Genomic DNA, 71,775 nt, shown 5'->3' on the forward strand with positions numbered 1-71,775 from the left:
GTGTTTCCTGGTCACTTTTGGTCACTGTGCGTGTTCCCTCTATGCATGACCCCTAGTCACACAGGTCTTCTTTGTACCTATCCTCTCTACTTAACCCTCTGGGTCTGTGCCTTTACGCATTGGAGTGATAATGTTCGGGAAAATGAATCTCTTATGTACACCAAGGGACCTTTTCTAACCACTTGATTTGCTATATTTTGTTTGATTAAATGTTTTTCTTTTGAACTAATGTGTCTTCTGGCTGGCTGGAAAAATAAATACATGGATGAATGAATGAATGAGAAAACATCCTCGTGAGAAAGCTTATTATATATGGGGCACTGTGTTAAGTACTCTGGAGTGCAAATATAAAAGCAAGGAGAGTCCCTACCCTAAAACAACCTACCTCACTCAGATGGGGGTGTTATCACCCAAAGGGGAAGACTGGCCAGGCAGGATTATAGAGGTGGCAAAGGTGGTGTGCTCATGGATTCAACAGTAAGGGAAGAGCAAGGAGGAAAGGCCACAGAAGACAAGATGGTTGGGGAAATTGTGGAGAAGATGGACAGAGAGGAGTAAGTGATAGGCACTGATTTAAAGAATGTGTCAAGCCTGAGGTAGCGTTCTAGGGTCCCATGTTAAGGGGAGACCTAGGGACGAAAACACCAACGGCAAAGCTCTCCTGTATTGATTCTCCTGAATATCTTAGCTCTTCTACATCTGAAGTTAAAGAATTGTTCAATATTGAATTATTTAGAGAAGTGTGTCATATTGGGAAGAACCCAGGCCTTGGAGTCAGAAGGCTTGTATTTGCACAGCAGCCCCACCATTTCTATTGGCTCTGTGACCTTTGGCAAATCATTAAACTCTTAACCATCCCTATCAAATGGGAATAAGATACTTGTACCTCCTACCTTTTAGGACTGTTGAGAAGAACATGAATTTAAGCTGAGAGGATCATAGAGACAGACTTAGAATCCTAGAGCTTATTTAGTCCAACCCCCTCATTTTATAAATGCAGAAACTGAGGACCAGAGCAGTTAAGTGGAGTGCCCAAGGTCACACACATAGGTTCCCCACCCCTGCCTAGGCCTTAGTTTCCTCATCTGGACAATAAGAGGGTTGGGCTTGATGACCTCTGAAAACCTTTGAACTTATGTTTTCCAACTTCAAAGTCAGTGTTATTTTCATTGTACTAATCCTTCAATTATTATATAAATGGAGCCCATTACTATTAGTCACTTTTTACATTAAAGATATCTATCTGTATCTATGTCTATCTATCTATCTATCTAACTATTGGAGGGCTGGTAGTGACTTACGATGTCATCTAAGAGAATCTTTTTCATTCAGTATGTCAGCAGATACCTCAGTGAAACAAAGAACTCCCGTTGGGCCCTAAAATTGGATCTTGTAGTACCTGGGATCTTACTGTCTCCAGAAAATTTCCAAGTCAGTCTCCAACTGTACTGCAGAGAGCTAAGCCAAAGTGAGTAACAGGAGGTAGCTTAAGCATTTATCCATTAGGCAAGACTAGTTCTGGTAAGATGTTTAAGTGGAGCAAGCAGGTATCAAGTAGAAAGCTGGAGTCAAAGGATGTGGTTTAAAGAGAAGAACAAAGTTGGCAATTCTGATCACGGAGACATGCAGATTAGCAAAATGTGTGCAGGAGGAAGCTAGGACAGAGAGACTTCTGCAAAGAGCTGGGCCAAGAAGATCTAGGAAGGCAGATAAATGGGAATCAAACCACAGAGCTCTTTTAAAGTCCCAAACTAATCATGGGACTGCTATCCTGTATCTTCCCTGCCAGTGATTCAGAAAGACCTGGGGTGGGAATGGTAACCCTGGTCTGGAGCAGAGAAGAAAGTCTGAATGGGGAAGAGAGCCAGCCTGGGTTTGCTCTGCAGGCTGGCTAAAACGTACAAAGGACTTTGATGAGCAGGTAGGCCAGGAGGTAATAAGTACATAGAGTCAGTGAAATTCATGGGACGATTAGGAAGTGGAAATGTAGGGGAGTGTAAGGGAGGTCTTTTTTTTTAAATTATTTTTTTGCTTTTTGGAGGAACAATTGGGGTTAAGTGACTTGCCCAATGTCACACAGCTAATAAGTGTTAAGTGTCTGAGGTTGGATTTGAGCTCAGATTCTCCTGACTCCAGGGCTGGTGCTCTATTCACTGCACCACCTAGCCACCCCCAAGGGAGGTCTTATTAAACCTGATGTTCCCTCTTTACCCTGCCAACTTAGGTCTTTTCATTGAGATGGTTTGTGTCTCCTGCCCCTCCCTGGCCCACAGATTCACTTTTATTTCTGAATTAACGTCCCCTCACTGGGTCATCGACAATAATAAAAATAGATAATGTGTAGTGCTATTTGATTTGTTAAACTTTAACATATACCATCTCATTTGATTATTACAACAAACCTGTGAAATACCATATTTCACCACATAATTGTTGCAGATTTTATGCCAGTTTTTTTTGGTGAAAAGTGGGGTGCAATTATTATATGAAGCTTTTAAAATTGTGCTAGTATTACTTAAGAATCACTTATTACTGGGGCAGCTAGGTGGTACAGTGAATAGAGCACTGGCCCTGGAATCAGGAGGACCTGAGTTCAAAACAGCCTCAGACACTTGACACACTTACTAGCTATGTGACCTTGGGCAAGTCACTTAATCCCAATTGCTTTGCCTTCCCCCCTCAAAAAAAAACCCCAAAAACTTATTACTAAACTGTCTTTGGTGCAAGATCAGGATGCACAGAATACTCATGAATATGTTAAAATTGAATATGTATAACGCCTGTGTCCTGAGAATTCTAGGCTCCAGCTTGTCTTGCCTGACAGATAAATGCATATCCATATACCACTGGTGAGTACACTGATGCTCTGCTTACCTTTTAAGCAGCATGATGAACAGAATGATAACCATGCAATGATTACATGATGAAAGGTTACAAACCAATTTTTGGACTAAAAAAAACAAATCAGGGTGTGACAGTTGTACAGTGGCAGTGATTATGCAGTGAAATACGGTGAATGCATTTTGCAGATGAGGGGACTGAGGCTGTGAAGTGAAGTGCTTTGCTCAGGATTCACATAGACTGTAAGTATTGGAGGGAGGATTTGAACTCAGATTTTCCTGAGTCCAAGCCCTACACTCTATCCACTGCTGCAACAGATGGCTGCCTAAAAATTCTTCTACTTTAAGTTCTCTCTCTCTCTCTCTCTCACATATATATACACATATATATGTATATATGCATATAAATACAACCACACAATCTCTGATATTGACTCCAACACCTTCACTTAATAAAGAAAAAAGTTGCAGAGAAGTTAAATGCTTTGCCCTAGGTCCCACAGGTATTAAGTCGGAGAGGCAGGGCATTGCCTGTAGCCATCTCTGCTTTGACCATTAATGGTGTAAGCTTTTCATATTAGACTCAAAGTGCATGGATAGAACTTGCCTAATGCTTCCCTGAATTATGTTTCCCTTGAGACTAAAAACTTACCCTCTTATATTCAGTTGATTTAAAAATCCAACTCTCTAATTTAAAAAAGGAATCAGTTCTGTGAGTTTGCCTATGAAGACCAATGGAGTAGCCAACCAGTGACTGGTTGGCTGGCAGCCCAAGGATAGTGCTGACACATTTTGTTTGCATCATTTCCCCTTTGTAGCCTACCAAATAGACTAAATATTCTCAAATTATTAACTTGAAAATGAAATATCTGATTATGAAGCTTATCGAAAACTCATAAAAATGTCACGCAAAGTATGGTGAGTGGCTTTAGATCTATCAATCTTGTTATCAGGAGAACTCTGAAAATTGTTTCTAACTCCTTGCTTATGACCACTGTTTGTTGTCGTAGAATCTTATCGTATTTAGCCTTTTGGTATTTCTGCCTTTAGAGTATAAGAAGGAAGGGAGATGGCAAAAATGCTCACTCATCAAAACTAAATGTTTCAATGCTCCAATGAGTCTATGATCTCATCCTTTGTTAGGGACTTCTTCCAAAGATTCAGACTGCAGTCCACTCATACTTTCCTATCTTGTGCTGAAAAATCTGTTTAAAATGCTTAAAATTCTCATATTCTTTTCCTCAAGGCTAAAAGGAGACACAGCAATTGTTTCTGACCAATGAGTCCAATTCTACCAACTTCACATAAACGCTAGATAAGAGCTGTTCAATTACAGGTTGCTTATTTATCTCATTTTCTTGGCAGGATTTGGTTTTCTTGAAACAAAAATCACCCATTCAAGAAGGGAAGCCACTTAATTGATTAAAATCCACTTCAGCTAATTGTCTTTGACCTACTTGCAACTGAGAAACAGTTGACAGTCATAATAAATAGGTCCTTCTGGAAGCTTCATTTGAAATTTGGATTGCTGATTAGACTTTGATATAGTTCTAGCATTTTTTTCTTCTGAGGGCTGTATTTTAAGCCTCTGGTATGTTCTTTGGTCTCTTTGGAAGACTAAGAATGTTGGTCTTTTGAAATTGAAATCCTCATATGGGTCATATGGTACACAAAATACTGGGCTTGGATTTATGAAGACCTGAGTTTAGATTCAACTTCAGACACTTACTGGCTATGTGACCTTGGGAAGTCACTTAACCTCTGTCTATACTGTTCAGTTTCCATCTATATCTTTATCTATCTAAATCTATGATCCTTTGATACTCATTGAACTTGAAGGGAGGACTACAGTATAAGCATGTATACAAAATCTTGCCCTTGCCTTGCCCTAGCCTTCCCTTGCCTTCCCTTGCCCTTTCCCTGCCTTCCCTTATCTTCCTTTCCTTTCCCTTGCCTTTCCTTGCCTTCCTCTACCAGTGCAGATTAGCAATGATTCTATAACTAATGGTCTTAGGGAGTTGCCCAGGGTCACATAGTCACCATGTGTCAAAGGCAGAAATTGAACCCAGCTCTTTCTTATAAGCCAACTTCATATCCACTAGGACAGTTGCTTCTCTATTTTCCTTCTTGTTTATCTTACTTGTCATAAGACTTTTATATATCAGAAAGTGCTTTAGAGTCAAGAACATATAGAAGCATTCTGGATTCTGAGTCCTTAGTACCTAATGATTCTTTTGTTCCATATGAGTGGGCTATTATATCTTAAGAGTCAGGGTGGACATTTTCTCTTGCATAAGAACTACTTTTTTGTTCAAGTTGGAGAGAAAAGTCAGAGAATATACATACCCACTCAACTTTCACTCCTGGTATCATTCTGTGTGTATGCCTTAGAGGCAAATGAGAGGCGATGAGCTAGTGAGTGATAGGTAGATGGGGAGAGGTGGTATGTGTGCTTATGATGACATCAATGGTTTTTTTTTTAATGTACAAAGAAGGCCATATGGAGGAGTAACTGCAGGAATGGCAACCGTATCATGAAGCCATGAATCACCAGTGCTAATTGTATAATATTAACTCCTACCCTCAATTTTGCACCTCTGTCAAGGTGGAAAAGTTTGAGAATCTTAGAGAAATATAGTCAAAACGTTGATTATCTATGCTAATGGAACACAATGATAGGTTATCAAAAATCATGTATGATTGTTTTTGGAATATACCATATGGCTTTCTGGTAGATGAGGATAAAAATTGCCTTCTTATTTTATTTAGTCTTGTAACAAAATTCGAATCCTAAATTTGAAAAGGGCCTTCAAGAATTAACCTCTTTATTTTATGTATAAAGACAGTAAGGACCAGAGTGATGAAGTGATCACTCAAAATCACACAGTGTCAGAGTCAGGATTCCCAACCAGGTCTTTTGTTTCCAAGTTTAATGCATTAACGTTGTCACCTGCAGCTGCCTTCCTGTGTATGGCATAGTATGGCCCAGAAGCGTGTTAAAAGAGATGGGCAATTCTGACTGGTTTGAAACAATTTTCTACCAATGATTCAGAAAGTGAATAGTCCACATGGAAGAAAACTGAGGAATGACTGTAATTGACTAGACTGCATCTGCTTTCCTATTGTATTTGATAGCTCATTGCCGGCACAGCTGTCCCCAGGGTCTTGGGGATGAAGGCACAGCTGTACCACTGTCTGCTAAAGCAGCCATTCTGGAAGCAGATTGAACATCACTCCCACTCCACCCCCTTACCATTCACCATCCAATGGTTCTTGGATTCTGAATGTGATGCTTCAAATGAACAAATATTAGTTTAGTGCCTAATATGTGTCAGGGACCATACTAGACATTCGAACTGCAACAATGAAAATGAAACAGGCCCTGCTTTCAAGGAATTTACATCTAACTGGTCCGTTTGCCTTTCCTGAAGAATATGCTCATTTCGTGCCTTTCTGCTTTTGCCCAGGGCATCTGTCATACCTGGAATTCACTCCTTTCCCACTCCCTAACTTCTTTCAAAGATCAGCAGGAAATTCACCTTTTTCACCAAGTTCATTTCCATTTCCATTTGTTAGTGCTCTTCTCCAAATTACTTTGTCTAGCTTTTCTAAGTTTTTTTTTGTTTGTTTATATTGTTTCCTTCCAATAGAATTTAAGCTCCTTGAGGGCAGCCATTGCTTTATTTTTGCCTATAAATCTCCAGTATCCAGCACTGAGCCTTGCTGTAATTATCATTAGCAAATGAATGAATCTGGGTTATAGTATATAGGCAGACAAAATGAGGAAGCAATTAACAATTAGACTGGAGGAATATGGAAGTAGTAGATAAAGAAAGGTAAAGTGGGAGAAGGAGAAAGGAGATAGAGGTAAAGAGAAAGCAAGAGAGGAGGAAGGAGATGGAAAGGGAGACAGCATAACAAAGAGTACTGCACCCCCAGAAGATGGGGCCAAATCATACTGTTACTAGCTGTGTGACCCAGCACAAGTCACTTGTAAGTCTCACTTTCCTTGGATGTGAAATGGCTACAACAGGACATTTAGTTCCCCCAAGGTTGTTCTGAAACTCAAATGTATGTAAAGCCCTTGGACAAGTCACTGAACTCTGTTTGCCTCAGTTTACTCATCTGGAAAATGATCTGGAAAAGGAGATGGCAAACCATTCCAGAATCTTTGCCAAGAAAAAAATCTAAACGGGGTCGCAGTTGGACACTACTGAAAACAACATGTAAAATACTTTGTAAAATTTAAAGGCTCTGAATCAAACCAACCCAAGAAACATTTAAGGAATGACTGAAATGTGCAAGAACCTATGCTAAGTGGGAGAGATTCAAAGACACAAAGACACCAAGCCCTGCCCTCAAGGGGCTTACATTCTAGGAGAGTGGTGCAACATGTAAACAGGTGCTGCATTAATGCTCCATGCTCAAGATAGTTTTGATCTAGAAGGAACCTCAGAAGCCACATGGTCTAACCCTTTTATTTTATAGATGAAGCTGAAGCTGAGGAAAGTTAAGTGACTTACCCAGGGTTACACAGGTAGTAAACAGAGACAAGATTTGAACCCAGGCTCTCTGATTCCAGAACCAGGGCTCTTTCTATGGTATCATGGCTTCCTGAGCATTTACATGAAATGGTATTTTTAGAAGTTTTTCATCTTCTAGAGTTTTCTCTCTTCTGAAATGATCCTTTTTGTCTATTTGCCACCACCAAAATGGGCCTTATCCAGGATTCTTACCTTAATGATAACTTCCTCTTTGCTGACTTCCCTTTCTCCCATCTCTCCCAGGTACAGTTTCTAAAATTTCAAAATTATTCCTTTGAGTAGAAAAGACTGAACAAGATGAGGAAGTAAAGAGCTTTATTACTATTTCTTTGTTAAGTTGGAAGCGAAATCATCCTAAAGGGATCTCCAAGCAGCTGTTCAGCACCCTCAATTCTAATTCCTCGGCCTGCAGTCCATATGAAGAGACAGCACTTCTGTTTGGGGAAGAGGCTCTCTCATACTATCTTCCACCTGGGAGATGGTAGTTCAGTGTTTGCTGGTTTCACATCGTCAGGATGCTTAAAAGCATAAGTAGACTGTTATGTCTGGATTTGTGTGTTATGGGTTATATCCTGTGGGGAAAGAGAGGGATTGAGAAGGGAAAAAATGGGAAAGGGAGGGAGGAGAGAGAGGATAGAAACAAGGGGGAGAAGAACAGATGTCAAAGGAAAAGGGTGAAAGAAGAAAAAGGACAAAGGGACCATGTAGGGTATTGGGTTAAAAAGGCCTGGGGTCAACTATTATTAGCTGTGTGACTTTTGGTAAGTCACTTACCTTTCTAAGGCTTATTTCCATCATCTGTAAAATAATGATACTTTTAGTTTCCCCTTTCAAAGGGTCATTGTGAATCTTAACCAAGATAATGCATGTAAAGCATTTGGCAAAACTTAAAGCCCTCTATAAATCAAATCTGGGAATCATTTAGTAAGTGTTTGACATGTGCAAATGCTGAGCATAGAGAGATAAAATGAAGCAGTCCCTGTCTGGACATCAAGGAGCTTATATCCTATTGGGAGGTTCCAACATTTAAATAGGGAAGCATGTTATTCAGGTCAATTTGAGGAGGAGAGAGGGTACCAACAGCTGGGGGGGGATAAGGAAAGACCCCCTAGAGGAGGAAGAGGAGGGGTCATCTCAGCTGATCGTTGAAGGGAGCTGAGGGTTCTAATAGGAAGGAGAAGAGTGATCTTGGCCTGGGGAAGAGTCCATACCAAGTCAGAGATGAGAGATATGGAAAGCCAGGTTCAGAGACCAGCAAGTGGGTCCATTTGGATGGGTCATAGAAGGCATGATGAGGAATTAATGTGCAGGAAGCTCGGAAGTGAGGGCTGAAACCAGATCATGGAGGTCTTTAAATGTCAAAAGGAAGCATTTCTATCTTATCCTCCAGGAACTACTGAAGCTGGTTTAGCTGCGGAGCAAAACCTCCAGACTTGTGCCTTGTAAAGATCATACTGGCAGCTGTGTGTGGAGGATGGACTGGAGAAAAGAGAGACCAAAAGCAAGGGCACCACCTAGGGAGCTATTGAAATGGTTTGGGAGAGGCATTACGAGAAGGAGCAGCAGGTTGGGTGGAGGGAAAATTAGTGGGAGAGAAGTGAAGGCAGAATCAATGAGACTTGGTTAGTGATTGGATATGGGGAGTGAAGGAAAGAGAAGAGCTGAGGATGATTTCAAGTTTTGAACCTAGATTATTGGAAGAATGGTAGTGTACTTGACAAAAATAGGGAAGCTAAGATGAAGGGAGATTTGGGAAGTGGAAATAATACAAGCTAATATATACATATATATTCACACATGTATATACATGCACACACATACATACATGTATATGTATGTGTGTGTATGTGTGGGGCAGCTTGTTTCTGTTAATTTATCAGTGTAGGGAACTTCTGCAAGAAACTTCTTGTACCAGTGGAGGTCTGCAACTCAAAGATAGTTTAAGGTCTTAGAGAAATGTCTGGAGTACTAAGACATTAAGTGACTTGCTGAGGTCATCAAGATGTTCAGAGTTGGAAGTGAAACCAAAACCTTCCTGATTGCCAGGTCTCCTCTCCAGTTAGTCATTGTAGCATTCGTGTGTGTGTGTGTGTGTGTGTGTGTGTATGCACATGAAACATATATGTCTTCCTGAAAAATTGAAGATAACCCTAGAGAGAAGGTCCTAGTATTAAGGGGGACTGGACAGGTTTTCTTTTTGTGAGAAGGTTGGAGTTAAGTGGCTTATCCGGGGTCACACAGCTAGTAAGTGTCAAGTTTCTGAGACTGGATTTGAACTCAGGCCCTCCTGACTCCAGGACTGGTCTACTGCATCACCTAACTGCCTCTTAGAGAGGCTTTTTACAGAAGGTGAGATTTCAGCTGAGACTTGGAAGAAGCCAAGGAAGCCCAGAGGCAGAGATGAGGATGAAGAACATTCCAGGCATGAGGGGACCACCACTGAAAATGCCCAGAGCTGGGCGGTGGAGGGCTTTCAGCATGAGGAACAGCAGGAAGTGAGCCTTACCGGGTGGTGAAGTATATGGAGGAGAGTGTGAGAAGACTGGAGAGGTAGGAACGGCCTAGGGAGGGTGTGAAGAGTTAAACCATAAGGATTTTTTATAATAGTGGATCCTGGAGGCAATAGGGAGCCAGTGGAGTTGACTGAAGAGTTGTGGGGTGATATGGTCAGACCTTAACTTGAGGAAGCCCACTCTGCCAGATGACTGGGGGATGGACTGGAATGAGGAGATGTTGAGGCAGAAAGACAAGTGATGAGGGTGTGAGAGTGTCTGAGGAGAGAAAGGGGATCAACATGAAAAATGTAGCACAGATGGAATCAACAGGACTTGGCAATAGATGGGATGGGGAGGGGTGAGAAAGAGTGAGAAGTTAGGGATGCCTCCTAGATTGTGAGTAAGGGTGATTGGGAAGATGGCGGTGCCCTTAACAGGAATTGGGACCTTGGGTAGAGAGGAGGGTCTTGGAGGGAAGACAATGAGTTCCTTTTTAGACTTGCTGAGTTGAAGATGATCATGGGAAATCCAGTTTGAACTGTTCAATAGGAAGTTGAAAATGCATGCTGGAAGTCAGGAGCTTATGTAGCATTTATCTTACCCATCACAGACTTTATATCTATCATCTATCTATCTTACTGATTATTGAATCACTCAATATCTCTCCAGCACTATCTTTCTCTCCCTAATAAAAAGAGAAAAAATGGAGAGAGCCAGAGAAGCAGGTACAGAGGAAGGGAGAGGGAAGGAGGGAAAGGTTAGCCCGGTGCTTGCAGGAACCATAAACAGCTGGGTTATGGGAAGAAACTCTCTCTAAATTACACATCCCAACTCAAGCATCTGGCACAATTTGAACAACAGAACTCCAGGGACCCCAGAAGGGGTGATGTGGGAGAGCTTGTCAGCTTTCTTGTCGATTTAACTACAGACCTCTAGAATGGAATTATAGGCAGGCAGTCCTGGGAGCTGTTCATGGGCTTCACCAAAGGCAGCCAACAGTCTTTTAGCCTAAGGGAAGCGCATATAAGCTGTGATCTAATGAGCAGAGGTTGAAGCCAGCCACCAAACAGCTTGAAAGGAGAGTTTAATGGTCATTGCCTTGCAAAACACTCACTCAGGAGGGTCCCTTCATTTATTCCTCTCTACTCAAGACCATGATATAGCAGGAGTTGTTGGGGGTCTGCATCCAGATCTCTGGAGAGGAGCATACAGGGTGATAACCTAATATTCTGATAGAGCTCCTGTCTCTTTATACAACATCATTCGCTCTTACTTGTATTTCAAACCTTGTACCATTTGAGGAAGCATGCAGGGATCATGGGCTTCTAAGTCAGAGATACTGAATGGAATTATTTCTGATGCTTCTGGCCTGTTACCTTGGGCAAGTCACTTTTTCCCTCAGTCTCCACACCTGTAACACGAGGGAGTTGCAGATGATTTCTGAAGTCCGGTCCAGATCTAAATGGATAATACTAAGATTTGTTGCAACCTTTTTCCATGAAGGAATCTGTTTTTGGAATATATCTCCATCCTCTTAAGAGTCAGTGCAGTCCAGAGTGAGGTGTCAAATCTATGGCTCACATTATTTCTGGGCAGGGCCTGAATCAGATTAAAGTGTAACTGGGAAATATTTAACAAACTAAAAATACAACAGAATATACACAATGTTAACATGTGATTTTCTGTCAGGAATCTCTATGTATGTTAGTGACTCAATTTCTGCATTTTGTATGGATGAAATTGCAACATGTTGTTTCTTCCCAGTAGAATTTTGGCTCCATGAGGGCAAGAACCGGTGTTATTTTTGACTTTACACCCTCAGTACATATGGCTGTGGCTGTCCCCTAGGAATCCTCAAAGCTTCTTATTGTGTTGCATTGAGTTGAATTGATATTGGTGGGACCAATACTGGCTTCTGCCATTACCGAGTTCAGTTTTTTTGTTTTGTTATTGTATTTATGTTATTGCTGTCATTGCACATGTTATTCATTTGATTCTACTTATTCACTCGGCATCAGGTCAAACAAATCTTCTCCTGTTTCTCTGAATCTTCGTGGCATTTTGAGTTAATGTATAGGTCCCCATGTTTAACAGTAAGATGAACATATGGAGCATTTGCTGCCTGTATTTGAACTGAATTTAATTATGGTTAGCTAACTCATCTTTGAGGATTACTGGCTTGTTTTTTTGACAGTGGAAAAAATCCATTTTTTTAATCCAAGGTCATGTTAATATCTAGCAAAAAAAGTATTATGATGCCCTAGAAGGTAGCTATGAGAAGCAGCTTGGTATAGTGGATAAAGTTCTGGATCTGGAGGCGTGAAGATTTGGGTTCAAATCCTATCTCATATAGTGAGCTATCCTGGGCAGTCATTTTATTTTTATAAACCTCTGTCTGCTCATATATAAAATGATGGGTTGGATCTAGATTCCTTCCAGCTCTTAAGCTATGATTTTATGACTGTTTTGTGAAGTTTATAGCTCCATTATTATCCCTGAGTATTAGGGCAGAGGTTGGGGTGGAGATGAATACCAAATCGAGTAAGGGAACCTATGAATACGAGAGAAGGCAGTGGAACACATGGATCAAAAGAGTGAATCTTTTAGGAGGAGACGTTGCTAAGTAACATTGGCTAAGAGCTAGATGGTGCAGTGAGTGGAGTGCTAGGCCTGTTGTCAGGAAGATCTGAGTTCATATCTGTCCTCAGATACTGTGTGACCCTGGGCAAGTCACTTAACCCTGTTTGTCTCAGTTTATCATCTGTAAAATGAACTGGAGAAGGAATTCCAGTACCTTTGCCAAGAAAACTCTGATTCAGGGTCATGTAGAGTCAAACATAACTGAACAACCACATTAGCTAAGGGTTAGCCTGGAAATGGTAGTGAGGAGCGAGGAATATGCCGTCTGGCCCAGAGTGTTAGGAGCATGAGAGAAGTAACAAGTAATGGGGAGGATGGCTTAGGATCCAGGGTTTCATTCAAGTAGCCATTTCAGAAAATGGAAGGACATTAGGCTGAAGGCCCATTTGTTAACCAGAGTTGGAGTTATAGGGGGCACAGTGGATTGCATAAACACAAGCCAATTTTTCAGTAGAGTCTAAAGGACTGGGACCAAAAATGAATTCACTTTCTCCTCAGTGATCTGAACACCAAGTATCTGCTGCTCAGTGAAGAAGATATGACTTGGGGAGACATGAGAATGAAGATATAGACTGGCCTGAGTCTGACCATGTCACTGCTCTCTTCAGAGAGCTTCAATGGCTCCCTAGTACTTTGGGATCAAATACAAACTCTTCTGTTTAACATGTAAAGCCCTTCTTGATGTGGCTTTGGTCATCTCCGTCAGAGATATTCCATATTATTCCTTTGTATTTTTCTCAGTCTAGCCAAACTGGCCTTCCTGCTGTTCTGCCTCCAACATTTTGCACTGTCTGTTCACCATTCCTAAATGTGCGCCCTCACCTTCACCTCTTAGGACCCCTAGCTTCCTTTGAAACTTAGCTTGGACATCATCTCCTCAAAGAGGGCTTTCTTGGATTCCCTGACTCATTATCAGTGCTCCCCTTCTCCTTCCCTTACATTTTTACTTTGTATATATTTTGACTTTACTCACATGGGTGCAAGACTGGGGTTTATTGCTGTTTTCTTCCATCAAGTCATCCCAGCTCACTTACGCTAAGTGATAAGGTGCTCAATCAATGACCGACCAACCACAGAGTTTACACTGAGCAAGGAAAGTCTTGAAATGTTGTGATGCTGCACAAGAATTATGTATGGTCAGCCTTGCTCTGGGATGCTAGACTCATCTGTGGGAGTGGGACTTGGGATGAGGATACTCAGACTGGGAGGGGCAATATGAAGATTCTGTTTCCCTCTGCAAGGATGGTTTTAATTTGTCATTATAATACTAGCACTTAGCACAGCACAAGGCATATAGTGGGTGCTTAATAAATGCTTGTTCATTTATCTCAGAATATGGTAGCTGCATTACAGAGATAAAGGGAGAAGGAGGTAAGAATTTACTGATCTTTGAGAAAGAAGGGGCCTCTCCTTTCCACAATGAGGAAGCAACGTAAGACTTGGGGAAAGACATAGGACATAAGGACATACGGAATTAGGAAGAGTAAGAATGCATGGATAAATTGCTTTCAGCTCACAGAACCACTGAACTATCAAAATAGACATGGGCAAAGCTGATTACTACATAAAGTATATCTCTGACTTTTTTGGCCAGAATAAATTAATTCAAAAGCATTTATTATCTGTTTGTGCTACTGTACACAGATTGTGTTAGGCTTTGGTGATACAAAGCCAAAAATAAAACATCCCTGCCCTCCAAGAGTTTACATTCTATTGGTTCATTCTGCAAGCATTTATTAAGCACCTACTATATGCCAGGTATTGTACTAGGCACCAAGGATAGACAAACATGAAAGAGTCTCTGACCTCGAGAAGCTTATACTTTGTAAGGAAGAAAACATTCATAAATAGGTGTATACAAAATATAGAGTGTCCAAAAAAGTCTCAGTGAAGTTTTAAACTGTAATAGTTTGAAACTACGTGAAGGCATTTGGGAATCCTATATACATGCATATATACATATGCACACATATAGACATATATGCAATATGTACACACATATACACACATGCATACAATATATGTGTACATACACACATGTCTGTGTGTATATATATAATATAATATGTATATGTAAGTAGGGTGGGAGGGCACTGGCAGAAAAGGTTTCATGTAGAATGTAGCAGTTAAGAATTTTGAAGGTAACAAGGGATTCTAAGAGCTGGGGGTGATTTGGGGCATGGAGAAGCAAAGATACAGATAGAAGATGAATTGTCATGTGTGAGGACAGCAGGAAGGCAAATTCAGCTGGGCCCTGGAGTGTGAGAAGGGGAGTAATATGGAAGAAGGTTGGAAAAGTAGGTTAGGGCCAGTTGGCGCAGAGCTTTAAGAGCCAAACAGAGGAGATTAAATTTGGTCTTACAAGGCATTGGGAGTGATTGGTGTTTTTGGGGGGACGAAGGCCTGTACTTGGGTTGTAGCTGTGTGACTAGAGATGAGATGAATGTGAGAGATGTTGGAAAGGTAGAAATGGCAAAATTTATCACCCGCTTGGTTATGTGCAGTGGAGGAGAAGGAGACAAGGGTAATGCCAAATGGGCAAAACTGAGTGTTTGGAAGGGTAGTGGTTCTCTTGATAGAAACAAGCAAATTTCAAACAGGGGTAGGTTTGAGGAGGGAAAGAGAATGAGTTCAGCTTGGGACAAGGGAGTCACAGATATCTTTCAGACATCCAGGTATAAATATCCAATTAAAATTTCCAGCAGTTGGAAGTGTTCCAGAAATAGAATTAGGCCCAACTGATTTCATACCTAAAGTACAAGGTTACCTGGAAATGGTATTTAGCAACCATTTGGGACTTCGTTGACCAGAAAACTTAGGTACACTATTGTCCCTTTAAATTGATTTAAGAAAAAAAGCTTCATAGGTTAATAGCTATTTTATGAATTTTACTTAAAATGATATTTTTGTAGAATATGTTCCATAGGCTCAGAATTATGAATTGATTACATGAGCATATGAGTCTTTGAAGGAAAACTTGTGGACATTTATGTGGGGATTCAGTGAGCCATAGGTTATTGGGGAATTATCATTCCAACCCTGAGCCTGCAAAAATTGGGTGTCTCTGAATGACAGTCACTAGGAAATGAATCAATAAGTGATGTCCAAAATGTCAGAGAGAATGGTGTGAAATGGGAAGACTTGAGACAGTCTACAAGACTTGGCACTGGAGGGACAGAGTTTAAATTTGACTTAGAAAACAAATAAGTCAGCATCTTTAATTCCCCAGTATTACATACCATCTAGGCTGTAGACTCTGTAAAGGTCACACGATCGATATAGTTGGCATTACCAAAGGTAGGATACAGAAAAGAGATCTCATTCTTTGTATTTGCTTTTTGCTTTCCAACATGCACAGGTCAGAAGGGAATAGCAGCAGGCCAAGCCAAAGAACATACAAGGTTGGGGTGGGAGCTGCTGGTGGTCTGGGAACTTAATGGAGAGATGCAACCAAATGAGGCAGGAATGAGGAAAACCTGAGATTATCCTTACTTGCATTTCTCAGGGAAAATGGTTCAATATTTCAAATTTGCCCTTGATTCTTTATGAAACTCATTGAAAAGCCCGGGTGGCCCAGGATATCATTCTCTTACCTAAAAGTCTAGAGAATCATATCCTGGGGCCTTTATTTTTGGTTTCTATTCTTGAATTTGGAGAGACACAATTTTGTTAGCAAGATGGTGTAATGGGAATGTAAATTGTGAAGATCTTCCCTGCCCCTAGGCTAAAGTGCACCTGGAGCCTGGGGTGGGAGGCTTGTTTTATCAGTAGATACTTTTTGATTGGCCAGTGGGTCAATAAAGTTGTTGCATACTCTGAGCCAGGAGAAGGCTATATAAGCCCTGATGTGTAGCTTTGTTTTGGGGCTCACTTTGAGAAGTGTTCTGTGATTTGATCAGATGAAATTCTGGGAAGCCGGTTGTTGAGAGTGCACGTCCCCCTCCCCCCCCCCATTCCGCCTGCTTTGAAACCCAGATGTTGTTTTGGTATGGATGTAATGGTTGGACAGTTTGGAAACTGTCTACTTGATCTGTTTCTCTGTCTTGATAATTCTGTCTGTATGCTCTGAAGTTCGGGGTGCTGACCTTTTCCCCCTGAACTAGGTAAATGATACATATTTGACTGATTAAAGTAAGCTTGTTAACCCATTTTGAATTGCTTTCCTTTATCAAAGCAGATCCAAGAACCTGTATTGGCAGCCACCCTGGGGACGCTGGGGTGCTTGCTGCTACAGATGGTAACTCCTAGAGAATCATGTCCTTGGGCATCATAATTTTAGATATGTATCTTGGCTTTTTCTAAAAAGTTCAGAACATCTTAGAACAGGAAAAAAAATGAGAGGAACAGGGTGAGACTCATTCATACGTTCTGTAAATAGGAAAGAAAGGCATTCACCTTTAATCCCAGCTACTGGTGAGGCTAAAGTGGGGGGATCTCTTGAACTCGGTAGTTCTGAGCTGCAGTGGGCTGTTGGGTGTCTGTAGTAAGTTTGGCATTAACATTGTGAGCCTTTTGAAGCAAGATGCAGAGTGATGGGGGAAGTTACCAGATATATAAGGAGGGCTCAACTAGTCCAAAAGAAAACAAATAAATGGTATAAGTAAATGCTGTTGTGCTGATAAAAGTGGGATCAGGCCCTTGAACAGCCCCTGCACTTCCAACCTGGGTGAGATAGGGAGACCCAGTATTAGAAAAAAGTAGGTGGGAAAAAGAAATCAATGATTAACATCAGAGTGCTTTTATATAAAGGAAATGATAGACATAAAAATTCTCTGAAAACCATAAAGTATATGCAAATTTGAGCTGTTAATATAATTGCATCTACTGGACTAATAAGTTTGCAAGAGGAAGACAAAAGAGTCTTCATGTTTTCTCATTTTCTTTGGAACCTGGAGGGGGGGAGATGGGAGAAAATGATGGAACAGAATTGATGAGAACAGCTCATTAAGTAATAGGATAGGACAGCAAGAAAAAAATCCCAATCATGTGAAGGCTGAACAATAGTCATGCCTTACTTTCCAACAAGAGAAACTCACCAGGAGGCTGATTTGTACAAAATTAAAATAAGAAACCAGATTTCTCCCTTCTCATCCCTGGTTATTCCCAGACATTACATGTCTAAATCTCCATCCAAAAAGACTTCTATCACTAATGCAGAATGAAATAATTAGGACCAGAAGACTAACAGACACAAAGACTACAACAATATCTATATTTGTTAAAAAGTAAAGTTTTGAATAATTGAAAAATCAGTTGTGATCCCAGAGAAAAGACAATGAAATGCAGCCCTTTCCACTTGGCAGGTCGGTGAGAGATTAGGAGGATGAAATATTGTCTACATTTTTAGATCCACTTGCTGCTTTGAGTGGTCTTTGCTTCTCTGCTTTTCCTTGCTGCAAGGGAGGGTTCAATTCTAATGATCAGGTGTCAGGCAAGATGAGGCCAGGTCCAGAAATGGCTGCATTGTAAAAGCAACAGGGCGTCTATAAAACATTATAATTCAGAAAAAAAAATCTACTAAATGAATTAATGTAAAAGGATTTATTAACCTCCAATTATATGCCAAGTACTGTGCTAAGTGCTGGAGATAGCCATAGAAAGGGAGACAGTCTGGCTCTCCAAAAGCTGACATTCTACTCAGGGGAGATTTTATATATATATATTGGAGGTTTCAGCTGTATGTTGGATGGCAAAGTCCCATGGTCCTTAGAGTGCAGAGGTAAAGTAGATGGCAATGCATCTTCTTTAAAGTCATTTCCACTGATAAAATCATATCTGTTTCTGACTGAACCGTTTGATAGTGCCAAGGTTTTTAGTCCTGAGACCTTGCTTTTCTAGGTCTCTGGGATCTATGGCTCTTGGATTGGCAGGAGCTGTGGAACCTGCAGAATCACTTGCCATGTAGCTACTCCACAAGTGTTGACCTCCTGGGTGATGTCTGCAGAGGCTGGTCTAGAAGCAAAGCCTGTGGCCTGGGGTCCTGGCCCTGTGGTCTGGGGATGCTGCTTTTCAGGAGCTTTAGGGTCTCTATCAACAATGCAGTATTCACAATGCCTATGGTAACTATAAATATGCTGATATGGTTATTAATCACAAAATATGCCAGGCTCTCTACATGGGAAATAAAGCTAGAACATTTATTCAAATGGGCCATTTCCATCGGGATCTGAGAGGCTGTGCTTGAGGTGGTGGTGGTTTGACTATCTGTCACATGCCACCTATTTTATGATTCTCAGACTGCCTCAAAGCTTCAATCAATCAATGCATTTTTACTACAGTAGCATTATCATTTTCTTACACTCTTTTCATTCCTCCCTGAATAAGAACCAGTGCCACACATTTTCATCACTTCCTAGACAAAGGTTTTGATTTCCCAAGAAACTGTAAAGTAGAGAATAAGGACTCCTCACATTAAGCTCTAGATTGCTCTGGATTCAAATTAGTGGAGTGGGATTGGTTGGGGAATGAGACTCAGGATACTAGAAGATATTTGGGTCTGGTTGAAGGTTTTAGGATTCCATCTACAGTGCAGTAATGATTGAGTCCTAAAGAAGAAAAAAGCTTCATTTACTGTTTTAAGAATAGCCTTTCTTTGTTGAATTCTGTTTAATTGTAATGACCTATGTCAGTTGAGAAATAAAGGATGAAAGACACTATCCTCCTCTCTGTGAAGAAGTGGGGGATTATGGGTACCGAATGCTACATACTAATGCTGAAATGGTCACTATGTCAGATGGTTTTTCTTTGTTATAATGGAACGCTCAGTAGGAGAGGGTTACTGACAAATGATTGTAGTGTAAAAAATTATAAGTTACAAAAAGACTGGATTTTCCTGTTAACATGTCCAGGCAAACCTAGAGGCCATGAGTGTAAAGTATCAGCCAAGAAGGGTAAATGGGGAGTCTAAGAAAGGGGGTATTGTTTCAATACATACCATCAAAGTTCCTAAGCCCTTTCCCAAGAGGAGGCTTTTAAAATAGATAATTTCTGTTTAAAATTCTCATCTGACATCCCAGATTCTGAATCTAACTTCATGGGAAAAAATCCAGTTTCTAAGGGTAATAAGGAAACCTAGAATGGCCCACTTTGTTTTATCTGAGTAGTAGCTGTGTGATGCTCCCCAGCTGAACGGCCTGACCTTGGGACAAGTCTCCCAGTGTTCTGGCCCTGGTGGCAGCCATATGCAAATTCAGCAGTGTTCCAGCGGCCCATCTGACAGCTAACAAGGCTCTGTCGAGATAAGAGTCTGCAGCTCCGAAGGTGTTGGTGTTCTGTGTTCACAGCTTTGACAAAGGGCCCGATTCAGTTTGATTTGGGGCTCCTCAGGGGCTTTGCTAAAGGCAGTGTCATCACTGCCATATCGGAATTTGCTACTAAAGGCAGCATTGAAAAATTTTCCTATAGCATATGGTTTTGCATTCTAGTATCTTAGTCCATCCTCCTTCTCTTCCTCTCTCCTGCCCTCATTCTGGTCCACTTCAAGCTGGATAGAAAAGGAATATTTTGCCCAGTTTTTAGGGCTGCCTTGTCCATGTAGCCACTATAATCTCCTTGTCAATGATGACCTTCCCTTATGGATCTCACGTTGCACTTTGTTTCAAAATCCTCTATTAGATCTATCCTAGCAGAGTATGTGTATTTTAGTTTTATGTTTGTGTCTTATGGGTCTGAGAAAAGGAATTAGGAAGGATAAACAAAGTCAGGGCTGTCATTAGGGATGGCATTAATGTTTAAATAAAGAATGCCAGGAAAAATTCATTGTTCAATGCAATGGTCAGTCATTTTTCAGTCATGTCCCATTCTTTGTGACCCCATTGGGAGTTTTCTTGACAGAGATAAAGGATTTGTTTGCCATTTCCTTCTCCAACTCATTTTTACAGATGAGGAACTGAGGCAAATAGGGTTAAGTGACTTGTCCAGGGTCACACAGCTAGTAAGTGTCTGAGTCTGGATTTAAACTCAGGAAGATGAGTTTTCCTGACTCTTGGCCAGGTAATCTATCTACTCTGCCACCTAACTGCCCTGAAAAGTGCATGAGAAGACTTCAAAACAAAACAAATAGTAATGTGGCAAGAGTTAAGGATTGCCAGTGGACAACCTTTGCCATGCTAAAATAGAGAATGGTCCTTAGCATCTTGAGTGGACGTGGGTGGTGAACTTAGAGGAGGGCACAGATGAAAACTGGACAGGATGGGTAGGCAAGGATGGATTGTGATCTACATCATCTATACTCATGGGATCATGGACACCCTTCCCCTTTAATATTCATGTGTGTGATCCAAAGCTGGTATAACCAAAAGCTTGTTATTGACTTATCTTTTAATAGGATATAAGTTCTAGGAGGGCAGGAATCTTGCCTTATATAAGCTTTGCACCTTGTTAGTGCCAGGCATAGTGTTCTACACATAGATGGAGGTTAATAATTTTTTTGTTGGGGCAGCTAGGTGAAGCAGTGAATAGAGCACCAGTCCTGGAGTCAGGAGGACCTGAGTTCAAATCCAGCCTCAGACACTTAACAGTTACTAGCTGTGTGACCTTGGGCAAGTCACTTAACCCCAATTGCCCTGCCTTACCCCCTCCAAAAAGACACAAAATATAGTTCTTTTGTTGTTTAATGAATGCATGAGAGTAGAAGGTTGTATTCTTGTTTGTTGTGGTCTTCACTGTACTACTCTATTGAAGGAGACCACTGATAGAGGCTTCTTCATTCAGGATTCTCATTGCCACAGTGAGTGTAATGGTAGTTTCCCTCCATCCCTAAACAGAAGGGGAGGCTAATGGAAGATAAAGGTTGCTTATACTTCACTCAAGTGAAATCTTTATAGAATCAGTTTATTTGCCCATCACTTTGAACCAAGGGGCTCTTCAGAGCCTCCTCTGAGGGGACTTTGTCTAAGTCCTACTGCAGCTTTAACAAGTATCTTTCAAGGACAAACTTCCTCCCTAAAGGTTTTCTCAGCTGCAGTGACTGTCTTGTCTAGGGATTGGATTCTGATTAATTTAACTTCAGCTTTCTTGCTGCTCCAGTGGGTTCCAAATTTGTCATGGAATTGTTTTTTTTTTTTTTATTCTACTGGGATATTTCAAGCAGCAAGCTGGATGGAATACAATAGTTTCTGCATTTTTTATTAGGGTGAAGATTTTTTTGGGGGGGGGTTGGCAGAAGCTGCTGCTTTCTGCTTTGAGAAAAAAGAAATGGCATGGCACATTTCCAAACATTTCCCCTAGCTTTGACACAATTTGGGCTATTTGGGGGAGTTGGTTGTGATTCAGGGTGACCCAGATAACAGATGGAAATTGTTCAGATGGCTGCAATGAGCCAATGGAGCCAGCAGGGGGCTGTAGCTTATCAGAAACTACCCCCATCTGTATGGTCATGCATCTTCAGTGAGCAGCCAGGGAGTTGGATTGATGTAGGCAGCTGGGGCCGAATTCCATGGAAACTCTTTTCAGCTTTTTGCTTTCGGAAACTTGTGAATTTTATCTCTGCTTTACAGTTCTTCACTCAGAAAGACTTTCAGTTCTTTGTAGTGGATTTTCAACCCTGAAAGAGAAAGCTCCTTCCTTTGGTAGCAGAGTGTGAAGGAGAAGGGGGAGTCTCTTTTTATGGGGGGGGGGATGGTGAAGGAATGCAGGGGGAATGTTGGAAAACTTAGAAATAAGATGAGTTGGTCTTCAGGTTGGAAGAAACTTGGGAGGTGGCATGGTAAATAGCATTGTCTTTGGGCAGCAGACCTGGCTTAGAATCCTGCCTCTGACACTGTGTTACCTTAGCTAAGCGACTTAACCTCTCTGGTCCTTAGTTTCCTCACCTGCAAGATGGGGAAGTTGGGTGAGATGGTATCAGGTTCCATCTAGCTCTAGATTCGTGGTCCTTTAATGAAAAGGACTAAGTGTTGGTCATAAGATTTAGGGTTCAGTAGAACCCTAAAGTCGGACATGACTGAAATGACTCAACAACAAAGAACCAGAGAAGTTTGGAAGACATCGACTCCAGCTCCTAGTTTAGCGGATAAGGGAGCTGAGACCTCAAGAGGTGAAGTCCTGGAGGTAATAGGTGGCATAGTGTAATTGGCCCAGAACCAGAGCGTAGTTCTAGCCATAGTTCCTTCAACATGTGTAGACACTAGATATTTGTTTGGATTCTGGTCTTCTCTTTTCTCTCTCCCAAGGCCCGCCTACTGTCTCTTACATCTTTTCTGCTACCTGCCCAGGGTTGGTTCTCCAGACACCTTCACCTTAAGCGTGAAGGCTAAAGAGATTAATAGCTCTCTACAATTGGAGGCCATTGATCTAGAATTGGAAGGCACCTCAGAGACCATCTAATCCAAACTCATTTTATACATGAGACAAGTGAGTCCCATGGAGGTTCAATGACTTGCCCAAAGTCACATAAATAGAAAGTGTTAGAGGCAAGATTCTGACCCAGTTTCAAATCGGACCTAGTCAATTATTTTTGAAGGAACTATTGGTAGGATGCTAATGTTCTAGCTTTGGAGTGATTCAAGTGTACTACTTACTTATGGGATCTTAAAAAATTCACAATCTCCTGGACCTTAGCTTTCCCATCTGTAAAACCAAGGGTTGGGAGCATCAGCCAACCAGCATTTATTAAATACCTGCTATGGTTCAGACAAAATACTGGTGTTAAAAGAAAGGCAAAACATTGCCCCCAAGCTCATAGTCTAGTGGGAGAGACAATGTTGCTGTTTGTCCTTCATTCTCAAAGAGGACCATGACATCAGGAAGGTGATGCCATGACTTGCAAGTGAATTGGATTTAAGTGATGGAGGCCATGCAAAGTCACCAGTCTTACTTTCTCCTCCAGGGCCATCTGAGTCCAGTGGCAAGACATAGATCTGGATGACTTCAAGTGGCCCCCAGGAGAGACAATATGCAAAGAACAAGGTACAAACAAGATTTATACAGGAAAAAAATTGGGAGTAGACTTAGCAGGTACTAGCATTAAAGAGGGGTTGGGAAAAGCTTGTTGTAGAAGATGAGATTTTAGTTGGGACTTGAAGGAATCTAGGGAGGCCTGGAGATAAAGATGAGGAAGGAGAGAATTCCAGGCATGGGGGACAGCCAGTGAAAATGCCTGGGGTCAGGAGATGGAGTATTTTGCCTGAGGAATGGCATGGAAGCCAGTCTCACTGTATTACTATATAGTGGATGAATAAGATGTAAGAAGACCCAAAAGGTAGAAGGGGGGTCAAGTTACCAATATGGCAAGACCTGGGCTTTAGGAAGTCAATTAGCCAGCTGGTGGAATAGATGATCATGGAATCCTGAATGTGAGCTGGAAGGAACCTCCGAGACTATCTAATGCACACCCCTCATTTAAAGGATTTGCCCAAGGTCACATGACCTTGAAAAATCCTTTGATTATTTTGTATATAGTTTTCCTACCTATAAAATGAGAATAATAAGACTAATATTTATTTTCCATTTTGGGGATGGGACAGGAAAAGAGTGGGGAGTCAGACTATGATTTCATTGATATAAGGAGGTGCCATTGAGGGAGCTCCTTGCCTAGGGTAGGTCATTAAGTGTTCTGCCACTTAGAGCTTAGAGAATTGCCTGGGAAGTAAATGACTTGCCTTGGGCCATAAAACAGGTGTGTATCAGAAGCAAGACTCGAATCTAGGTTTTTCTGACTGTAAGGCCCAATCTATAGCCACTATGTCAAGATACCTCATGATTCTTGCCTTACAGAGATTGAAATCCATATCCATTGATGCCAACATTAGGGCTAGTTTGGGGATCTCTGGCTCCTTTTGGCAAACAATAATGGTGAATCTAGAATGTTTCTGTCTGATTCGGCTGAATTATGAGGGACACCCTTCCAGCTCCAAATCCTGTAACTATGATACATTCTGTCTTTGATGGAGCAGCAGATTGGGGGATCCTGAATCCAGAGCTGGAAGGAACCTCAGAGGCTTTCTGGTCCACACCCCTCATTTAAGGGATTTGTCCAACGTCATCCAATTTTGAAAAAAATCCTTTAACTACTTGCTATTTTGTTTCTGCACGTTGAGAGAATGTCCCTGACTCTTGGAAAGCACACAGACTTATCCAGTACAAACGACTGTGTGTGGGATCATAGAGGAAGAAATAAACCACTCAGGAACCTTAAAGGGCACCAATGACAAACCAATCTTCTGGTTCAGAGGGAAGGATCACTGACTAGACATTGTGTCCAACTGGGGACATCTCCTGCCTTGACTTCAGTTCACAAGGTGGTAGCCATGAAGGTGGTAGTAAGTGTGGGGAAGGGAATGGTGTAACTAAGAGGTGCCAGGGTGGATGTAGTCAGGACTGGTATAACCTGTAAAGTCTTGATAGATGGCTCTCTGCCCTCCACAGCTGAATACTGAACCCCATCCCTGGGGAAAGGGAGCGGATTGCAATTTCCTGAGGACTGTCATGATTCTCTCTGCTGCTAACCTCCCTTCCCCCATTGCCCTCTATTTATTTTGTCATTGTTTTTTAAAAGCTTTTATAAAAGTGCTACCATATAAACAGTTGGTACAAAACATCCTCTCCCCCCAAAAAAAATCCTGTGGGGAGTGTCTCTGTGTGTGTGTATTAATATACTCTCTCTCTGTCTAGATACCTAGTATATATACAGAGAGAGAGAGAGAGAGAGAGAGGAAAGGAGGGAGAGGGAGGGAGGAGTGGACGGAGGGAGGGAGAGGGAGAGAGAGTGCAACAGAGACAGACAGGCAGACTAGGGAAAAGTGAGCTTAACCTTAGAAAGCACATGTCTCAAAGGCGTAACTCACTCGTGGTTGTTGGAAATCTTTTGACCCTGCTTTCTTGCAAAGTTCTCCTTAAGCATGGCAAATATGCATCCAGCTGACTGTTTCTGGGGCATGAGAAATGGGAATCAGAAATCCTTTGTACCCTTCGAAGCTTGAGGGATCCTCCTATGGCCAAAGAGAGGAGGGGAATACCTATATTAACTTGGCATGTATTTTGTTCTGAATAAATATTGATATTTAATTGATATTGAATAAATATTCATTTATTTTTCTTTCAAGTTTTTTTTTCTCAACTTAAGAAACACCAAATAAAACGGAAATTTCCATATGCATGTAACAGCAAAGAAGATTGTTCACGAAATCGTAGCTCTCTATTAAATATAGCTTGTTTTTCTTTCTAAATATAACAAATTCAGCTGGTAAGTTTCAAGGTCTTTATGCCTGTCTGTGTTTCCTTCTTTCCTTCCTCCTATGCATTCTGGAAGAAATGCTTCAGTGACTCTCTTTTCTTTTTTTGTTACCCTATCCCTAGCTCCACTCTTTACCAAACATCACCAATTGAAAAAAGGAGGAAAAAGAAAAAAAACAAAGGCCTTGTGACATATGCAGGATCAAGCCAGAACCAATTCCTACATTGGGTAGGTCTGAAAATGTGTGCCTTGTTTAGGTGATGACTGTTTCATTTCTTGTTTTTGCATCCCTCAGAACAGTACCTAGCACACAGTAGACACTTAATAAATAATTGTAGCTGCCAGTATTCATATAGTGGTTTAAGTTTTACAATTCACTTTTCATATGTTATCTCATTTGATGGCTAATTTGCCTAGAGTCCCACAGCTAGTAAATGTGTGTGATAAGATGTGAATTCATGCCTTCCTGAAGCCTGGCTCTCCAGCTGCTGGACCTCCTGATTGCCTCATCGACCGATAACTTAATCTGTAGTACAGGATAGAAAAGGTTCACTCCTCACAAACAGCCCTCTATATGATATCCTAGCTTGAATGAGGGAGAATGAGGTATTAGAAGTCAAGGAAAGGGAAGAGGGTTCAGCTGATGCCCCACCAAGCAGAGTAGGGGACCCTTTGGCTAGATGCTAGAGGGAACAATTGGGTCAAAGTGCATTTGCACAAATCCTCCTGCTTCGGCTGGCCAAGTTATCTTTAGGGGAGTCCCAACAAAGAGAATGGAACTTGTTCGTCATGGATCAATCCATAGGAGGTGGTGATCAGGGAGAGTGGATGTTCAGAATATAGACAGAGGGGTTAGGTGGGTTGGTAAGTGACATATATTAATGAATGGAATTCCTGGATTTTCCCCCACTTCAAATCTTCTGAGTCCTACTTTGATGTCTTAAGGCATTGCTGAGATGACTTTGAGTTCTCAGAAACTATGACAATGGGAAACAATCTTTGGCATATCTTACCAAGTTGAGATAGCTTTGAATATGTTTCTAATAAGAGAATTGTCATCAAAAGGCAAGCCTTAGTTCAAAGAGGAGATAGGGTAGGTAGGTGTGCTTTAAACCACCCAAGGATGTATGTTTTAGCAACTCAGGAAAATGTCTACCAGTGTTTGGAAGGCTTCCACACTGATCTTTCTTGCTCAGGTAGAAGGAATTCTCCATCCCTCCTGATGAAATCACAAACCCTTGAAGTATTAGAAGGCAGTAGAAAGAGCCCTAACTCTGGATTCAGAAGTTCTGGGTTCAAATCCTATTAATGATGCACACTATTTGTATGATGGTGTAACCTTCTTGGGACTCAAGTTTCCTCATTTGTGAAATGAGGCGTTTGAACTAAGTGGCCTCTGAGGTCTGTCTGGCCTCATTTCTATGATATTATGATCATGTTTCCTGTGATAAGTATGAGATGTTCACAGTTGCTTCTTATGGGGTAAGGTCATTTTAAAAGCCCAGATTAAGGGTATGCTAGAGTAGTTGGAGTTGAGTGAGGATGAAAGTGTATTCCAGATATAGCCAGATCTGCTTCTCTGAATCTACCAACCGAGTTTATTGCCAGTCCTGTGTATCAAGGAAAGGCTACCCAAATGGTGGAGAACTGGGACCTGATGCCACCAGAAATTTATTTGGAATTCTAACTCTTTAAAATGCAGTTACTTCATAGAAAGTTTATCTCTCACTCACCCACCTTTAAGTAGGAATTGCTTTATCTAACCTGATTATTTCTTTTGTGACTAGCACCTTGCTGAGATGAAGGAATGGTCATTTTAATTGGGAGAGAGAGTTAAAGTGAATTGTTCAAGGTCAGGAAGCTAGTTAGCAGCAGAACCATGACCAAATTCAGGTCCTTAGTTCCAGATTCAGTCCTTTAAATGGCACCATATTGCCCGACTATCTCTTCATCTGTATTTGTCTTATCTTTCTATCTTAGCAATGACAATAAATAGTATTAATGACTCACATTTCCAGAAGCAATGTGGGAAAGTAGGATGAGTCCTTGGTTTTGAATCAAAAGATATAGGTTCAAATCCTTGCTTTTATACTAGTTGTGTGACACTGGATAGGTCTCTTTCCCTCTCTGGGTCTCAGTTTCCTCCTCTATAAAACCAGTGACTATGACTAGATGATCTTTCTGTCCTTTCTAGCCCCATTTTAGGAAACAGACTGACAGCCTAGAGAGCATCCAGAAGATGGCGGTGAGAACATTGAGCAGACGATAGACACTGCTGCATGGTGAACCACTGAAGGGACTAGACTTAGGAACGGATTTTGCTGGGTATTGAAGGATGGCTCAGAAGATTTATTATTACTATTATCATTACTGCTGCTCCTCCTTCTCTTCTTCCTCTTGCTGCTGCTCCTACCATCACCATTTCTACCACTCCTACTCGCAAAATGTTTGCTGTGTTTTGTTTTACCTCACCTTCTGATTATGCCATATTATAGTTCCTATTCAGGTAGCTGGTCTTGAAATAAAACCCCAAAATATAGCAAAGCAAATAACGAACATCGCCAACACATCAACTGAATCTGATAGTATTTGCAGAGTTTCACACCTGTAGACCTCTTATCTCTCTAAGGAGAAGACGTTTTATTTTCTTGTTTTTGGGGAGGACAGGTTTGGTCATTATTACATAGCTATTATATAGCATTCCATTTATTGTTGATCTAAGTTATGGTACAAAGTAAACTAAACATTCTAGACGGAAGGAATAGCAAAGACCATGGAAGCATGGAGAGTGTTTGGTCAAAGACTTCTTGAATTTGGGGTACTGGTAGACTCTTTGGTACAAAGTGAAGTGATCTTTAGAAATAGGGGCAGAAATCTGTTCCTGGTTAAGGCCAATTGTTTCTATTGTTGATTGTCAACAAGACCTCACTGGATGATGTTTTATAGAAGGAACACTGGGTCTGAAGTCCAAGCATCTGACTTCAAATTCCATGCCTTCTACTGGCTCACTGAGTAACCTTTAGCAAATGATTTAACTTCCCTGGGCCTTAGAGGGTTGACCTCTAGGGTCCCTTCTAGCTCCAAATCTTATGATGACATAATTCTATGGTGAGTGTAATGTTAATGGAATCTGCAGATCTTCCATGCCTCTTTGTATTGGCAAGTAAGTAGGTACTTAGCACCTTCTTTCAAGTGAACACCTTGTTTAAGCTATTTAATTAACACAGAAGTTGTCAACACCTTGGGAGGAAGTTGCTGATGTAACAGGAAGGGGCAGAATAGGGAGGAGCTAAGGCATTTATAAGGAAAAGCCCCAGCTGGGAATAGCAGACTTTCCTGGGGTAAGCATCTAGAAGCACCAGCTAGTTCCCAGAATCAAAATCACTTCACCCAGGTTCTCAAAATCAAAATCATTCTCTCCATCTTGGGGGGCCTTTCCTCTTCAGCCTCCTTGGAGGCAGCAGCTTCTGCCTACGTGAAGCTTGCTCCAAGATCTGTCTGACACAGCTGGGACTTCTTATATACACAGGGCATTAGCTCCTTCCTGTTTCAGCCAACCTCTTCCTGTTACATCAGCAACAGGGGTTCTAGACTTTGTTTCTTTACCAGAGGCTTGATTAATTACTAAGTACTAAGTACCTCTCAGCTTAGCAATACAGAAGGAACTTCAAATTTCATTACTATTACAGTGAGTTGACTCCTGAGGGTCTTTCTTGCTCTAGGAGGTCAATGATTCTTTCCTTAACTTTGCCACTTATACCCTGTGTGACCTTAGGTAAATCACCTAACCTCTCTGGGTCTCAGTTTCTCATCTGTAAAAGGAGGGGACTAGACTAGACAGCTTTTGAGTCTCCTTGTAGCTCCAAATTAATAATTTTAGGATCCTAGGCAGGAGCTACTGATCAGTGTTACACTACAGTAGTCAGTGCTACACGTTCACAGTGTCCTTGAAACATTCATTCCCTGGGTCTTAGACACAATCGCTTCCTTCTCTTCCTGCTGTTTTTCTCCAGCAGCATCTGCTTGAGTCTGCTGGTGTCAGCCATCCTCACCACATGACCTAGCTGGCATCTGTTAATCTTTACTGAATATGGGATTGGAAGGAAAGTGCAGGAAATTAAAAAAAAAAAACAATCACAGCCTCAACTTGCCTTCAGGGGTGATTGAGGCCAAGAGAGAAGGGGGAAAGATGCGGGTGGGGCTATATAGTTGGTTAAGTTTAATTATCCAACATACCTGGGCAGAGAGGATGAGCTATAGAAAGGCCTACTTTCTTCTATGTCCTTCCGAATACTTAAAATGAAAGTGTACTTTCTAAATCTCATCAATAAATAGTCTTCTTTTGGAGGATTGTTTTTCTGTTTTTTAGAGAGTAAATGGGATCACTCAGGGGTAACATAAGTTGGAAGAAGAAAAGACTTAGTTTCATTTCACGTTTTTGCCTTTGATTTCTTTTGCATTTATGGAGGTTAGTTTTAGTTAGTGGAAACCAGCACACATCTGTTTATTCTGCTAAACAACTGAGCTTTTGGCTCATTTAACACCCCTCTTTTTAGGGTAGATGCTTTTCTACTAGAGGAAAGAAGGACTCCATCTGAGTAGGTGTTTTTTTTTTTTTTTCAGCCAAGTGAATTTGCATGTTCTGATGTCCCAGGGTGATAGAGTAGAGAGAGCACAAGACTTGGAACCAGAAGGCTTAGTCTGGAGTTCTTGACTTTCCATTTCTTTGCTGTGTAACCTCAGTCAGGTCATTAGACTTCTTAGAGATTTAATCTTCTCATCTGTAAAAGGGAGATAAAAAGATTTGCACTCCCTACCTCATGGTGATCAAATGAGAAAATGTTTGTAAAGTGTACTATGCAAAGTGGATGTGTGTGTGTGTGTGTGTGTGTGTGTGTGTGTGTGTGTGAGAGAGAGAGAGAGAGAGAGAGAGAGAGGATTTATTCTTTCACTGGTATGCAAATTGCTTCCACAACACTTGTTGCAGTTTTGCAGAGTTGCATATTCTCCATAGATTTTAAACTCCTCACCCCTGATTACATAGGGTTATATAAAAGGCAAGACTTGAATCCAGATCTTCATGATTCCAGGGGCAGCTCTTTATCCATTATACACACTCACTTTGTAAATCTTAAATAGCTACATAAATGTTGGCTAACTCGGGACTTACCAAATTCCTTCCTTTTTGGAGGGCTTCAGGAAAAGACTGGATGACCAAATTGTCGGGGATTTTTGAGAGAGGTTTTCAGGAAGGTCCAGGTTGGTCTGGATAGACTCTGAAATCTTTTCCAACTTTGTGACCCTGTGATAACTAAGTCAGGTGTGTGTTCAGATTTGGCTCCCTTATGACTGATGTAGTCACCTATCTATTAGTCTGGGTCAAGGTTAGTTGCCTTTGATTATGAAATGTGAAATGGAAAATTTTGATCATATAAAATTGAAAGATTTTGTATAAACAAAACCAATGCAAGCCAAATTAGAAGGAAAGCAGAAAAATGGGAGAAAATTATAAGTATCTTTGATACATGCCTCATTTCTCAAGTATATAGAGAACTAAGTCAAATGTATAAGACTGTAAGTCATTTTCCTATTGATAAATGGCCAAAGAATATAAACAGGCAGTTTTCAGACAAAGAAATCAAAGCTATGCATAGCCATATGAAAAAATGCTCTAAATTACCATTGTTTAGAGAAATGCAAATTAAAATGACTCTGAGGTACTGCCTCACCTATCAGATTAGTTACTATGACAGAAAAGGAAAATGATAAACATTGGAGGGGATGTGGGAAAACTGGGACACTAATATACTATTGGTGGAGTTGTGAACTGATCCAATCATTTTCAAGAACAATTTGAAACTACGCTTAAAGGGATCTAAAACTGGGCATACCTTTTGACCCAGCAATACCACTACTAGGTCTGTATTCCAAAGAAATTTAAAAAAAGAAAAAGGACTATGTATACAAAAATATTTATAGTAGCTCTTTTTGTAGTGGTTAAGTATTGGAAATTGAGGGGATGTAAATCAATTGGGGAATGGCTGAAGAAGTTGTCATATGATTGTAATGAATATTATTGTGCCATAAGAAATGACAAAAAGGATGATTTCAGAAAATATCTGTAAAGACTTACATGAACTGATACAGAATGAAGTGAACAGGACTAGAACACTGTACATAGTAACAGCAATATTGTTCGATGAGGACCTGTGAATAATTTAGCTATTCTCAGCAAGACAACGATCCAAGACAATCCCAGAGGAGTCATGATGAAAAACACTCCCCACCTCCAGAGAAAGAACTGATGCTGTCTGAATAAAGACTGAAGTATTCTATTTTTTCACTTTATTTCTATTTTTTTGTTTTGTTCTCATTCCCTCCTCCTATGAATAATATGTCAATGTTTTACATGATTATACATATATTACCTATATCAGATTGCTTATTGCCTCAGGGAGAGGGGAGGGGAGGCAGGGAAGTATAAAACTTGGGACTCTAAACTTCACAATGGATGTGAAAAATTGCTTTCACAGGTAATTGGGGAAAAATAAAATATTTAAATAAAAAAAAAAAAAGATTTGTTGCCTTTGTAATGAATGCCTGAATAGCCGGTGTATGTTCTTTATAACGCTTTCTGATATAGTTTCATAGATTTTACTATAGGAAAATATCATCATCTTGATATACAAAGCACTTTACCACTCCATTTATCTCATTTCATTTGAAGTAGGCTACGTAGCATAGTGGAGTCTAGGACTTGGAGTCAGAATGACCTGGGTGCAAATCCTTCCCGTGGCCGTTGCTAGTTACATGACTCTCATTGAGTTACTTAATTTCTTTCTGCCTCAGGCAATTCTCTAGAACTCATCTACTATGTCACAGATAGGTTGTCATCGGCATGGGCAGAGGGAATTGCTATCCTAGCAGCTTCCTTTGTTGACAAAAATTTAATATCATTCTTGTATATGCAATCCTTTTGAAAATCCATCCATTGGAGCCGGAAGATGGCGGCTGCGGTGTAGATGTGAGGACCGCGGCTACCTAGGCTCTTCCAGCGACTCCTCGCCTCCTTGAATCCCGGCGGCGTTGGAGGCTCCGACCCCCCTGCCCCAGCCCTCAGCGCGGCCGAGCCCTCCTGCCGCTTTAGGTATATCCAGGTAACCTCAGCGCGACCCTGAGCACCCCATCCCGGGCTCCAGCCCTGGACCTCCTCCCCCGCGCCGTCTGTAAGTCCTCGAGCGCGGGCCTCGCCTCGGCTGGGCCTGCCCTAGAGGGCCTTCTCGCTTGGTTGGAACCAGCATTTCCGCCCGGAGCTGGGTCTGGTTTTCCCCAGGCCAGGACCCTCCCCACCCTCCATCTCTCCATTCGCTTGTGGTGTCCCTGTGTCTGGGGCATCTTTTCCTTCCCCCACCTATCCCCTCCTCCCCCACAAGAGGCCAACTCCTCCCTTCTCCCTGAAATCCCTCGCCCCAAGATCCTTCCCCCACCCTTGTTGTCCCAGACACCCCTCACCCCGACTTCAGGTGTTCAGGCCACCGACTGTTCCCTTCTTGCACAGGTGTCTCTTCCTGCTTCAGTCCTTGCTCCACTCCCAAGCTCCCTACCATCTCCCACCCCCACATCCACACTCCCGCCTAGTCTAGTTGTAGTGGTCAGAGTGTTAAATTTGGAGTCATTCGACCTCAAGCTAAAATTCCAAAGTAGTCACTTGCTAGCTGTGTAGACCCGGGTCAAGTCACTTCACGATTTTGAGCCTCAGTTTCTTCAGCTGTAAAATGGTAGGGAAGAGTAGTGTTTATCTACCCACCTGTTTTTATAAATGTCAACTGTTAAAATTATTAGGACTCCCTCTAGCTTCTCAGGGTTCCTGCTTTCCCCTTCTGGGCTTTAGCAGTATAGCTAGTTTTGGTTTTTCTTCCAAGCTCTTCTTGTAGGGCAGATTGGACACGTCGCCATCCCAGCCCTTCTTCCGAAAGGTACTACTTTTTTTTTGTTGTTGTTGACTCATGTCTGATGCCTTGTGGCCCATTTGGGGTTTTCTTGGTAAAGATACAGGAGTGCTTTGCCATCTCCTTTTCCAGCTTCTTTTGCCGATGAAGAAACTCAGGCAAAGACTTGCCCAGGGTCACACAGTTGGTGAGTGTCTGAGGCCTGATTTGAACTCAGGTTTTCCTGACTTAAGACCCAGTACTCTATCCCTTTGGGTACCTAGCTTTCCCTACTTCCTTTTCATTCATCCTCTGTTCCATTTTTCTTACACCCTTTCAGGCTCTTGGAACTTTCTTCTGGGCACTGAATTCACTAAGCACCAAAGTCCTTTATTATAAATGGGACAAAAATGGGACTTCTTTGGCTTGATGTAAATGCAAAGACAGCTTTTCATTGGTATACTTTGTCCCTTATGAAGAGATTAATATAAGCAATTTTAGGAATGTCTAATTAAACAACTGAACCGAAAAAAAAAAAAAACCACACACACACACAAAAGAAAATCCATCCACTGCTATATTCTATATATTCTATTTATTTATTTTTTTGCCTTTTGGAGGGCAGTTGGGGTTAAGTAACTTTCCCAAAGTTACATGGCTAGTTTTTTTTGTGTGTTAAGTGTCTGATTCTGGAATCGAACTCGGGTCCTCCTGACTCTGGGGCTGGCGCTTTACTCACTGTACCACCTAGCCACCCCTATATATTCTATTTATGAATGAATGACTCTATATAGTTGGCCCCAGCCATACTTGGCCTTCTGCCTTGGTCTTCTTCTTGTCATCTGCTCTGTCACCTCACCTGTGCCCTCTTCTCCTCTTTCCAGCTCTGAAACCCTATAATCAAATCTGTACAACCACTGCTCTTGAAAAGACTATGTCAACTCTGGTTTCACTCTCCATCCCTGTAACGTCCCAAGCTGTGACACTCCTACCAGTTATTATTCCCATATATGCACTGTCTCCCTTTAGAATATAAGCTTCTTAAAGTCAGGAACTGCCCTATTTTTTTGTCTTTTTATCTCCAGTGATTAGTGCAGTATCTGACATATTGTAAACAATAAAAGCTTTTACATTCATTCATCTTTCTCTGATAGACCTATAGAACTCATAAGACTAACCCTAGTTTCAGTACCTGGATGGTACTGCTGGGATTCCTACTTAACTGTGTGACCATAGGCTAATCACTTAGACTTTCCAGGCTTTAGTTTGCCACAGGATAAAAATAAGGGATCGAACAAGATGATTTCTAGGGTCCCTCTGAATTAAAAACAAATACTGTGATCACTAAGAATGACCACTTAGAGAACATCTATACATTCTAGCCAATCTGATAGTAGGTTTGTTCCTGTGTATACAAACTGAGACTTTCAATTTCTTCTTCTTTTCCACCTGTAGACTCATAATTGCTTTTACTAGCACTTCTTGTTGTCTGAATTTTTTTTCTGGCAATTCTCTTTTCTTTTCTGTTTTAGCTTACAAAATCCATTTTCAGGTTAGCTGTACCTGATTGTTTAGATTTATGTTATTTAAAAATAGACCAAAAATTGCAGTAGACAGAATATTTTTTTCCTTTAATACCCAAATGCAGAAAGAAACTCATCAGCAATTGGTGCCTTCATTTGATGTGTTGGTAAGTTGGTGAGAATGGATGGAAACTTTTCTTTTGTACTTTTCCCTGGATCGAATCTCCTGGGTCTTATTCTAGAATCCAGGCTTCCATCCAAACAACTGACAGACCGTATTCTTTCATGCAGACGACAGCTCACAGTATTGATTGTTGGATTGTTGAATGCCTATTGAGTGCTCCTGGTGTGCTGGATTCTTTAAAGGAAATACATGCTACCCATCCATTGTCCAGAGGGATTACTCCAAAATGAGTACACACATCTTCAGGTCTTTCTTTTTACTTACCAGAGTTTTAAAATACGCCCTCAAATGGAAGGAAGAGAACCAGTTGGTTAAAGAATGGCTCCTAGCTTCTCATTGCAGAAGCTCACTCTGTATAGTAATATGATGCGTTTATATCAGGAGAAATATGTCAATGTATGTAGATGAAATCTGAAGCAATTCAGTGAGTTTTTTTCCCCTGTTGGGCCATTTCTAAACCATTCTATCTCTGGCCATCTTCCTCAATACTCTCCCATCAGATAATTCCAGTCATTTCCAAGATATGCTGCTGCACCTGCCTATTTCCCCTGCTTCTTTTCTAGTTTTCTTTTGTGTTGTTTCCCCCAATAGAATGTAAGCTCCTTTAGGGCAGTGTTTTTTGTTATTCAGTCACTTTTGAAGATGATTCTTCCTGACTCTAGGTACAGCATTCTATTCACTGATCCACCTAGCTGTCCAAGCTTACATTTATATAGCACATTAAACTTAACAGATTCCATTACACCATTGTTTCATTTTATTCTTGCAACATTCGAGAAAAGTAATGTGAAATATATTCATTTTCCAATTAAAGAAACAGACACATAAAGGTAGAATGATGTGCCTGAGGCTATAAGATAACAAAGGATAATTGATTATCCTCATTTTACAGATGAGAACGTTGAAGATCAAAAAGGGCAGGTGACTTTACCACATGACTGGTAAGTAGCAGAGCCAAGATTAGAACCTAGGTTTTCTGATTCCATATACGTTGGTCCATTACTCTACACTACAACCCTATTCATAGACTTGCAGAGCTAGAAGGAGGTCATCTAGTAAACCCAACAATCCATTTTAAGAAAGAAAACAACAGCAACAACAATATCCTGGGAAGAAAAAAGACTTGGTCACACCATTGAATGACTAAATGAATGATAAAGCTTGTGCCAGGCACTATGATATTGCTAGGGATATAAATATAAGAAATTAAAAACAGCCCCTGGGCAGCGAGATGACACAGTGGGTGGACTGCTAGGCCTGGAATCAAGAAGATTCATCTTCCTGAGTTCAAAACCAGTCTCAGACACTTCCTAGCTGTGTGATCCTGGGTTAGTCACGTAACCCTATTTGTCTCAGTTTCCTTATCTGTAAAATGAGCTGGAGAGAGAAATGACAAAGTACTCCACTATCTGTGCCAAGAAAACCCCAAGTGTCGTTATGAAGACTAAGACATGACTGAAAAGTGACTGAACAATGACAATAAATGTAAGCTAGGAGGCAAAGTGCTGACCTTGGAATTATGGAAACTGGTTTTGAATTTCAGCTCTTTCATTGACTACCTTGTGAGCCAATCACATATCCTTTTGAGCAGGGCTTCTTAAACTTTTCCCACTTGTGGCCCCTATTCATTAATGCAAGCTGGGATATATAGGTATATAAAATAGGTATACAAATTAAACATTTACTGATAATAAATCATAAAGAAATTTATTTTTAAAAAATTCTTTGATATACATATAATTTTACCATTTACTAAAGATGAAGATAAATTTGCATACTAATGAGATGGATAAGCTTGTTTATTTTTACATCAAGAATTAAACCTTGGCAGAATATTTGATACAGCAGGATACAGGGCTTCTTCAGCATTTTTCAGAGTTGATCGATATTTTGATTTTATAATAATCAATGCTGTGTTCAGAACCAAGGCTGCAGTGCAGTCATGTGACGCAACACTGGAAAGTGCTGCCAGAAACACACCAGATTAATTCCATGCTTGATTCTGAATTAATTTTTGGTTGCTGCGTGTTCAGAAACCTTTTACTGTTGCCAAATTTTTCACAACTCCCACATTCAATTATGTAACTCCATATGGAGTCTCGACCCACAGATGAAGAAGCACTGCTTTTGAGGACTCAGTTTCCTTTTATATTAACTAAGAAGGTTGGACTAGATAACTTCTAAGGTCACTTCCAGCTCTAGTACTAACGTCCTATCATCCAAACTCACAGAGCATTGTAAACCAGAGAACATTACACCATTGGGAGCTTCCATTATCAGGATGCTATGATGTAAATAGAGAAACAATATCGTGGGCAGAACTAGCTTATGAGTTAGGAAGACCCGGTTTCAAGTGCCCTTGAGACACATTGGCTATGTGACTCTAGGCAAGCAATTTAAGCTCTCAGTTTCTCAGGCAACAGTCTTACATTATCTCTTCACTAAGCAAAAATTCACCTTTTTCTCCTTCTACCTCTCTACCTTTCATTAAAAAAGGGAATAAAAAATAACACCACCATTGTGATGATGAATACGGTGTCAGAAGATAGCAAATTTAATAACGAATCCTCTGAAATTGTGTTTGGTCATTGCATTGATCAGAATTTTTAAGTTTTTCAAAGTTGTTTTGTCTTCACAGTGCTATTGTACTAATTTTTCTATTGGTTCTGATCACTTCATTTAAATCAGTTCATAAAGGTCTTCCCAGGTTTCTCTGAAACCATGTTTTCACTATTTCTTACAGCACAACAGTATTTTCTCACATTCATATATCATAATTTGGGTAGTCATTTCCCAACTAATGTATGCCATCTTAGCTTCCAGTTCTTTGCCCTCACAAAAGGCTGCTAAATATTTTTGTCCATATGAATACTTTCCCTCTTTCCTTGATCACTTTTGGGTATAGACCCAGATAACTAAGACTAAATTACAGAGTAATTGCTGATTTACTTGGTGAAAGAGATTTTCTTATTGGGAGTTCTCTACACCAGTAAAGTCACTGATTTAGATTTGCCCTCTCCTAATAAAAGAAAAGATCTATGGGGATAGTGTGATCATATGAGTTACTCACTTTGTGGGCATTGAAGTGATATAAAATGTGAATTAATATTGTTTATTAGTAGTAATAATGCTTTCACTATGGTAGAGCACTGTCCTAGGTTAGAACATTGACTGATTGGAAACATTAGACAAGAGTTCTCTAGGCCTCAGTTTCCAAATCTGTAAATTTATTTAGCTTGAAATCCTCTCTGTCTTATGACTTGCAATGTCTCTTTAGCCTTAACACCCTTATCATGCTGTAATCTGGTGAGTTGGGCTCCATGAATCTAACCCCCTGGAGGGGTTGCCTGAGTTTTGCATGGATAAAGCATCACATCAACCAGATGTTTGGGCATTTTTTAAATGTGGTCTAACTCTACTCTCATTTATGTGAATTTTGAGCATAATATGCCAAACACTGATTTCTTTCTTAATTTCCATTCCTTGTCAAAATTAAACTTTTTCCAAGATGTATATTTTACAACCTTTCCCTCCTTCAAATGTTATAAAGCATTTTGTAGATCTGATAATATGGGAAACTCCAAGTTGTGAAAAATATTGAGGAGGAATAAATGCTATCATGTGCACACATTTCACAGATATGAGAGTTTGAAATGTCTTCACCAATGAGAGAACTTAGTAATTAGCTCTCTAATCATCATTTTGATCTCATCTCCCAGCCTGTCAATGACTAGACACACAATGAAAGGGGAGATGATTATCATAGCCGCAGCAGGAAGGTCAGCTTCATGATCAATAACAACTGGGCTCCAGCAGATAGTTAATCTAAATAAAAAGCATCACTGCTAATCAGAGACCTTGAAATCATTGACCAGGGTAAACTAATAACTGATTCCTGAATATTTTGACTGCAGTTGACCTCTATAACTGCTGCCTACCATAGCTATTTTAGTTTTGAATGAGAATGGAGTTGCACATTATTTGAGTTCTCATTAAAATAAATATACTTTAGTCTACTATGCAAAATGTGCAGTAAATGCAATGCATAGCCATTTGATCTTTAGAAAGCCCCTCCGCCCAAGTTTTTTGGGGGTAGGGGAGGGAATTAGCGAAGGAAAAAAAAAGACTATTTGATATCAGGACCAAGGACAGAGAATCCAAACTTCTGGAGGGCAGTAAATGTTTAACATGCCTTTGTTACCCCAAGACTTAGCAGAGTACCTGGCAAAGGTGCTTATAAATTAGTGTTTGTTGACCACCTGAATTAAATAATTCTTTATAATTAATAAATACTCTTAGCATCTTGGGCCAGGGGGCAAGGGAAAACAAAGGTAGACTCTGTATCACTGGTTTCACGAATTCCTATTCTCACTGGAACTCTGACTCAGTCCAACAACTATTTATTAAGTGCCTACTAAGATGTAAATACTGTGCCAGACTTTGTGGATCTAAACATGAATTCAGTTCAATCAACATTTATCAAGTGCTTACAATTTGCTAGGTATTAGGCTAAGCTCTGGGAATACACAGTCAGGATGCCATTATTTCCATTAACTCAAAGGGACACAATCTGACCATTCTTACCTTGCATTGTGAGAGCAGGGCTATCCTTGAGGTCAATGGACATTTGCCTGCTGCACTGTGTGACAATTTGCATTTCTTCTAGTTTTCTAGGTTTTGTAACAGAATGATGTTGAGTTGTCTAGCGATCCAGCATCATGGACGCTTTCCCCTTCTGTGTTGTTGAAGCTGTTTGGCCTGCTTCTCAGCAGTGGGAGTTTTTGATGTGTTTTTATTTTTTCTCAGAGGCATGAATATTCCATGGCAGGCTTTGAGCTTCACATTTCACTTAGCACACAGTTTCTTCCTCTACAGAAAGGTGAAATTGGAAAAAGTCAGCAAAAATGTGATGTCCTTTATGGGGTATTAAACCAAAGTCAAAACTATATGAAATCATAACTATTGGGATGAAAACAGATACCTTTTGCTTCTTTTTAAAGCAAATATGGTATTTTTTTGTTAACCTTGGTACCTTTTGTCAAATGGATAGATTTTTAAAAACAGTTTTTACCCATTCAAAAGCTAGTTGGCATGTTACTATCTAATTTATTTCTTTGCTCATTACAGTGCATTAGTATTTTGAATAAATATCTTTTGCCTTGAATTCATATGTAATTGACTTAATCTGATAAAAGGGGAAACAGTGATGTGAGCTCACAGCTGGCTTTCAAATATATGATTTTCCCAATAGTGTGACAAACTTCTGTGTAGCTTAGGAAGGAACTCTATCAAGGGAAGGTAGGTTACATTTATTTACATACTTGCCTAATCCTGGTTTGAAAGGTGGGCTCTGGAATACCAGAAGGGAAGGAAATAGAATAAATATTTATGCAGTGACCACTATGTGCCTGGCACTATGCTGAACCCTTTACAAATTTTATCTCATTTGATCATCACAACAATAGGCATCGCTATTTTCCCTATTTTACAATTGGGGAAACTGAGGCAAGCAAAGGTTAAGTTACTTGTCCAGAGTTACAGAGTTAGTAAGTATATGAGGCCAGTTTTGAACTTGAGTCCTTCTTAATCTAGGACCAGTGTTCTAGACACTGCACCACTTAGCTGCCTTATAGGAAGACCACAAGCTATGATATTCTATTGATATATCCCACCTCATCACAGCTATGACACAAATTAAAATATAGGACAAACAGAGAGTAGAAAAACTTGGGTATTGTAGTAGCTTCATGAATTCTCCTAGTTTTTGTATCATTCTCCCTCTTGGGCTTCCTCTACTTATTCTAGCTCGATTATCATTCTCACTTTTTCTAGCCTTTTTTCATCTAAAATGTGCCAGTCCCATTCTCATTATCTAGATTTCTTAAATGACCTTGAAGAAGAACTGGCACAATGACTGATACAGGATTTCATAGTTTTTTCACTGTCCTAGGTGAATTGTAGAATCTCCCATGGGGAACCACCTGTCAGCAACAACAAAACATTGTCTATATCCCTTTGCCTACATGCCCTGTAATTTCTCACTGTCCCCACCATATTACACAGTAAAGAACTTCATAAATGATGATGATAAATTGTAAGGATTATGAATGGTAAATGAGGTAATAAAATTATATCTTTTGCAGATGATATGATGATATTCTTGGAAAATCCCAAAGACTCAACTAAAAAGTTAGTTGAAACAATAATTTTAGCAAAATAGCAGGATATAAAGTAAATCCATAGAAATCATCAGTTTCCTATATATCACCAACAAAACCCTTCAAGAAGAGATAATAAGAGATGCCTCCTTTAAAATAACTTAATAAGGCATAAAATAACCTGGGAGAACACCTGCCAAAATAAGCCCAGGAGGGGTGGCCAGGTGGCGCAGTGAGTAAGAGCGGTGGCCCCGGCGTCGGGAGACCCGGGATCGGTTCCAGCCTCAGATATTCGGCACCCACACAAAATAGCTGGCCGTGTAACTTTGAGCAAGTTACTTAACCCCAATTGCTTAAAAAAAACAAGCCCAGGAGCTCTATGAACAAAATTATAAAAAAAATTGTATAAAGAAAATCAGATTTAAATAATTAGAGAACTATTAATTGTTTATGGATAGTCAGGCCCAATTTAATAAAAATACCAATTTTATCTAAACTAATTTATATATGTAATGTCATTCCAATTAAATTACAAAATTTTTTTTTACTGAGTTAGAAAAAATAATTTGTTTGGAAGAACAAAAGATCAAGAATATCAAAAGAACTAATCAAAAACAAGTAAAGGAAGGAGGGTTAGCTATACTAGATCTTAAACTATAATATAAGACAGTAATTATGAAAACCATCTGGTACTGGTTAAGAAATAGAAAGGTGTAGCAGTGAAACATAGTAGACATGCAATTTAGAGTAGCAAATGATTATAGTAACCTTGTGTTTGACAAATGTAGAGACAAATGTTGGGGGTAAGAATTATTTGGTAAAAATTGTTGGGAAAGCTGGAAAGCAGTCTGGCATAAATTGTGTATAGACCAATATCTTTTACCATTTACCAAAATTAGGTCAAAATGGATACATGATCTAGACAAAAAGAGAGACATTGCAAGAAAATTTGAAGAACTTATTACCCATAAGACATATGGATAGATGAACAATTTACAAATAAACAAGAGATAGCAGTATAAGGTGTAAAAAGGACAATTTTGATTACATTAAATTAAAAAGGTTTTTATACAAATAAGGCAAACGTGGCCAAGATCAGAAGGAAAATAGATAACTGGGGGAAATTTTTATTTTATTTTTATTTTTTGCCTTTTGGAGGGGGGAAGGCAGGGCAATTGGGGTTAAGTGACTTGTCCAAGGTCACACATCTAGTAAGTGTTAAATGTCTAAGGCCAGATTTGAGCTCAGGTCTTTTTAACTCCAGGGCTGGTGCTCTATTCACTGTGCCGTCTAGCTGCCCTGGGAAAAATTTTACTGACAGTTTCTCAGATAAAGGTCTCATATCTAAAATATATAAAGAACTTCGTCAAATCCATAAGAATATGAGTCATTACCCAGTTGATAACTGGTTAAAGAATATGGAGAGGCAGTTTTCCCAATACAGAAATCAAAAGAATTTAGAGTCGTATGAAATGTTCTAGATTGTTATTGATTAGAGAGATATAAACTGAAACAATCTTGATATATCATTTTATACTTCTCAGATTAGCCTAAATGAGTGAAGGAGAAAGTGACAACTGTTGGAAGGGATGTGGAAAAATAGGGACACTAATTCCCAGTTAGTGGAACTGTGAACTAATCCGATCATTTTGGAGAGCAACATGAAATTATGTCCAAAGAGTTATTCAACTGCCTATATTCTTTGATCTAGCTACAAGAACTGTTTCCCAAAATGATTAGGAAAATAGGGAAAAAAATCTTATATGTTCTAATATATTTATCGTAATTCTTTTTGTGGTGGCAAAGAAGTAGAAATTGCAGAGATGCCTGTCAATTGGGCAATGGCTGAACGAATTGTGGTATATTTTTGTGAAAGAATGATATTATAAGAAACGATGAGTTTGATGAGAATATTTTTATGGTAACAGTAATATTGTTTTAAGAACAGCTTTGAGCAAACAAATAATTTTGACTATTACAAATAGTCAAATTACTTGCAAAGGACCTATGAAGGAAGACACTAACTACATTGAGAGATAGAACTGATAAATAGAAGTAGGTATAGAATGGTTTTATCTACACACACATTTGTATCTAAGTAGCCATCTCTAGGCTGGAGTGGGAGATGGTAAGGAAGGAAGAAAAGAAAAAGAAAAAAGACATTTACATGATACATTTGTTGTATATTTAAAAAGGAACAGCAAGTTGTGCATAACAGATTTGCAATTTCATGTGCAATTATCTTTTTTTCCTATTCTACTATACTATCTAAATTCATCTTTTGTTTTCTTAAGTTCAGAATAAAATAAATAAAAAAAGAAATTATGATTCTACTTGATTTGTGTCTCCTCCAATGTTCATTTTGGAAGTTCAGACTTGGGGCATTCATTCTTTCCAGGATACAAGTCTACCTTAGCAATGCCTCAATTATTCATTTGTGGCATAAACATACCCTAAATCAAAGACTGGATTTGAAACTGAGTCTTTGTTCCATAAGTACTAAAATACAAATCAATGTCCATTTATTTTGTTTTTTTTGAGGATGTTTATGATATTGTAGCCCTATAGACCTATAGATAGCTAATCTATCCCTTCAAAAAGGAGGTTGTATAGCCTTTTGGTTAGGGAATGATAGATGCTTTAATATCCTTGAGTATCAAACTCCAGTTGCTGTGCTAATAGTTCACTTTTTAAAATATGTAAATTAGTTGTGAAGACTCATCATATATCATCAGTGAGTAAGTGAATGAACGTCTCTTGATAAATACCTCAAATGTGCAAAGCATTATGTTATGTGATAGAGATGAATATAGGAAAAAAAAAAACCAAAGCAGCTAGTCCTGATTTGCAAGCGACTCATATTCTAACAGTGAGGGACTACAGATTTAAAAAGTCCAGCGATCCTTAAGGTACAAAGGCAAAGCACATGGTAATATGTTTTATTTGGCATCATATTTATTGATAAAACCATAACCATTTCTGGTGTCTGATGGTAAGAGGTTTTTTTTTTCTTTTTGGTTAAGTGTGGAAAGAGAAAAGGTGGTGGATTCGGGACATAGCACAACAGTTGCCAAGTCATGTTCTCCACAGGTGTGGCTCTCTTGGATGATGGCAGCAAGGACTGCTGGCAAACAAGGCTTGTGGCCTAAGAGACATGTTATTCATGGTTCTTGGGCTTATCTGATCATCTCTAGCAGTTGGACAAGGGCTGGTGGTATTGATGGGGATCTTGGGTCTTCACAGAGTCCCCCCACTGCTGATCCTGAATGATGGTTGGGGGTGGGCAGCCTATAAGTACTTAGGGTCTAGGTCAGCATTGCTAGTCCCAGGGCTCCAGGATTCAGAGCCCTGTGTTAATTCCACTTGGATCTTAGAGGAAGTGGTGGTTGAGGCAGTGGCAATAGTTTGCCACGTACCATCTCCTGTCTTTTAGTGAGGATACTTTTTTGCTTTGGTTGTAGATTAGAGGGTGATGGGGAGTACTGGTCCTGACTTTGTGAACCAGGGCTGGTAAGACAATGCATTTAACTGTATTTTATTAAGTGCCAGGTGCTTGTGATGCAAAGGTAGACCTGACATAGGCCTTCCCCACTCCATCCAAGAAACTCATAGTTTAATAAGGGGAAAAGAGACACCCCCCTCCACAAGAGTTATATGGCTCTGAAGCACCTTGAATTTTTCCTTTGTTCAAGATTCTTTGGCTCTCATATAAAAGAAAGGGAAGAAAAAGGGGAGGAACAACCTCCACTTTGAAGTACCATCCATCAGTTGAATCCCCCATTCCAAATTCCTGTATTTATGGTTAATATATGACTGGTAACAAGCCAGAAATTGGGCAAAAATAGGTAAAGCCAATCAACGCCATGATCACAACTGATATGACATGGGTCATTCTGCACCCATAGGCCACCACCTCTCCACTGAATAGAGGAAATGTATTTATTTCAACATTGGTCATTGCACTTCAACTGAATTTTGTCTTCATTTATACCATTTACTCAATATATATTCTCATAATTCTTTCTTTGCTCTGTACCAGTTCAGACACATTTTCCCCGTGTTTATTTGAATTAATCAGAATCAATATTTCACAGTATTCATATACAATTTTTTTCATTTTCTTTAACAATCAATGGTCACCTAATTTGTTTTAATTTCTTTGGTTACCGCAGAAATTGCTATAAATATTTTAGTTTATGTGGGACCTACTTTTGACATCATTAGGGAAAATGTCCAGTAGCAGGATTACTACATTACAGAGTATAAACAGTTTAGTAAAATTTCTCTCACGATTCCAAATTGTTTTCTAGAGTAACTACAACAGTTCACAGTTGCTGTTAAAGTATGTTAGTGTGCTTGCCTTCTCACAATTCTCCCAGTATTGACTGTTTTGTTTTTTTGCCATCTCTGTCCATCAGATATGTTTGGGGTGATACTTTAGAATTGTATTAATTTCCATTTCCCTTAGCAGTTTCTTCAAGATATTTCTGTATGGATGCTGATGCCTCTCTTCTTCTGAAAACATTTGTTCATAATCTTTGACCTTTTATTTTTTGACCAATGACTCTTAATCTTATGTTTTGATTAATTCTCTTTAGATTTTAAGATGATACAGCAGCTAGATGCAAAGATTCCCCTACCTCCTTCTCCCACTTTATAGCTTCAATTTATTCTAACAATGTTGATTTTGTTTAGTCCAGAGCTTGTTAATTTTATGTAAGTAATTTTTATTTTATGCATTATGCATTCTATATTATACACATTATGTACTTAACAGAATATAAGTAATTTTCTTTTTATCTTTTAAAAATTTCTCTGCCTTTGGTGATTCTTTTTTAGCATAACTGTAAAAGATAAGCTTCTAATCTCTCCCCCTTTTTAATATGAACTTGTATATATCTAGATAATTTATCTAATCAGTTTATCATAAATTCTTCATTTATTTATTTAGTTTTAGTTTTCAACATTCATTTCTACAAGATTTTGAGTTACAAATTTTCTCCCTGTCTTTCCCCTATCCCAACCCCAAGATAGTGAGCCTACTGAATAGCCCTTCCCCTAATCTGCTCTCTCTTATATCCTCTCCCATCCCCCCAAATTTCTAGTAGGGAAGATGGATTTCTTTACCCCAGTGCCTGTATATCTTATCTCCCAGTGGCATGTAAATTTTTTTAAACATTTTTTTTTAAGTTTTGATTTCCAGATTCTTTTCCTTCTTCCCTACTTACCCACCCCCACTGGGAAGACAAGCAACTCAATAATAGGTTGTATATGTGTAGTTATGCAAAATGTTTCCATAGTAGTTATATTGTGAAAGACTAACTATATTTCCCTCCATCCTATCCTGCCCCCCCACTTATTCTATTTTCTGCTTTGGCCCTGTCCCTTTTCAAAAGTATTTGCTTCTAACTACCCTCTTCCCCAATCTGCCCTCCCTTCTATTATCCCCCATCATATCCTCTTCCCCCCTACTTTCCTGTGGTGTAAAATACCCAATTGAGTGTGTATGTTATTCCCTCCCTAAGCCAAATTCAATGAGAGTAAGGTTGACTCATTCCCTTTCACCTTTCTGCTCTTTCCCTCCATTGTAACAATTTTCTCTTGTCTCTTTTATATGAGATAATTTACCCTATTCTATCTCTCCCTTTCTCCTTCTCCCATTATATTCCTCTAAAACCTCTTAATTTTATTTTTTAGATACCATCCCTTCCTATTTGACTGATCCTGTGCTCTCTGTCTATGTATACATGTCCACACACACACACAAACACACACACACACACACATATATATATACAAACACATATACATACCACATATGTATGTATACATATATATGCACATATTTCCTTCACCTATCTTCATACTGAGATTATTATTTTTCCATGTATAAATGTAAAAGTTCAACTTTAATAAATTCCTTATGATTTCTCTTTCCTGTTTACCTTCTCATGCTTCTCTTGATTCTTGTATTTGAAAGTCAAATTTTCCATTCAGCTCTGATTTTTTCATCAAGAATACTTGAAAGCCCTCTATTTCATTGAATGGCTATATTTTCCCCTGATGCATTATACTCAAGTTTTCTGGGTAGGGGATTCGTGGTTTTAATCCTAGCTCCTTTGACCTCCAGAATATCATATTCCAAGCCCTTTGATCCCTTAGTATAGAAGCTTCTAAGTCTTGTGTTATCCTGATTGTGTTTCCACAATACTCAAATTGTTTCTTCCTAACAGCTTGTAATATTTTTTCCTTGACCTGGGGACTCTGGAATTTGGCTAAGATATTCCCAGGAATTTTCTTTTTGGGATCTTTTTCAGGAGTCAATTGGTGAATTCTTTCAATTTCTCTTTTGCCCTCGGGTTCTAGAATATCATAGCAATTTTCCTTGAGAATTTTTTGAAGGGTAATTTTTAGCCTCTTTTTTTTATCATGGCTTACAGGTAGTCCAATAATTTTTCAATGATCTCTTCTGGATATATTTTCCAGGTCAGTGATTTTTCTAATGAGATATTTCACATTGCCTTCTTTTTTTTCATTTGTTTGGATCTGTTTTATAGTATCTTGATTTCTCATAAAGTTATTACCTTCCATTTGCTCCAATCTAATTTTGAAGGACTTATTCTCTTCAGTGAATTTTTGAAATTCCCTTTCCGTATTTTTAAGGCATTCTTCTTCTCATTGACTTTTTGGGCCTCTTTTGCCATTTGAGTTAGTCATTTTTTAAGGTGTTATTTTCTTCAGTGTATATTTGTTAACAGGATGTTGACTCACTTTTCATGATTTTCTTGCATCATTCTCATTTCTCTTCCAAATTTTTCCTCTTACTTGATTTTCAAAATCCTGCTTGAGCTCCTCCATGGCCTGTAACCAATTCATATTTTTCTTGGAAGGTTTTGATGAGAGTTTTGACTTTGTTGTCTTCTTCAGGTTTCACATTTTGATCATTTTTGTCCCCAAAAAGGGATTCTGTGGTCTGATTGTGCTTCCTCTGCTTGCTCATCTTGCCAGCCAATTACTTGACTTTCAAGCTCTTTGCCATGGTAGAACTCTGCTTCCAGAGTGTAGAGAGCTGTGTCCCAAGTCTCTGGGGTTTTTGCAAATGTTGTCAGAGATATGAGGAGTATGCCTTTTCTATAGCCACCACAAACTCTGGCACACTGGCTACACACCCAAAGACCACCACCCAAGACTGTGAGCCAGATCCAATCAGGTCAAAGCAAGAGTGATTACCCTCTGAATAGTTGCTTGGTCCCCCTATGATCTGCAGGTCAGGAGCTCCAGAGGCACAGCTCTGCCACCCCTTGCCCTGGAGGCAGGGGCTGGACTGCACTCTTTTGCCATCCAGTTCGAACAGAGTTCCCTATTAACCATTTACTTTGTCTTTGGCATCTGTGGGTTGAGAAGTCTGAAAACCACCATAGCTGCTGGTGATTCACTTTCCTGAAATCTGCTCCAATCAGTCTGTGCTTCTGTTTGGGGCCACTTCAGGTCTGTGCCTTCATGGATCATGCAGAACTGTTCAACCCCCATTCTGGTGCAATAGATCCTTTCTGTCAGCCTGCCAGGCTGCCTTCAGCAGGAGATTTGTTCCTCTCTGTCACTTTGTGAGTTCTGTAGCTATAAAATTTGTTTAGAGTCATATTTTACAAATCTTGGAGGTGGTTGGTGCAGGAGCTTAGCCAAGATCCTCCTTTTACTCTGTCATCTTGTCTCTGTCCCCCTAATCAGTTTATTATGGTATATGGTATAAGACACTTGCCTAAACCTATTTTGCACTAGATTTCTGTCTGGTTTTCTATGAGGTGAAATTTCAGATAGATTCTCCTGTGCATAGACCTGGAGCCATAGGTATGTACAGAATATGTAGCCCCCATAGTAGGGGAAAACATTTGTATATAGGATTCTTCTTTAAAAGAAAATCACGCAAATCAGACTTCAGGAGGGACCCAATGGGAATTCTAAAGTTCTCTAGTTTTTGAAAAGGAAGAAATTAATTGGCCCATACAAAAAATTTTCCATTAATGAAGAGTGAGAAACCAGAGAGTGCGAGAGTTCTGCAGGTGAGACCAATGAAGTTGGGATTTATCCCTTGCCAGTGGCCAGTAAGTTGTCTCTCTATACAGTATGATTGGAAGAGTATCAAGGAGCACTCCTCTATCCCGATTTTATCATATAGATTTGCATTTACTTATTTGTCTATGTGTAGTTTTCTTTCCAAAGTACATACGTTTCTTGAGGGTAGGGTTTATTTAATATTTTTTCTTTTTATCCCTAGCATCTAGCATAATCCCTTGAACCAAGTATGTGCTTTAATAATTATTAAATTAAATGTCAAAATAAAAATGGTTTCCTGCCCTGAATCTTGGAATCATTCCCAGCAAGCTGTTAAGCATGAACTCCTGTAGTTTATCTAAGCAAGGGTTCGTGAAGTATGGGACACAGGGGTTGTAAATTTTATTGGCATAGAGTAAAATGCCTGAAGTCAGGAAGACCTGAGTTCAAATCAAACTTCCTACACTTACTAGATGTGTGGCCCTGGTCAAGTAACTTAATTTTTGTTTGTTTTAGTTTCCTCATTTGTGAATAGCACCTACATCTCAGGGTTATTGTGGGAATCAAATGAGATAAAATCTGTAAAGTGCTTAGCACAGTGCCTGGCATATGGTGTTATATGAGTAGTGTGATGACAGTGATAAAGAAATGGAAAATTCTGGGCAGAAAATAATTTGTTAGCGTGTAACAATGAGTGATTTTTGGCAACGAGAGAGAGAAGGGGGGAAAGAAGAGAGAGAGGAGAGAAGGAAGGAAGGAAGGAGGAAAGGAGGAGAGAGAGAGAGAGAGAGGTGGGGAGGGAAGGAGGAAGGAGAAATGTTCTGGAAGTTTATGGGAGAGCAAGGAAGTCCATGGGAAATAGTGAAGTTAAATTTATTCTGTTTTGTAATTATACCTGGTGCCAGGATATAAACCATTGAGAAGAGGAGGAATTGTCTTTACATGAATATAGTTCCACCTTACTAATGGACAAGATCATAATGAAATAACAATAACTAACATTTCTATAGCTCTTTAAAATTTGCAAAGGGCTTTACAAATTTTTCATTGTATCCTCACAACAGCCCTGGGAGGTAGGTACTATTGTTATCCCTATTTTACAGAAGGGGAAACTGAAACACAAACTAGTTAAGCAACTTGACCAAGGTCATAAAGCTAGTAAGTGTCTGAGACTGGGTATGAACTCAGAACTTCCTGCATCCAAGTCCAATGTTCCATCTAGCCAACAGTGAAATAAAACAGGCTAAAGACAGAAAGAGCATAAAGAGTTGGTTGTACAGAAGCAGGATCCCCAACTTTTAGTGGAAAAAATCCCATAGTTGCAAGTGAATGTGGGTGTGAACGTGCTCACTTTACTTAACTCTGTGATTGCTTTACTTAACCATGTATATCATTCATCTTTATAGTGGAGATTTGGGAATGTGGGTGTAGTCCCTTTCCCTTGATATAATTAGTCACTTGATTTGTTATTACTCAGACTGTGTGTGCATGCACTACATATTCAACATATAGTAAAGACAGAATCCAGAAAATTTATGTCAGGCATAAAAGATGATATGCATACTGATCATATTACTTCAGCAGTGTAACTGTCACTTTCAGTGCCCTGAGTTATAGGTGATGAAAGGTGCCCTAGATGAGTGAGTATTCTTTCCCTACTCAAATGGTTGTGTCTTGCTTTGGCTCTGTCTTTCCCTTGTCTTCTTTTCAACCTGCCTTGTATTAAATGTATCTGTGAAACTGACATACTGTCCCACAACACTCTATAAAAGCAGCAGGTGTTACTATTTTTTGGTACTCTCTTGTTCTAACACATTGGGAATTAGCAAAGTACTTGACATATAAGTGCTCAATAAAAACTTTAGGTTCGATTAATAAATGTTTATATTTTTGAATAGGATGTTGCAAATAGGAGCCTGCAATGGTAGGAACATCTAGGAAAAGTTCTAGGACAAATGAAATGCTTTTATATTTCATTGGATCTGGGAGCTAATTTTGCATAGCATTGCTTCATACAAATCTTCCTGTATTTCTCTGAATTCTTTCTCTGTCTTTTCTTGTTGTGTGATAATGTTCCACTGTAGCAGATGCCACAGTATGCTTAGCCATTCCTTAGGAGATGAATACCCATTTTGTTTCTAATCTTTTGATATAACAGAAAATATTCTAAAGAATATTTTGTTATGAAATTCTTTTGGTTTATTTTGACCCTTGTCTTTGATTCCTGTGGGATATACACTATTGAGATTTATAGGTCAAAAGGTATGCACAGGGAGGTGGCTAGGTGGTGCAGTGCACCGGCTCTGGAGTCAAGAGGACCTGATTTCAAATCTGGCCTCCAACACTTAACACAAATACTAACCATGTGACCTTGGACAAGTCACTTAAACCCAATTGCCCTTCAAAAAGAAAAAAAAAAGTTATGCACAGAGTAGTTGCATTTCTTGAATAATTCCAAATGGGTATACATAATGTTAATCTAATTTTACAGATGAACTTTCACCTCCTGGTTCTTATTTTGCCTTCTGGGGCAAAGAAAAACAAAAAAGTTACTTTGAAATATCCACTCTCACTGAATAGAATTGTAGATACATAAACTGTGGGAGAGTAGTCCAGCCTTTTCAATCCATGGTCTTACCTTTGAGATGCGTAGACACTAGAGAATAATGAGTAATTCCAAATAAAGGTATATTAGGAGCTGGAGAGAACATTCTAGGCAAATGTGCCCTCTAGCTTCACTCTGCCATTTCTTGAGCAGACTCTCTTTGGAGGTGCCAAAGCTCAGAAGTTTTTTGAAGCTCTAATGCCTTCTTCCCTCACCCAATTATGACATCACAATTTACATAAAGGGGAAGGATAATTCATTTTATCCAGAGCAATCAATAAAGTGAAAATTGTAGCTTAAAAAGGAATATGTGCTTGGGATATAGGATTAGGAGACCATGGTTGAATGGCAGCCCTTGGGAAATGGATGTAGAGGGTTACAAGTGCCAGGGATTGTGGCAGCTGTGCCCACCTGTGGCATTTCCACCATACAGAACAGCGTTTCCCCTATTCAGTCCCCTTGGAATCTATCCAATTTTGTTTATATCCTATTCAGGCAATATTATAGGAAAATTACCTAATTAGACTAATTTCATACTAAGGAAATAGTCATTATGTTTCATAAATTCATGGAGCACCTTATAATTAGGTCCGAAAATTATAATCCCAATTAGGGTATTTGATTCATCATCGTCAAAGTTTATTTCTAATTATCATTTGCTATGTGATTGCTTTTTCTTCTAATCTTTTTGTACTAATTTTACACTTATCTTCTGTAGAGCTAGAAAGGACCCAGGAGATTATTGTGCTCAAGAATTCTTAATCCAGGGCCCATGATCTTAAAAAACTCCACATATATTTTGACAACTCCTATACTTTATATATTTAAAAACATGATTCTGAGAAGGATTTCCTAGATGTCTTCAGACTGCCAGAGTGTCTGTCTGTCTGACTCTCTCTCTCTCTCTCTCTCTCTCTCTCTCTCTCTCTCTCTCTCTGTCTCTCTCTCTCTCTCTCTCTCTCTCTCTCTCTCTCTCTCTCTCTTTCTCTCTCTCTCTCTCTCTCTCTCTCTCTCTCTCACACACACACACACAGACACACATATGCACATACACACCTCTGATCTAATCCAACTCCCTCAGTTTACAGGGAAAATGAGATTTATAGAAGTATCAGAGAAACAAATGTTTTGGTGAATTTGTCATCAGATCTATCAAAATTACTCTTATTTATTTGCAAGCAGTCTGCAGATGAAGTTCCAAGCTATGTGTTTTTAGAAACTTTGGGAGGTGGACAGAATCCAGTAGCTTGTTATTCTAGTTAAAATTGTTTTAGTCATTTACTTTGTATAAAGGAATTTTACAGAACAAAAGACAGTGTCTCAAGTTTTCATCTGGTTATTTCCAGAAAAAAAGATATCACACTATTTCAAGGTTTGTCAGCTATACGATCTTAATAGAAAGAATTTTTAGAAACATTAGCTTTTAATTTCTGAGTAAGTAATCTGCTCTCCTTCCTATTCCAGCTACACATATAGCTGATAGGTTCAACTTTGTTTTCATGGAGGTTACATACCTTGTTCAAGGTCACATAGACATTTAACAGCACAGTCAGTTGCTTAACTCAGTTCTCTTGTCTTCTATATCTGGAATGTACTCCATCTTCTCCTCTGCCTGTTATAATGCCTTTATTCCTTAACCTGTCTCCCACATGAGGCTTTTTTCTTATACCCCCTCCAAATTGTTAACACCTTCCCCTACCCATTGATATTAAAAATATTTCTTTTGAATATTATACATTTAGTTTTTTGTTATGTATTGTTTCTCCCCATACAATAGAATGTAAGTTTCTTGAGGATAAGGACTGATTTTAATCTTGTCTAACATATAGTAGATCATTATTAAATATTTAGTGAATGAATTTTGAATGAATAGATTCCCTTCATGTGACTCTTTGGGTCTTTGGGACTTGAAGGATTTATCTGAACTGGAGACTACCTTTGAAACTTATAGGGCCTTCTGCCCTGTGTGGAACATGTAGTGAAGACAGCAGGAAAGAAAAAGAAGAAAATCCTTTGTGAGTTTCATGTGGTGGGAGCTACTGGGTTGTTCAGCCTGATAGCAAACAACCTTTTGCTCATCCATGGAATGAAGGATGGTGTGAAGTATCATGTATCTCACTAGGTTGCCTTACTTGTACCTGGACAATTAATTTCAGTGGAGTTGGTTATTTTTGATGCTTGCTTGCTGAGATTGGAAACCATCAAAGGGTTTTCTTATGAAAAGTCTGATGTAATGTAAGTTCCCTGTATGCAAAGATACTGATTTGTTTTGTCTCTGTCCCAAGTGCATGGCAAAGTCCCTTGGGCACTTTGTGTGTGCTCAGTAAATGCTGAGTGGCACCTTCTACTCACTCTTCTACCTCATCATATCCTGTACATCCCAGTGATTCCGCTTCTCTGTATCTCATCATCCAAATGCCATTCTCCATCCCTTACCACAGATTTGTTATTCCCATCCACCTCAATCTTTTCACTCCAAAGTCCCAACCAAAAGCTATGCAGCCCTTCCACTGTGGCCTCTGAAATGCTTTGATCAACATTTCCTTCTCTCATTCCTTTCATCTTCCAACAGTCACTCAAACCTGGCTCCCCATTGATGACACAGTTCAACCTGACTACCATTTCCAGTGCTGCCTGCATTTTCTCTCATTTCTCTTGGCTAACTGGTCAAAGTGGGGGAGTTGGAACATTACTTGTTCCACATTACCACTTCCAGTTTCTTCCCATACCTTCATCATTCAATAATCTTTTCTCATTTGAGGTTCCTGCAATCCATCTCTACCACCCAATTAAATTCCTAGTAGCTGTTGTCTGCGATCCTGAGGTCATTCTTTTTGTCCTCCCTGAGTATGGTACTTGGCTCACAATTTTCTCCTCATCCCAACTCCTGCCCTCATACTTGGAGACTTCAGGATACATACTGACTCCTCCTCAAACACTCTACATACTCATTTCCTCAGACTACTCACTTCCCAATACCTACTCTTTCATCCTAGATAGTCATATCCTTGATCTTGCCACTACTCATAAATGTACCACCTCTATGTTCAATAATTTCGAAATCTCCTTATCTGATCTTAATATATTGTCTTTCTTCCTCTCCCCGTGACTTCCCTTATCAAACCCTACTCTATTCACACACCTCCAAGCCCTCTACTTCTCAGTTCTCTCCTGGGCCACTACCTCTATATTAGTCACTCTTTTTTCCTTTCCCTAATCTTTGATCCCTTGGCAAACCAGTTCAATTTTACACTTGTCATCTTTTTTTGAGTTTCTGGGTCTCCTCTCATTTTGAGGATGGTACCCCACTATGCCTCAAGTTTGTATCATTCCCATCATCTGCTGCCTTTTTTCCTACACATGTCCTACTGAGTAAAGGTAGATAAAATCATGCAACTGGTTACACTACAAATTTGTTATGTAAACTCAACTGGGCTCTCACTACTGCTAGGCAGTCCTTCTACAGGTCTTTTATCAACTCATTATCCCATTCTCCACAGTGGTTCTTCTAGACCTTTTCATACCCTCATAAATGTCCCAAGACTCCCTCTTCCCATACACTGTCAGCTGAGAACCTTGTCTCATATATATATATATATATATATATATATATTTAGAAAATTTGAGATTATTTGCTGTGAACTTCCTCTTCCCACATCACTCAGATATCTTTGGTCACCATCTCATCTTTTCCCTCTGTCTCATATGAATGCCCCATTACCTGTATAAGTAATCCCATTCTATCCTGTCTCCTCCAACAGATTACCCTTTCTGTCACCCCCATCTTATCAAGTATCTTTAATCTTTTCCTATCTACTATTTCTTTCCCTATTGCCTATAAACCTGCCCATGTCTTCCCCATCCTCAAAAATCTCTCACCTGATACTTCCATCCCTGATAACTATCATTCTGTATCTCTCCTACCTTTTGTAGCCAAACTTGTTGAAAGGGCCGTCTACAATATACATCTTCACTTTCCCTCTTCCCACTCTCTTAACTCTTTATAATCTGATTTCCAATGTCAACATTCTACCCAAACGAGTCTTTCTAAAGTTTATTTTAATGGCCAAGTCCAGGGGCCATCTCTAATTCCTTTTCTTTTTGACCTCTCTGCAGACTTTGACACTGTTAATCACCCTCCTTTTCTTCACATCCTTTATTTCTCTATTTTTTTTTGTGGGGGCACCATTCTTTCATGGTTCTCAACCCCATCCGGCCACTTCTTCTGTATTGGGTCCTGATCCAAGTCGTGCCCTCCAACCACAGGCATTTCACAGGGTTCTCTTCTTTATCTCCCCTCTATGCTACTTCACTTTGTGACCTCATTGTCTCCCATGGGTTTGTTTGCTGTCTCTGTGCTGATGATTTCTCAAATCTACCTATCTGGCCTTAACCTTCCTACCAACTTCTAGTTTCACATTTCCAACTGCCTTTCAGACATCTCAAATGAGATATCCAGTAGATAGCTTAAACTCAAAATATCCTCAGCTGAAATCACTATCTCCCCCACTAAACCTTTCACCACTCCAAGCTTCCCTATTACTTTTGAGGGCAATACCATTCTTCCAGTCCTTTACACTCACAACAGGCATTATCCTTGACTCATTATTTCTCACGCTCCATATTCAATCTATTGCCAAGGCCTATTGATTTCACCTTGCAACATCTCTTGAATATATTCCTTTCTCTCCTCTGATGCTGCCACCACTCTGTTGCCTCAGATGCCTTCAGCCACTATTTCTTCTTAATCCCTATCTCATGTAAATAAATGCCCTTACCCCTTACAAGGCAAACCCCTCATTGCCCCATACTCGAATCATTGCAGTAGCAGCCTGCTGGTGGGTTAGCCCTCCTTAAGTCTCTCTCCACTCCAGTTCATCCCCACCTGCCTCACTTAATAAACTCCAATGGCTCCCTGTCAGCTCCAGGATTAAATATAACCCCCCTTGATTGACATTCAAAGCTTTTATAATCTAGCCCATTACCTTTCCAAGTCTTCTTATACCTTACTCTCTACTTCATACTCTATGATCCAGTGATATCATCTTTCTTGCTGTTCTCTGAACAAGACATGCCATCTCTTGGTTCTGGGAGTTTTCTCTGATTGTTGCTCACATCTGGAATGTTATCCTTCCTCCCCTCTACCTCCTGATTTCCCTGGCTTCATTCAAGTCCCAATGAAAATCCCATCTTCCACAGGAAGCCTTTCCCAACTTTTAGTTCTACTGCTTTCCTTCAGCATTAGGATTAGCTACTGCACTGAAGGTAAATTACTCAACTTGAAAAAGCTGTAAGTCAAGACTAAAGTGGAGGGAGTGTTGACACATGACTTTTTTGTCTGCAGATGATTGTGCACTCAATGCAGCCTCTGAACCTGAGATACAACAAAGTATGGATTGATTCTCGGCTGCTTGTGCTAATTTTGGTCTAACAAGTAACACTGAGAAAATACAGGTGCTCCATCCACCAGCACCACATGATTCAGATATGGAACCACGAGTTACAGCAAATGGGGATCTTCTGAATTCTGTGGATAAGTTCACTTACCTGGGAAGCATACTTTCCATGGATGTCCCATCGACAATGAGATTGATGCACCCATTAGCAGAGCGAGGTTGGTGCTTGGGAGGCTCAGAAGGAAAGCGTGGGAGAGAAGAGGTATCTATCAAACTGAAGGTCTATGGAGCCATTGTGCTGACCTCATTGTTCTATGCCTGTAAAACCTGGACAATCTACCAGCGCCATGCCAGGAATCAAATCCATTTGAATTGTCTTAGGAAGATTCTGAAGATCACCTGGCAGAATAAGGTACCAAACACTGAGGTCCTTTCTAAAGCTAAACTGTCAAGAAGTCAAACTTTAATGTAGAGAGCACAGCTCTGATGGGCTGGCCATGTAGTTTGAATGCCAAACATAAGCTTGCCTACAAGACTATGTTATGGAGAACTCACACAGAGCAAGGGCTCACATGGTGCTCAGAAGAAGCAATGCAATGATACTCTCAAAGTCTCTTTTAAGAACCTTGGAATTTATTGCATGACATGGGAGACACTGGCACAGGCCTGCCCGGCCTGGTGTGCCCTCATCAGAAAAGGTCCTATTCTCTTTGAGCAAAGCAGAATCAAAGTAGCTCAGAAGAAACCCATGATGTAAAAATTCAGAGAATCCACTTCAGATGTTCACATGGTCTATTTGTGTCTGACCTGTGGTACAGGGTTTCAAGTTCCTGTTCGTCTGATCAGCCACAGTCAGACCCACTGAAACATGACTCTAAAGTAGTGATGTTATTTTTAGTCCTCTTTGAGAAAGGACAATGACCAACCAAATGATCTTGTTTATAGTGTGTTTGTACTTATTTATTTGCTTGCTGTCTCCCCCACTAGATTGATTACCTTGAGAGCAGGGACTGTCTTTTGCTTCTTTTATATACCAGCACTTAGCACAATCCTTGGCACATAATAGGCACTTAATAAATGTTTCTTGACTGACTGACTGTACTAAATATAAGTTCCAAATCCATTAGTTGATAGGAATTTTTAGTTGCTACAAAATGTGTGAATCATTTGAAAGTTAGTAAATGATAGATAATTTGAAAAACACAGTGATATTACTATTTCCCTCAACCAATATTTACTCCCCTATCCATGTTGTGAAAGTCTAAATTGAAAAAAAATAGTGTATTCAAAATCACAGAAGGAGAAGCTAGAAAGGTTCATGTGAAAAATCCTCTCCTTCATTAGTGCTCTCTCTTTCCTTTCAAATTGTCACATATGCAACTCCTAAAGCATTTCATCTCTTAGTTTGTAAACTCCTTGAGGGCAGGAATTATTTTTTATTTTCTCTGCATTTTCAGCACCAAGCATAGATACCACTTCAATTCTTGTTGGATAGAATTGCTTTTTTTTTTTTTGCAGGGCAATTGGGTTAAGTGACTTGTCCAAAGTCACATGGCTAGTAAGTGTGTCAAGTGTCTGAGGTTGGATTTGAAGTCAGGTCCTCCTGATTCCAGGGCCAGTGTTCTATTCACTGTGCCACCTAGAAGCCCCATGTTGGATAGAATTAGGAAAAAGGATTGGGGGGCAGGTTAATGGACTACAAACTCAGTAAAACTTGGGAGTATAGAAATACTACTGAGGGGCAGAGCCAAGGTGGCAAAGTAGAAGCACAAACTTGGTATGAGCTCCTGCTCCAATCACTTCCAATACATGTCAAAAAATGACTCTACACAAATTTTAGGGCTATAGAATCCACAAAGTGACAGAGAGAAACAAACCTCCTGCTGAAGGCAGCCTGGCAGGCTGACAGGGAGGGCCTATCACACTGAGCTGGAAGCCAACCATAGTCCTTTGTGAGCCGGAGGTGGCGGCCTGACCAATGGTGGCCAGAGCAGACTTCAGGAGAGTGAATCACCAGCAGCTGTGGTGGTTTCCAAACTTCTCAACCCATAAACACCAAGGACAAAGTAAAAGGTCAATAGGGAACTCTGTTAGAAGGTGGGGGGGTGGTGGAGATGAAAGAGCATGGTTAGGCCCCTGCCCCCAGGGCAAGAAGTGGTTGAGGCATGGAGGCTGTGCAGTCCCTCCTCATGGGTGCCTCAGGAGCTCCTGGCCTGCAGATCATAGGGGGACCAAGCTACCATTCAGAGGGTTATTGCTCTTACTTTAACCTGCTTAGATCTGCATTGCGGTCTTGCATGGTGGTCCTGGGGTATGTGGCCAGTGTGCAAGAGCTTGTGGCGGTTGCAGAGAGGGCATCCTCTGGCAGCTGCAAAACCCCCAGTAATTTGGGACAAAGCTCTCTCCATTCTGGAAGCAGAGTTCTACCATGGCAAAGATCTCAAAAGTCAAGTAATTGGCTGGCAATATGAGCAAACAAAGTAAGCACAAACAGATGATAGAATTCTTTTTTGGGACAAAAAGGATCAAGGCATGGAATGGGAGGGAGACAGCAAAATCAGAACTCCTGCATCAAAAGCCTCCAAGAAAAATATGAATTGATTACAGGCCATGGAGGAGCTCAAGAAGGATTTTGAAAATCAAGTAAGGGAAGTAGAGGAAAAATTGGATGCAAGAAAATCATGAAAAGCAAGTCAACAGACTGCTAAAGGAGATACAAATATACACTGAAGAAACTATCACCTTAAAAATTAGACTAACTACATCCAAAGAAAGAACTAGAAAGAACTGAATTTATATCCAGATGGAAGCAAAATACCTGATATTTTTCCTTTTCTTGTTTGGTTTTATGTCCTCTTTACCATTTTTCATTCCATCTAATAAAATCTGCCTTTATAACCTGACTAATATATAATGTGAAAATATTTACAGATCCTATACTTGACTATATGCCACCATGGGGGGGAAGGGAAGGAGGGGGACAAAATGTGAAACTCAAGGAATTGTGGAATTGAATCCTGTAAACTAAAAGTAAACAAACAAATTAATTTAAAAAATTTAAAAGAAAAGAAAAAGAAAAAGAAAAAAAATAGACTAACTCAAATGGTAAAAGAGGCCCAAAAAGCCAGAGAAGAGAAGAATACCTTAAAAAGCCAAATTTGCCAGATGGAAAAGGACTTTCAAAAACTCATTGAAGGGGGCAGCCAGGTAGCACAGCGAGTAAGAGCACCGGCTCCAGTGTTGAGAAGACCTGGAGATCGAATCCTGGGCTCAGACACTTAGCACCCACCCAGAAACACGTGGCCGTGTAACCTTGAGCAAGTTACTTAACCCCAATTGCTTAGGGGCGGCCAGGTGGCTCAGCGAGTAAGAGCACCGGCTCCAGTGTTGGGATGACCTGGATCGAATCCGGGCTCGGATACTCAGCACCACACCCAGAAATAATAACTGGCCGTGTAACCTTGAGCAAGTTACTTAACCCCGATTGCTTTAAAAAAAAAAACTCATTGAAGAGGATAACTCCTTCAAAATTAGATTGGAGCAAATGGAAGGTAATGACTTTATGAGGAATCAAGATGCTATAAAATAGATCCAAACAAATGAAAAAATAGAAGGCAATGTGAATATCTCATTGGAAAAACCACTGACCTGGAAAATAGATCCAGAAGAGATCATTGAAAAATTATTGGAGTACCTGAAAGCCATTATCAAAAAAAAGAGCCTAGAAACCATCTTGCATGAAATTATCAAGCAAAATTCCTTGATATTCTAGAATGAGAGGGCAAGAGAGAAATTGAAAGAATTCACCAATTGACTCTTGAAAAAGATCCCAAAAAGAAAATTCCTGGGAACATCTTAGCCAAATTCCAGAGTCCCCAGGTCAAGGAAAAAATATTACAAGCTGTTAGGAAGAAACAATTTGAATATTGTGGAAACACAATCAGGATAACACAAGACCTAGCAGCTTTTATACTAAGGGATCAAAGGGCTTGGAATATGATATTCCAGAGGTCAAAGGAGCTAGGATTAAAACCAAAAATCCCCTACCCAGAAAACTTGAGTATAATGCTTCAGGGGAAAATATAGTCATTCAATGAAATAGAGAGCTTTCAAGTATTCTTGATGAAAAAATCAGAGCTGAATGGAAAATTTGACTTTCAAATACAAGAATCAAGAGAAGTGTGAGAAGGTAAACAGGAAAGAGAAATCATAAGGATCTTATTAAAGTTGAACTTTTACATTCCTACATGGAAAAACAATAATCTCAATATGAAGATAGGTGAAGGAAATATATGTGCACATATATGTATACATACATATATATGTATGTATAGGAGAGTGTACGTGTGTATAAATACATATGTGGGTGTGGATATATGTGTGGACATGTGTACATAGACAGAGAGCACAGGATCAGTCGAATAGGAAGGGATGGTATCTAAAAAATAAAATTAAGAGGTGTTAGAGGAATATAATGGGAGAAGGAGAAAGGGAGAGATAGAATAGGGTAAATTATCTCATAAAAGAGACAAGAGAAAACTGTTACAATGGAGGGGAAGAGCAGGAAGATGAAAGGGAATGGGACAACCTTATTCTCCTTGAATTTGGCTTAATGAGGGAATACTATACACACTCAATTGGGTATCTTACCCTACAGGAAAATTGGGGATAGGGTATAAGAGGGGGGATGATAGAAGGGAGGGCAGATTGGGGGAGAGGGTAATTAGAAGCAAACATTTTTGAAAAAGGACAGGGCCAAATTAGAAAATAGAATAAATGGGGGGCAGGATAGGATGGAGGGAAATATAGTTAGTCTCTCACAATATAACTACTATGGAAATGATTTGGGTAACTTCATATGTACAACCTATATTGAATTGCTTGTCTTCCCAGTGGGGGTGGGTGAGGAAGGAAGAAGGGAAAAAATCTGGAACTCAAAGTTTTAAAAACAGATGTTGAAAAACTTTGTTTTTTTTACATGCCACTGGTAAATAAGATATATAGGCAGTGAGTTATAGAAATCCATCTTGCCCTACTAGAAATTTAGAGGGTTGATGGTGGAGGATATAAGAGAGAACAGATTGGGGAAGAGGTATTTAGTAGGTTTGCTATTTTGGGTTGGGGGTAGGGGAAAGATGGGGAGAAAAAAAATTATAACTCAAAATCTTGTGGAAATGAATGTTGATAACCAAAAATAAATTAAAAAGAAAAAAAAAATACTCCTCCAACATCTAATGGGGCCTTAGGCTGTATTGAGAAACAGTGCCTAGAATGTGAGGGTGGTGGTTCCTTTGTGGTCTAGGCAGACCATATTTAAGGTATTGAAAACAATTCTGGGAATTTTAGGAAGGGCAAAGTGGTGAGCAGCCAGAGGAGGTTGACCTAGATTGGAACGAACTTTGACATGATTTCATATGAATATCAAAGGAAAGAATTGGCAAGGTTAAACTTTTGAGAAAAGAATACTCCAGTAAGGCATGCTAGGTGTCTTCAAATATTTCAAGGGCTATCATATCAAAGAAGGATTAGATGTGATTTTTTTTTTTTTTGGCCACAGAGGGTAGAACTAGCAGTAACAGATGAAAGTTAGAGGGGGGCAATATTTAGGTTAATGTAGAAAAAATCTCAATAGCAAGATTGGTCCAAAAGTGGAATGGGATGCCAAATGGATTTCTGATCATTGATGATTTTCAAGTGAAGGCTGCTTGAGCCACTATAGGCAAAGTAGACAGATATAACAGAATTCAGATGATCTCTGAGGACCCTTACTCCTTGGAGTTTACGTTTAGATTTTTTTTAGGGGTTGGATGGAATTTGACCTCAAAAATTACATTTTTTTAAAGCAATTGGGGTTAAATACCTTGCTCAAGGTTACATGGCCAGTTATTTCTGGGTGTGGTGCTAAGTATCTGAGCCCAGATTCGATCTCCAGGTCATCCTGACACTGGGGCCGGTGCTCTTACTCGCTGAGCCACCGCCCCTCAAAAATTACATTTTTAAAAGCGTTCAGTTCTTGGACAATACATTTTGGATCCTAATTTGTTAAAGTGTAAATACCTCAGTCCATTATCCTTCTCCAAGAGCAAACACAAAACAACCAAGACACATTTGTTTTCTTGTGGGAATATGAACAACAAGTCATCTCCTATATAGAAGCTTTGACAGTGTAAATGTCATTATCTCATCTGCTCTCAAAAGATTTAAGTGATTTAAAATTCCTTTGGAGGACTTTTTTTGTCTTTCTTTCCCCTCACATCTCTTATGCATAATTGTTTCACAGTGTTTTCTAGTAAATCAATATAATGTTCTTATGTCCTTCAGATTATAATGTTCTTGATTTAAATCCTTTCACCAATACTTCAGGCTTTGAGTTAGAAATTCACATGTGGGTTTGTGACCACCCAGTACCCGTTCATGCTCCATCAGCTGCATTGTTGATTTGCTAGCAGTGAAAGGACACTGGCTCCATTAAAGGTGTCAGTTCAAAGGTACATTTAACTAATATACCCTTCTCCATCCCCTTTACCTTCTGTTTTTCCTTTCTTCTTATACTTTATCAAGTCCACAGTCCATTTGGGTAGAAAAGCACCTTTCAAGATAAAAGGGTCAGCAAAAACACAATTCAAATTTAAACCTTCATGAAGATTAGAGGCCTATGGGGCAGTGACAACAAAAAAAAATCATACAATATTTTCTTGTAAATTTATCCTTTTTTTGGGGGGGGGGAAGAGTATTGTGACTGCCTTCTGGTGAATCATTATTGCCAGTATAGAGGGCATACACTGGCAGGAACAATGAATTGGACATGTCATTATAATTGTGACTTTTAGGTGTGTATTTATTTCAAAATTGCTTAAATGTGATAATAAAACTCATCTTTCCAGCTAAAGGCTCTCCAGGGTGCTGAAGAAGATAGTTTGTCAACATATTTGTTGGGGCAGATGACAGAAACTCCAGATTTTACAACTTTGAGATGAGCAATATTTTGTTGGTATGTAAGCTGTAAGTTTCTGCTGGGGCCTTTTTTATTTAGTTTTATTTTAATATATTGTAGCACAAACTCTGCATACCATTTCCCCCTTTTAATTATATTAAATTCCTAAAATTTCTTAAAGACAGAGAATATAGCTAAATAGACCTATAAATGTAAGCATAGATTTCTGAGTACAGTGAAATAAAATAAACTACTAATAGCTAGCATTCATGTAGCACTGTATATTTTATAAAGAGCTTTACCCATGTTTGTCTCATTGATGCTTATAATGATCCTGTGAGGTATGTGCTATTATTACCCCAATTTCACAGTTGAGGAAGCCAAGAGTAAGAGGTCATGTGATTTGTCTGATATCACACAGCTAAGAAATGCCTGGGGCAGGATTGGAATTCCCAAATCCACGTTACCCACTATGCCACCCAACTACCTTGAATGATGGATACACAGGTGTTATGCATTTCCAGCCCCTCTCCTCTCTGACTTCCATTAAACTCTGTTGGGTTTTTAGCATGCTGTTACTTTTAAGAAGAGTGTAATTCATGTCAAAAAATTAAGATTCCAACATGCTTGGAAGTATCTTAATACATCAATAGAGCTATGGCATGTGCACTGATTTTTGTGGATCTCATTTAACTTTAACCAAAACTGAGGACCTAGCTTCAGAAATCTGTCCATATCTTGGAAACCAATTCAAACTTGTAAGCATTTCTCCAAAGAATGGCTTTGCTCCTTTCCTCCCTCCTTACCCCCCCTCCCCACCCCATGAGGGCATCTCCTCTTCCACACATACCAACACATTCTTTTATTTTTTCTAATTTTAACTTTTAGATGGAAAAACACTTTTTGGGGAAAAAAAGTGACCACAGTTTTAAGTTTCTTTTTCATGATCAACATAACCAGTTACAAATATTTCAATGTGAGGAGAACAAAAAAAAAGATTGTATATAAAGGATTATATATACAACTATGAACTTCCATTCTCTATAGTTGTTTTTTTAAAGGTATATTGAATTTAACAAGTTAGTAATAGAATTACTCTATTTGCTTGTGCTTCCTTTTAAACATTTTTTCCTTTGTACATTTTTAAAATGTCATACTGATGCTCTGGTCTTTTTAAAACATATCTATTACTACACATTTTCTCCCTTCCCCATACCCCTTAAACAGAAGCCCTGTCTAGAACAAGTATAGTCAAGACAAACAAATCAACACCTTTTCAGAGTCTCACAAGAATGGCTCATCCTGCATGTCTAGTCGAACACATCTTTTCCCAGGGAGATTTGTTAATACCCCAAGGAGAAAATATGTTCTCTAAGCATTGCTCCCCTACCCCTTTCACCCCCTATTATGATTTCCTACTGGGAATTGGAAATAATAAATTCTCAACAACTCCTAGGTCAATTTATTTTCTGATGTCAGATTACTTTTGTACATGTAAAAGGTTATATTGAAGAGATGTGTAATTTAAAAAAGGAGGTATGTCCCAGTCATGCAGGGAGAAGCAGGCATAACAGAAGAGGATCCTGAGAGCTGTACTGATACCCAAGGCGTTCAGGAGTCCCAAATAGTGAAAGAACCTTTCTTCTGAAGATGTATTCTAGTCCCCAGACAAGAAGATCATGGGGAGAGAAGGTGGAGATGGGTTTGGGGGGCAATGCTGTTGGATGTCCATGACGGATCTCAGACTTTTTAAAGGGTCTGACCCCTTGATGAAAAGACTGTGACTCTCTTCATTTATGGTTGTAGACCTTGGCTTAAATGCAATAGTTGGATTTAAGAGAAGTGAAGAAAAGACAGTGGTATCAAAGCACCTAGCAGGGTCTAGGACTGAGTAGGTACTTGGTAAATGCTTTTGGAACAAGTGAATGACACCCCAGACCTGTCCTGGGAATTGACTTTGCTTTCTGTAAATCCTGTGATTGATAGAATAGGCCTAGAGGCTGGTACTAAATCTTTATTAATTTAAATGATACCTTCTCTGCAACTTAGAGACTGAGAGGAGGATTTATTAACCCAGGTTCTGTGAATTTGTTTTTTTTTATTTTGTTAACTTTGTGTTGTTGTGTAGTCATTTCAGTTGTGTCTGACTCTTTGTGACCCCATTTGGGTTTGCTTGGTATACATACCAGAGTGGATTTGCCATTTCATTCTCCAGCTCATTTTACAGATGAGGAAACTGAGACAAACAGGGTTAAGTGACTTGACCAGAGTCACATACCCAGTAAAGGTCTGAGGCCAGATTCAAACTCAGGAAGAAGAGTCTTCCTTATTGCAAGCCTAGGACTGTATCCATTACACAACCTAGCACAATAGAATTCATTCTCTTTGTAATTCCATGTATTTTATTTTGTGCATTTGAAAACTTTATTCTGAGAAGGGACCCATAGACTTCATCAAACTACTAAAGAGGTCCAAGATACAAAAAAGGGTTAAGAATTATCTTGAAGAGTTGCCCAGAACACTGAGAATTAAGCCTAAGTCATGTAGTTAGTGTGTCAGGGGTGGGAATTGACCCAAGGTCCTTCTTGTTCCAAGGCTTGATCTCACTTGAAGAGCTACACACAGAGAAACATGTGTGTAAATACATACCTGTACACATGTACATATGTGTATGCATGCACATACACATGTGTGTATATTTATAGATACATATATGAACACACATATCTTTATACATATATATGTGGGTATATACATCTATCTCTCCACCTCTATATGGGGCAGCTAGTTGACATAGAAGATAGAATGGCATGCCTGAAGTCAGGAAGACTCATCTTCATGAGTTTAAATCCATCCTCAGGCACTTACTAGCTGTGTGACCCTAGACAAGTCATTCAACCCTATTGACCTCAGTCTCTTCGTTTGTAAAACGAGTTAGAGAAGGAAATGGCAAAACACTTCAGTATCTCTGCTATGAAATCCCTAAATGGAATTATGAAGAGTCAGACATGACTGAAATGACTGAACAACGTATATCTATGTATGCACATAGATATACACCTGTGCATACACACACGTGTGTGGGAATGTGAGTGTGTATCTCCCCCATAGGGTTCAGTATTAGACTGAATGATTAACATTTCCCCAGTAAACCAAGCACCATACCCTTCCCCAGACCTCATCTGTCTCGTAGTAGTGCTTGATCTCTCTTTATAGGCACTGTATTCTCTGTGTCTCTTTGTTCAACAATGGAGGTGGAAAGAATTACGTATAATTTGTTTTTTACCTAGGCAAGTCATGCTAAGTCATGAAGAGGATGCTGCTGTGGTCTCAATCACCTGCTGTTTTATAGCCTCTGTGACTGTTTTTATGAAGCGTATAACATTTATAACAGTGCTGTTGTGCTGATCCTAGCCATCATCTCAGCGGAACAATATTACAGAGTCAAGTCCATTCCAATTTGGGGATGGGAATGTTGTTGGTGACAAAGAGGTAAAAAGGAATCATACCAAGCCTCATTCTGTCCCCTAGACCCCATTGTCAAGAGATGTAGGGATTTACTTTGGATGTCACCATCCTCCATGAATTTTCCAGATTCCTTCTGACAAAATGGAAAAGTTCTTATGGTGACCAGAGGTCTGACATTTAAGACAATAATTTTGTAAGCCTTTCATGAATCATAAGGTGCCCAGGCCAAGGGTGATCTCTGTACCCAGACATGAGATTTGGAGAGAGGCCTTGTTTTTGCAACACACTAGCTTTTCAAACAAGAAAGTTCAGCCAGAAGCTTCAGTTATTGGCTTAAGCTCCATGGCAGAAGGAAGAATCAGGTGGATGGGTGTGGAAGAGACAATAATATCTAGGCTGAAGCCATGGTCCTCAGCATTTAACTCATGTGTCTGCATACTAATGTTACATTCTTTATTATCCACCTGCCCTTTCATATTTGTGGGCTATGGTTTGGAAATTGGTGGATTAGGTAGTTTGGAAACCAAGCAAATGAACCCTTCTCTCCCTTAAACTCCTTCCCATCTTTCTTCCTTTTTCAATCCCCAAATAAACTATGGACATCAGCAGCTAAATTTTAAACTGCTTTGTAGAATTAAAAACAAATATTTTGTTTGTTTAATAATTTTTGAGTTGTGTCTCACCCTTTGTGACCCCATTTGAGTTTTTCTTGGAAAAGATACTGGAGTGGCTTGCCATTTCCTTCTCTAGATCATTTTACAGATAAGGAAACTGAGGCCAATAGGGTTAAATGACTTGACTAGGGACACGCATCTAGTTAAGTGCTTGAGGTGAGATTTGGATTCAGAATTCTTCTTGACTATAGACTTGGCACTATATTATGCCACCTAATTGTCATATGATAGCCAAATACTACTTGAAGGGAATGCAGTTATGTATAGAATGCATAGGGAATTTATAACCTCAGTATTTTTTAGCTTAATTTGCCTTTTGTACCTTGTGCATAGAGCATTGTGCTAGGCTCTGGTGAAGATAGATTAGATAAGGTCCTCTCAGGGAGTTTACAGTATACAGTCAGTATATTAATACAATGTTGCTTCTATTTATCAGGTAAAGAAAAATGAGGCTCAGATGATCTGGCCACACAGTTGAGATCTCAAGCCAGGCTTGCTGACTCTAGATCCAGTACACTGTCAGGAACACCACAATTTTCTTCACATCAACAGAACCACAGTCCTTTATGGACAAAAAACCTTATTTAGTCCAAATTTTTCATGTTATGCTTGAGGAAACGGAGGCTCAGGTAGGGTAGGTAGTTTTTCTCACCATCATATGCTGAATTGACAGTTGGCCTGGGGCTTGAACTTGACCCTTTTGGCTTCCCAGATGTGTCTCACCTTGCACTCCTTCAAGTGGTATATATGAAATGAACAACTATTGATGTTGCTTAATGATAAATAATGGACCAAGCATGAAAAGGATAATGATAACCTCAGAATATTGATGATGCTTTATCCTTTCCCAGCGCCATTACTGAATATAGGTTTGTGGGTTCTGATCTTTATAGCCTTTAAAATAAGACTTCTGGTGGGTCCCATGACTCCAGTCATTGATTTGAATTCAATATGTGTTCTTGAATTTAAAAGCAGATGCCAGATTAATTCTGATTTCATGCAGCAAACCTGAGAGGGGCATGCAGAAGCTTAGGTCACATCCACCAAGATGAACACCTCCAACTGTATGAGATCTGGAGGCATAAGCATCCCCCCCATGCAGAAATTGAACAAATACATATTTCCACAGAACCATTCCATCTGTGGTTCTACCTGATTGCAATTCTACAGAGCAAGATTCCCTTCCCAGTCACTTGTATTCTCATCATCATGCTGCCAACTCAAGCCTTGATTGCCACCAACTCCCTCAGCCTCTTCTCTCCCTTATGATTGGAGAGCTGTGCCAAACTCCTCCCAATGCCTTCCTTCATAGAGGGCAGGGAGCTGGACTCTCAGCTCTCTCCTCTTTGTATCTGCTGGTCTGCCCAAGTCCAATTCCACTCAACTAGATGCCCCATCTCCCCAACTTTCCTACCTCCTTTTGTGTGTTTTCTCCTCCCATTAGATTGTAGTCTCCTTGAAAGCAGGGACTATCTTTTTATTACTTGTCTCCCCACCACACTTAACATAGTGTCTGGCACACAATAGGTAATTAATAAATGTTTTTTGGTTTGAATGAAGAGCTCTTTGATCATAGGTGTACCTGTCCAGCATCTGATTCTATCACCTAGATATTTTGGCATGGTAACTAATACAATTGAGTAGAATAACTTTCCCTCCTATTCCATTCTTCCAAATTGGCCAGTTTCAGTTCTGATTGCAAAGTCTAGGGCAGGATGGGTCTTTCTGGAGCATCTCTTATGTGAGGCAGACTATTGATATTGTCCAATGATAAATAATAGATTAGGTACAAAGGCAGATAATGGTGACATGGGGATAGTAAGGTTTCTTTGGCACATTCTGGTGCCATTATGCAGTATCAAGTCCCTATTTTCTGATTTTTTAAAAGATAAGGCTTCTTGTTAGTTTACATTTGGTGTTTTCAGTGCCTCCAATTTCTATTATGAATGTAGGGTAAATGGTTAAAATGTCCTTTGTATTAATTTAAAGGTGACCTGTGACCCTGAGGATAATTTGGAGCTCTCTTGGGGTATGAGTTTTAGTTATTCCAATAGTCTGGATCAAATTCAGTTTGGCATTTATTCAGCACCTACCATGTGTGAGAAATTGTGCTCGGCTCTGGGGAATGAAAATGGAAATAATAGCAATACCTACCTCCCAGGGTTGGAGTGAGGATCAAATGGGGCAATTTGCAAAGCACTCAGCATGTGCCTGGTACATAGTAGGCACAATATAGATGTTTTATTGTTGTCATCATCGCTGTTGACACTTTGTTTAGCCATTCCACAGACTATGGGCCTCTCCTTTGTTTGCCGAATAGCTGACATTTATGTGATTCCCTATAGTTTGTATAAAACAAATGTCTCATTTGTTTTGCAACACAGCCTACAGGTATGATTTACTCCATTTTACATGTCAGGAAACTAAGGCTTAGAGAGGTTAAGTCACTTGTTTGTAGTCACACAGTTAATAAGTATGAAAGATAGGATTGGTGCCAGATAGATTTGACCCTGAGACCAATGCTCTTTCCATCAGGGAGCTCCGCCTCTCCATCTGAAATAAGAGGTGAACTCTCATTTTCTGACCTGCTTCTGTAGACCGATTTCTTAGGGCTACCCTCTAGTATCTAAGTTGATTCTGAGTCATAACAAAAGCTAGGGGCAAATGCTCAGGCTGATAAACGGTTCTAGCTATTTCCCCATCGTATGAATTACTTCACTTCAATGAAAATGACCTCAAATTATGACCAAAACCTAAAGCTTCCAAAGCACTATGAACTAAACTGTTTCATCTAGGAATTCTGTCCTCTTGGTTGTACATGCCACATTGAAAATCTTGTAGCAGAGTCTGCCTGGATATCATCACCATCATCATCATCACCATCATCATCCATCATCATCATCATCACCATCATCATCACCATCATCATCCATCATCATCATCTTCACCGTCAACATCATCATCATCACCATCATCATCATCCATCATCATCACCACCATCATCATCATCCATCATCATCATCATCACCATCACTATCACCATCATCATCATCACTATCATCATCATCACCATCATCATCATCATCAGCATCATCATCCATCATCATCCATCGTCATCATCACTATCATCATCATCACCATCATCATCATCATCACCATC

The 71,775-nt window shown here is 39.6% G+C and overlaps 1 long non-coding RNA gene across 2 annotated transcripts; it reads right to left on the reverse strand.

Moving 5' to 3' along the window:
- Nucleotides 1-17,727: 17,727 nt before the first annotated feature.
- LOC138161459 (uncharacterized) lies at nt 17,728-58,578 on the reverse strand. 2 transcript variants are annotated; one of them, XR_011168369.1, is made up of 3 exons: nt 57,691-58,578; nt 39,913-40,197; nt 17,728-17,977 (listed from the first exon to the last, which is right to left on the reverse strand). It is a non-coding gene; the product is annotated as an uncharacterized lncRNA (long non-coding RNA). The 2 variants fall into 2 exon arrangements; XR_011168368.1 differs by lacking the exon at nt 17,728-17,977 and adding an exon at nt 30,155-30,474.
- Nucleotides 58,579-71,775: the final 13,197 nt, after the last annotated feature.

The sequence above is a fragment of the Petaurus breviceps genome, unplaced genomic scaffold (genome assembly GCF_028583685.1).
Source record: "Petaurus breviceps papuanus isolate PSGF00001 unplaced genomic scaffold, PetGlider_PUasm1.0 185, whole genome shotgun sequence".
Taxonomy (NCBI): Eukaryota; Metazoa; Chordata; class Mammalia; order Diprotodontia; family Petauridae; genus Petaurus; species Petaurus breviceps.